General features: G+C 38.0%; 4 protein-coding genes and 1 long non-coding RNA gene across 6 annotated transcripts; 3 read left to right on the forward strand and 2 right to left on the reverse strand.

Annotated features, from left to right (window-relative positions):
* Window positions 1-13,966: 13,966 nt before the first annotated feature.
* Window positions 13,967-16,895, forward strand: PAL1 (PHE ammonia lyase 1). The gene is made up of 2 exons (XM_068483990.2): window positions 13,967-14,591; window positions 15,009-16,895. Exons 1-2 carry the CDS (start codon window positions 14,179-14,181, stop codon window positions 16,756-16,758), a joined length of 2,163 nt encoding a protein of 720 aa, XP_068340091.2. The 5' UTR covers window positions 13,967-14,178; the 3' UTR covers window positions 16,759-16,895.
* Window positions 16,896-23,268: 6,373 nt separating this feature from the next.
* Window positions 23,269-32,925, reverse strand: LOC137744149 (uncharacterized). Of its 2 annotated transcripts, XR_015954295.1 has the most exons (9): window positions 32,559-32,925; window positions 32,078-32,273; window positions 31,394-31,772; window positions 30,792-31,154; window positions 30,225-30,345; window positions 29,138-29,896; window positions 28,931-29,021; window positions 23,906-24,281; window positions 23,269-23,771 (listed from the first exon to the last, which is right to left on the reverse strand). It is a non-coding gene; the product is annotated as an uncharacterized LOC137744149 (long non-coding RNA). The 2 variants fall into 2 exon arrangements; XR_011069594.2 differs by lacking the exons at window positions 23,269-23,771; window positions 23,906-24,281 and adding an exon at window positions 27,136-28,103 and having other exon boundaries at window positions 32,559-32,924.
* A 5,074-nt stretch (window positions 32,926-37,999) lies between these two features.
* On the reverse strand, window positions 38,000-41,056 carry LOC137746302 (uncharacterized). Its single transcript, XM_088680908.1, has 2 exons — window positions 40,724-41,056; window positions 38,000-38,580 (listed from the first exon to the last, which is right to left on the reverse strand). The coding sequence occupies exons 1-2, from the start codon at window positions 41,054-41,056 to the stop codon at window positions 38,020-38,022; spliced, it is 894 nt and encodes a 297-aa protein (XP_088537034.1). The 3' UTR covers window positions 38,000-38,019.
* Window positions 41,057-43,151: 2,095 nt separating this feature from the next.
* On the forward strand, window positions 43,152-46,370 carry LOC137744987 (isocitrate dehydrogenase [NAD] catalytic subunit 5, mitochondrial). Its single transcript, XM_068484826.2, has 7 exons — window positions 43,152-43,442; window positions 43,976-44,296; window positions 44,381-44,542; window positions 44,631-44,705; window positions 45,014-45,123; window positions 45,207-45,279; window positions 45,879-46,370. Exons 1-7 carry the CDS (start codon window positions 43,248-43,250, stop codon window positions 46,068-46,070), a joined length of 1,128 nt encoding a protein of 375 aa, XP_068340927.2. The 5' UTR covers window positions 43,152-43,247; the 3' UTR covers window positions 46,071-46,370.
* Window positions 46,371-63,906: 17,536 nt separating this feature from the next.
* LOC137745212 (adenosine kinase 2) lies at window positions 63,907-67,005 on the forward strand. The gene is made up of 12 exons (XM_068485128.2): window positions 63,907-64,187; window positions 64,429-64,482; window positions 64,842-64,888; window positions 64,998-65,029; window positions 65,115-65,216; window positions 65,443-65,510; window positions 65,657-65,733; window positions 65,827-65,924; window positions 66,019-66,089; window positions 66,176-66,242; window positions 66,344-66,527; window positions 66,660-67,005. The coding sequence occupies exons 1-12, from the start codon at window positions 64,105-64,107 to the stop codon at window positions 66,800-66,802; spliced, it is 1,026 nt and encodes a 341-aa protein (XP_068341229.2). The 5' UTR covers window positions 63,907-64,104; the 3' UTR covers window positions 66,803-67,005.
* The last annotated feature ends 5,084 nt before the right edge of the window (window positions 67,006-72,089 follow it).

The raw sequence follows: 72,089 nt of genomic DNA on the forward strand, positions 1-72,089 counted from the left end.
ATAACATGATCCTTCATTTCTATGCCATTTGTAATGACCTTTTCAAGTGCATCGCCATGTAATTGATCAATGTGTGCCTGCGCCAAAGAATCAAGAATATCAATAGAGAAACATGAGTGATCATCATTAGGAAATTTCATAGTTTCAGAAATATTAAAATCAATCATTTCCCCATCGAATTCCATTGTTAAAGTGCCTTTAAACACGTCTATCTTAGTTCGGGCCGTCTTCATGAATGGCCTCCCAAGAAGAATCGGCAAGGATGGAGCATGGGTGGTTTCCTCCATATCAAGGACATAGAAATCCGCCGGGAAGATCAAATTATTCACCTGCACTAAGACATCTTCCAATACGCCCTTTGGATAGGCATTAGATCTATCGGCCAACTGAATAATCACACCATCATTTTTCAATTCACCAAGGTTCATTGAGGCATAAATAGAGTATGACATGACGTTAATTGGAGCTCCTAAGTCTAACATAGCATGTTCGAACTTAGTTTGACCAATAATACAAGGGATTGTAAAGCTACCTGGATCTTTGCACTTTGGTGGTAACTTTCTTTGTAAAATAGCGGAAACGTTCTCACTTACCCTTACCACCTCCTTGTTTGAAATCCTTTTCCTCGTTGTGCAAAGCTCTTTTAAGAACTTGGCATACTTAGGGACTTGCTTGATTGCATCAAGGAGCGGAATGTTGACTTGAACTTTCCTAAAGGTTTCCAGAATGTCCTTTTCACTCTTCTCCTTCTTTGATTGCCTAAACCTGCTAGGAAAGGGCACGTTTAGTGGAATAGAACTTGACAAAGTCGAATTTGGACTTACCTTAGGCGTGTTGGACGGTTTTGGCACAATAGGGGGCTGCGGCAAAGTTTCTTTCACCCTTGCCGTGGCCTTCTTTGCTTGTTCCTCCTCTTCTTGTAGTAACATGTCCTCTTCTTGACTTGTTTTGGACGGCCTTGAGGTGGTTCCGACCTCCTTACTACTTCTCAACATGATTGCATTGGCAGATTCGAACCCTCCCTTTGGATTGACAATTGTTGAGCTAGGGAGCTTGCCCTGTTCTCGGAATTGTCCTACAAACTCCGCAATTTGCCCAATTTGTTTCTCCAAGTGATCCACCCTTTTGTCTTGGTTTTGCATGGCTTTGGTTTGATTCTCTTGCCCCTGAGACAAATTGGTAAGTAACTTAAGAAGTGTTTCATTGTCCAACGACCTTGATTGTTTTGGGCAGGTTCTGCTTGGTTTGGATTGGGGCCGAATGGCTTGGTGTAGAACCCCGGGGGTTGTTGTCTAAAACCTCCTTGTTGGTGAGGTTGTTGAGGCTCCCTCCACTTGAAGTTTGGATGGTCTCTCCAACCCGGATTGTATGTATTAGAATATGGATCATTCCTTGGTTGATTTTGGCTTGGAAATCCAATGGCGTTTGCACTCTCCCACCCACCATTCTCAATCAATTGAGGGCACTTTTCTGAATGATGACCTTGAATAGAACATACGCCACATACAATTGGACTTTGGATCTTCATTCCTTCGGCCATCTGAGACACAAGAGAAGTAAGATTACTACTTGAGTTTGAAGGTCGGATTGAGAACTTACCTCATTCACTTGTTGCCGTGGGGGGTCCCTTTGCCCAAGTCCTTCATATTGTTGTGCATTTAGAGCACGGTTTGCAATTAGGGTCTTGGCTGCCATAGGTGTTTTGTCCACCAATGCACCTCCCGCCGAAGCATCGAGCATTTGCCTTTCAATGGGAAGAAGGCCCTCATAGAAGTATTGAAGGAGAAGCTCCTCCTTCATTTGATGTTGAGGACATGATGCAACAAGGGCTTTAAAACGCTCGTAGTATGTCGGAAAAGATTCTCCTTGACTTTGTTGGATTCTGCTAATTTTCTTCCTCAAGAGAATGACTTTTGAAGTAGGGAAGAACTTCTCCAAGAAGGCTCTCTTCATGCTCTCCCAAGAAGTAACGGTCCCGGGTGCCAATTCATAAAGCCAATCCTTAGCCTTTTCCACAAGAGAGAATGGAAAAGCCTTCATCATCAGAATGTTCCCATCGACATTGATGGGTGTCATGCTCGAACAAACAACCTCGAACTCCTTGAGATGCTTGTTGGGATCTTCCATGGAAAGCCCATGGTACTTCGGAATGTGGTGCAACAAGCTTGACTTCAATTCGAATTCATCGGTCTTGTCTTGGGCAGCCGCGGGGTATTGAATGCAAAGAGGGGCTGCATTGGCCAAACCTGAGGCAGAAAGCTCTTTAATGGTTCGATTATCCACGGCCATGGTTGGTACTTCCTCTTTAACCCAATCCGTGGCTTCCTCTTCTACTTCAGGTTTGGGACTAGGAGGATTAGACTCTTGCAATTTCTTGTTCCTTCTCAAAGTCCTCTCGAAATCACCGTCAAAGTTGGAGATTTGCTCACGAACAGGTTGTGAGCTACGGGTCATAAACTAGTACCTACACACAAAAGTAAACAAGGTAAGTAACCAACTTAATAGACTTGGCACAAGTAAGAAAACAAGTTGCCACACACGGCACAAAAACACATACACACGGTGCAAAAAAAAATTAAAACAAAATAGAAACTAAACTAAACAATTTAAACAAGACTCAAGACAAGGGATTAGCAACTTTGCCAATCCCCGGCAACGGCGCCAAAATTTGGTACGTAGATTATACGCACACAAACTAAACCCTATTTGTGACAATTGTAGTAATGATGTAAGTAGGGATCGTTCTAACCGGGGATTAACTAGGGGTGCTAAACACTTGATTCAAATAAATAAAACTAATTTTTAAAACACTTAACTTACTTAACAAGAACTCAAAACAAGTACACAAGACTTCAAATACTTGAAAACACAAAAATAAAACAAATACGAATGATTAAGACTTAATAAAAGATGGGGGGGGATTGTGTTTGGACGAGATTAAATTAAATGGACAAATTGTAATTAAAGGCAAAACGTAAATATGAATGTGATGAAAATATGGATGATGGAATAGCCAAGGGGTTCTTCTCCACACATGTTACACTTGAATACAAGATTGATTCTCAGTTGGTCTTTCGATAAATTATGAAACTCAACACTCCGGGTTAATTAGGTCCGCTTAAATTAACCGTCAAGTTCTCCTTAAGTTAATGAATTGGATGGGTTAGCGCAACGCAATTCACCACATTCTCCAAAAGTCCTTTACGTGAAAAGCACAATAAAGATACAATCAAAGATCATTAAGCATTATGAAAACTATAAGTGTTGACGAGGCATTCGTTACTATGATGAGCATGAAACTCGTGCCAAGAATTCATTTAACGCGATTGTTTATAAGCAACCTCCACTACTTGTGAATATAAGTTCATAACGATTAGGTGAAATTCACTTATATTCTAGCGTCATATTCATGCATGAAAATTAAGCGCGCATTCTTAATAAACATTCATAAATAAGTTATCAATCAAACGGTTAAACAAATTGAATCCACAACTTATGAAATTCCAACGAAAGTTAATCAATTCATATTGCAAATATAAACATAGTTTCGAATCACCCCCTAGCTAAAGGGGGTTTAGTTCCTCATAACTTTGAAATCAAAGAAACCCCTAAACATTCCAACAACTCAAACTTGAATTGTATGAACGTTTAGGCACTCTTCTCTTCCATTCTCATACGTACGAAACAAAGAGAATTAAATTTAAACTTTGAAATCAAAGAAACCCCTAAACATTCCAACAACTCAAACTTGAATTGTATGAACGTTTAGGCACTCTTCTCTTCCTCGTTGTTGTAGCACAAGGTCTAAGGTGAGCTTTGGGGATTCTGTGAAGTGTTTTGGAGGGATGGGAAGTGGTTGGATAGTGGCTGCAATGGAGGAGAAAAACTGCACAGAAATGGAAGGGGATTTGCGGCACAAGGGTTGTGTTTGTGTTGTGAATGGAAATGAGATGTGTTTAGGTAATGGGAATGCAAGGGTATTTATAGGAGGAATAGAGGTGTATATGGCTGTTTGTTTAGGATGCAAGTGGCTAATTAATGATGGAAAAACAGCTAGGAAAACATGTGAAAGCTGGAATTTCAAAGGGGGAGCCACGGCATGGATGTTGTTTGTGTGAATGCTGGTAGATTGTGTGGATGAATGATTAGGGTCTTGTAAGGGTGGAAATGCATGTGGAGTGCATGGTTGTGTTGGTTGAATTAAAGAATGGGAATGCAATCTGAAATGCATGTGAATTATGTTGGAGAGAAAGGGAAGTCACGGCAAAGGCTAGTGTTTGAATGTGTGAAGTGTGTGTGAATGCATGTGAGTGTGAATGGTGGTAGCTAGGGTGAATTATGATGAATGCATGTGAAGATGCTAATAAATAATGCATGTAGGGTTAGGAAATAAAATCATAACTTAAAGGGGAATGATTAAAGGGTGCATGAGTGAATGATTGAATGTGCATGTGGGTGAATGTGAAGGGAATGCATGTGTTGATGAATGGGTTATGGATTTACACGGCTAAGAATGGCTGTTTTGATTGTGATGATGAATGCATGTTGAATTGGTGATGAATGTGCATGGCAAAGAATGGATTTGGCTGCAATGGTGTGTAATTGGGCTAGGTTTTAAGTGCATGAAATGGACCCAAATTGCTCCCCCTTGCATGGCAAGGAATGGTGTTTGTGTTAAGCCCATGGCAAGGTGAATGTAATTGGGTTAGGGCCATTGTTTTGTGTCCTCAAGTGCATACAAGGCCTTCAATTTCATCCAACACTTGGGCTCCAAGCATAAGTTATCCATCCTTAGCCCAATAGTGCTCCAAAAAGCCCCAAAATGCTCCACAATGCATCCTTTCGTCAAACACGTCCTATTATCCTGAAAACACACAAAAGAAGCATAAAGGACTAAAATAACTAAAGAAACATAACGTAAATGTACGAGAACAAGCCATTTAAGTCGTATGAATATGCTCCTATCAGTCAATGACAGAGGTACGACCACCAGTGCTTCGAATATGTTCTATGACTGTTTTCAACCAAAAGCACTCACGCGATGCTTCATGCAGGGCGAGAATCTTAGCATGGTTTGAAGAAGTTGCAACTAGCGTTTGCTTAGTAGAACTCTAATATATAATGATGTCACCAACGGTAGAGACATAGCTCGTTTGAGAACATGCCCTATGTGGGTCAGACAGATATCCAGCATCTATGTAACCAACAAGGCGAGAATTTACCCAAGAACCGAGGGGGGCGATGACTCCTCTCAAGGATTCGTTGGTGTAGAACAAGCCCAAATCCGTCATACCCTTGAGGTAGCAGAAAATGTCTTTAACGCCATTCCAGTGTTTGTATGTAGGCACATTGTTGTATCTAGCCAAAATATTAACATCAAAGGAAATGTCAGGTCTAATGCATTAAGCCAAGTACAATGAAGCCCCAATTGCACTTAGGTATGGAACTTCAGGATCCAAAATCTCATCCTCATCCTCCTTGGGACGGAAAGGATCTCATTTAGCATCTAGAGTTCGAACGACCATATGCATACTTGAAGGCTTCGTTTTATCCTCATTAAAACGTCGCAACACCTTTTGGGTGTAGTTCGATTGATGTACTAGGATTCCATCCAAACAATGCTCAATCTCCAGGCTAAGACAATATCGAGTTTTCCCACGATCTTTTATCTCAAATTCTGATTTCAAGTGAACGACAATTTCCTTAAGCTCTACGGGAGTTTCGATGAGGTTCATGTCGTCGACATAAACTGCAATGATTGAAAATCCAGAATGTGACTTCGTAATGTACACATATGGGCATAATTTGTTGTTCACATAAGCCTAATTCACTCAGACGGTTACACTGCATCCGCCCGGCTTGTTTCAATCCGTAGAGTGATCTCCTCAATCTAATAAAGAGAGTGTTTCGTGGTCTAAAACTATTTGAACCAGTCAATAAGCTGCATATTCCTCATAATGATACGCGGTTACCACGTCCATAAGCTGCTTATTTAGTTTTTCGAAAACTACCAAACTGATAAGGTAGCGGAACGTTATGACGTCCATTATAGGGGAATACGTCTCCTTATAATCAATATCAGGGTGCTAAGAGAATTCTTGCACTATGAGGCATGCTTTGTATTGCACTATTTCAATCTTCTCAATACGCTTCCTCACGAAAACCCACTTGTAGCCCATGGGCTTCACATATGGTGGAGTATGGGCTATAGGTCGAAACACCTTATGTTTCGCAAGCGAATTAAGTTCGATCGGGATTCCTTGTTTCTAATTTGGCCAACCTATTCTACGTCAACATTCATCAACGGAACGTGGTTTAATGTCATCGCTAAACATGATGTCAGTAGCTACTGTGTACGTAAATGCATCGTCGATGATCATCTCATTCCGATTCCAAACCTCATCCAATACTGTGTAGTGGACTGAAATCTCGCGATTCTCAGGAGGTCGGGTTATCTCATCTAAGACATCATCGTAATCTAGAATAACCTCATGTGTTGGAACAGATGAGTGAGTGATGGCCAGATTCAGACTAGGGTCACTAGTTTGTGCCGTTTTCCTCTTCCGGGATTGTGAATCCTTTAAACCAAGGGGTCTACCACGTTTCAAGGTTTGCCACGCTTCGGGGACTGTTTGGCCTTCCCAAGCGGTATTACGGCATACTTGGGGTACGTCTATCCTTGCAGGTGTATTTGCAGCAGGTATATGTAATCTTGTCACGTAGCTAGATCAGTAAAAGCATCTGGCATACTTTGAGCAGTGCTCTGAAGATCTATAATTTGTCACACCTCAGTTTCAGACTAGGCAGTGTAGGGATCTAAATAAGACATAGTGAAAGCATACCACAACAATTCGCGACGATCTCCGGGAACGTTAACATGCTTATTTCCCGATGACGATGAGAAGACTATCTCATCAAAGTGACAATCCGTAAAACGTGCAGTAAAGAGATCTCCTATCAAGGGCTCTAAGTAGCGAATAATTGATGACGAAGCATAACCGACATAGATTCCCATTTTTCTCTGATGACCCATTTTGGTATGTAGTGGCGGCGCTATTGGCACATAAACTGCACATCCAAACATAGGCTCGTATCCAGTAACCAACTGTAACAGTGAATGAGATTGGGTAGCGGTGAGCCTTAGGCGGACCAACATAGCTGTGTGCAATATTGCATAACCCTAGTCAAATACCGGCAGTTTGGTTCATATAACCAAAGTCCAAGCTATCAATTGAAGGTGCTTTATGAAGGCTTCTACCTGACCGTTTTGGGTGTAAACATGAGGTACATGATGTTCGACTTCAATAATCGTCAAAAGTCTATGACGTAAACTCTCCAATGTTATCCAGTCGAATTGACTTGATTAAATAATCAGGGTGGTGAGCCCTAAGCTCAATAAGTTGTGCTAGGAGTTTCGCAAATGCAGCGTTGCGTGTGGATAGTAAGCAAACAAGTAACCAATGTGTCGATGCATTAACCAACACCATAAAGTATCTAAATGGTTCGTATGTTGGTTTGATAGGTTCACAAATATCCCCTTGAATCCTCTGAAGAAACCTAGGAAGGTTGTGAATGATCTTTGTAATTGAGGGTTGAGTATTCAACTTCACCAAAGAACAAGCTCTGCATGGCGGGAATCCAAGTGGGGAGCTAAATGATGCCCATGTGATGATTTGAGGATATGGCGCATCATGTCACATCCGAGATGTCCCATACGGTCATGCCAAAGCAGCGAAGTGCCCTGGAACTCGGGCACAGGGCCGACCACATGGTGGCCTTTTATGCCCAAATGGTTATGATGTACAACCTACTCGGGAGATGTTTCCAACTTCTCACGAATATGCTTCTGGCCATACTAGTAAGATGTGATACAAAGAACTTCAGAATAGTTCTCTTCAATGGTTTTAGTATGATATGGATTATCTCGAATATCTCTAAAACTCAGCAACATTCTTTCGGAATGTGGAGACTAGAGGGCCTCTTTAATGGTTATGGCAATACCATTAGACAACATTATACGGGCCTTTCCATATCCTTCAATTAGGTTGGATGAGCCTGAGAGGGTTGTCAGAGGTGCTTTTTTAGGTACGAAGTTAGTAAAATAGTGTCGATCACACAATATGGTGTGCGTGGTAGTACTATCAGCCAGACAACTAACTTCCCCACTAGACATACCTAGAAATAAATTGATTCAATTGGTCACATGCATAAATATAATTCCATTCATTCAATTAATCAATTTGAAAAATAATATCCATAAAATAATTATCAATAATTCAAAACAAACCAAAACCAAACAAATTATTCCAAATACTTAGAAAAATTGTCCAAAAATTAAACCAGAAACCTAAAAATTAGGGGGTTCTAGCCACTCCTAGTGGGGTCGGCCACTAGGGGTAAAAACACCCTAAAAACATGTCTAGAAGAATAAAACTTATTCGTCTATAGGAGCTGAAGCCTCCTGAAAATCTAGTATCTCCATAAATGTAGTAGCATCTTCAGGATGTTCCATATGGGTAAAGTTAGACTCACGACGGGAATGATACTTGGCAATGACCTCGGGGGTAGCTCTGCATTGAACGGTAGCTTTTCCCTTGTTCTTGAAGTTTGGGTCCTTAAGGGCAAGAGGTTGGCGTTTATGGGTAAAATTTCCTCCTTTGGGTGGGACTTGGCTTTGTTGACCTTGGGCCCGTGGTTGGGCTTGCCGCTCATTACGACGGCCATGACGATTTTTTCGTAGTTTGTGGCTGCTAGAATTGGTCTCATGCGCTTCAAGCGTGGCATTTGAACCAGTGACTCAAGCTTGATGATTTTTCATCAAAAGCTGGTTCTGCTTTTTAGCGAGAAGTAAAACAGAGATCAAATCCGAAAATTTCCTGAACTTCTGTGCCCTACATTATTGATGCAAGACAATATTGGTGGCATGGAAGGTCGAATACGTTTTCTTAAGGAAATCTGCTTTTATTAAGTCCACTTTACAAAACTTAAGCAGTGATCGGATTCTGCAAACTTCAAAGTTGTATTCATTCACAGACTTAAAGTCTTGGAAACGTAAGTGCTGCTAGTCGTGCCTTCCTTCAGGCAAATAAATGTCTTTATAGTGATCGAAATGGTTGGCCAGAGCAAGCCAGAGGGTGTGTGGGTCATCCTCAACAAGGTACTTGGTCTGCGGTGCATCATGGATGTGTCTTCAAAAGAAGATCATTACAGTAGCTTTCTAAGCTTCATTAACGGGTTTGTCGTCGATAGGTGCCACGAAGGTGGCTCTAATACCTTTTGCAGTAATATGGAGCTTCACGTCTAGAACCTACTTCAGGTAGTTTCTTCCAGAGACTTCCAGAGCGGTGAAATTGAGCTTGTTCAAGTTCGACATGTCCTTAAAACGGAGGGTACAACAAAACGTGGTTAGTCATATGGTAATCCATAGACATACATTGTAGAACATTTGGGTTTTATAGACATGTATTGGTTTAATTTAAGCATGAAAGCTACAGGTTTCATGTGGTAAGTTTTGAATGAAAACTTCGGGTTTCAAATGCACTAAATATGAAATTACATGTTCAATTTAGTTTTATGAATGATTAGTTCATAAATGAAAGGTTCTTGCAAGAACACATAATGCAATATGTTGATTGAAGTGTAGTGGATTTGAGTTGCTTCGGGAACTCAAGTGTGAGAGCTTCGAGACTACAAAAGGATGTCAATGGTTCAAAGTATAAAAATAAATTATTGAATCGTTAATGTCCAAAAAGTGATCTTCAAGTCAATAATTTTGGATTAATTATCAGATTAATGGACTGCAGGTCACTTTTAATTAATTCAATAGATCGGGACCAAATGGGGTCAATCGTGGAAGCAAAATAATGACAAAACGGGTCATATTAGCTTCGGTTGGTGATAAACCAATTGATAATTAAATTAGTGTAAACCAAAGTACCCCAAAAAAAAAAAAAAAAAAAATACTTAGGCATGATTTATAACGCGTGGATGCCAAAAATTGGCATTGGGTCGAAAAATAATGTGGCCCAGCCAAAAATGGGCTAGCTGCGATGTGGGGATGGGCTTTGTAGCACGGCTACATGCCATTAGGCCACGATGAGGATTGCAGGCCTCGAGTTGTGTGATATGGGAAGCCCAACAGTAGGTGTTGCTGGTTTGGGCCTAAAATTAAGGCATAGGGTAAACCCAGCCCAAGGCTGACTTGCGGGTTAGTGCAAGGAAGCCCAACTGAGGATGAGTTTCAAGTTTTTGGGTTGGGGTAGGTTAAGCCCAATAGCAAAAGCTACAAGCTTGCTGCAGGCGAGCCTATAGCACGAGACAAAGCCCAACAGCATAAGGTTACTAGCAGGTTGGGCTGGGGACACGTAGACAAGTCCAAGAAGAGCTGCAGGCTTTCTCAGTTTTGGCTGGGGTCTTCAGGCATGTGTAACCCTACTAGGCCGAATGTCAGCAAAGCCCAAATAGCTGCTGCCATGGTCTAGACGTCGCAACGACGTCGTCCTGGTGGCCTGGTCGATGCGGTTAGGCTACAGGCTAGCATAGTGGTGCCAACAGCTATGTGGCAGAGAGCCGCCGGCCGCATTAAATTCCTAGAAATTTTTTTTTTTTCGATATCTCTAGGGTTTGGAAAACCCTAAATGAACGTGTTAATAACATATTATAGGCCTATTAGACTGAACTATTCCAAGGGAATAAAGAGAGGGAGGTCGGCGGCAATAAGAGAGAGAAGAGAGAGATTTAATTGTGAGGTGTGTGTTGTATCACCCCATTGTGCCTTTATTTATAGTAGTGGGATATGTTAAATCCTTACCCTTTTAGGATGACAACTCTAATAGGATATTAACTACTAAAAGGAATATTGCAAGATATCCTTAGATACACTAGGATTTACACAATCACATTCCTATTCTAAATATGACTGCAACAATATACATACATACATACATATGGTAAAATCTCTTTATAATAATACTCTATATAGTCATAACAAATTTTAGTCCCAATTTGGGCATTTATATTTATGAATAAACACCAAACTATAATAACTTTTACTAAAAATAACTAAGTCAAAAGTAAATTTTGCAACTATACCTCTATTAAGCAATAAACTCTTTAAAATAATAAAAATTGGTTTAGTCTCAATATTATTACTATAATATATATATATATATATATATTTTTTTTAACGAACAATATTATCTACACTAAGGGGAAGAGGTAGGCTAAGCCTCATAATGAGCTAGCAATAATGTGATTCAAGTTTGCTTTTGGCGAGAATCGAGCCTAAGACCTCTCACTTATAAGTGAGAGAGAAATACCACTAAATCGTAGTACCAAGGAGCTACTATAATATTTTTAAAGCACTTGAAGTTCTCATCTAGATATAATGTCTATTCTGGTTATAGTTTTTTCCACCAAAATGTATTTTCTTTTCTTTTTGGGCCTTATGGTCATTGTCAAAATAAAAAAATAAAAAATAAAAAAAAGTTACAAACTTTTAAGAGCCTAAACTAAGGGTATTCATTTTCACTAATAAGGAAGAAGTTTTAGGTTCAATTCTCGCCAAATACGAGTTTGAATCACATTATTGCTAACCTATTGTGAGGCTAAGGAATGGACGAAATTGAAGACTTAAAGATGTTAGGATTCCTAATCAATGAAGGATTCCTAATCAAAGAAGGTTTCCTATTTGAAGAAGGAATCCTTCTTTGATTAGGAATCCTTCTTTGATTGGGAGTCCTAACATCTTTAAGTCTTCAATTTCGTCCATTCCTTTTGCTTACATTCCAAGCCCAATTTTGCTCCAAAAGGCTCCAAAATGCACTTTATTGCTTCATAAAACCTATCAACCTACAAACACACGAAAATAGCTCAAAATACTAAAATAACTATGAACTAACAATATAAATGTAAGAAAAAAAGCTAACTAAGTCGCCTAAATATGCTCCTATCACCACCCTCTCTATTAATATAAATAATATCGTTTTTTCATTAAAATAAAAATAAATAAATAAATAAAATAAAAAAAGAAACTAAGGGTGGTTGAGAGAACAAGATAATGGTAAAAATAGAAAGCAAGTTTGCATGCTGTTCAGTTTGGTAAAAGAATTTTTCCTTAAGTGTTTCTAATGATAATGAATTTACCTTTTCTTCTACTGTTGTGTCTATATATTTAAGTTTGGGCCAAAGTAGTTAGGCTACTAAACATAAAAGAACTAGGCTTTGCTTTAATAAATGACTCTTTTTATAACAACTGGTTTCTTGCCACATGTCTACGAGTGTGACAATTGATTTTTTTATTTATTATTTTATGTTTCAAGATATTATTGTTTTTCATTAAAATATATTTTGAAAACTTATGAGCGTTTACATTTTTTTTTTTTCACATTTTCACACTTGTAAATTCATTATTATGAATTTTTTAATGTGCTTTGGAATTTTGTAGAAAAAAAATCAAATTATATTAAAAATTCATAATTAGCAATCAAAGTTGACCACCTTTGACTGTTGACCGGCCTTGATCTTTGACCGTTGACCAATGAAACGGATTTAACTTTGCATAAGTGAGATTAAATCCTATGACTATTAATGTAAGGTTTTCTTAGTAATTAAAAATTATCAAACTAACATTGTTTTTAACATGTTGAAACCTGTTACCTGGGGGTAAACATTAACGAGTGACCCGATAACGACCAATTTAAAGTGTTGACCTGAAAACCATTATTTTCATGTTGTTTTGTGCCATTTAATAGGTTGTGGAAGAAATTTTCAGGTCAAGTGTCGAGAGTCGCACGTGGTGCTATTTTTTAAGAATTTTTTTTTATATGTTTCTAGAACGCAAGGTGATATACCACATGTTATAATATAAGTGGTTGATATGTCCACTTTTGTGTATATTATTTAATATATCTCTATTTATATTATGATTATGCAATATACTACTTTGTGATTTGAGTACACCGAAAAATGATGAAATGATGGAGTTTTGGAGAATTTCCAATTGGAGTAGGACAAGTATAGGGTTTCTCTACATGGCATTGAGAGAACTCGGCATAAGGCTTCCGTGACGTGCAAACTTCAATTTACAAGGGTGTTTTTGTTATACTTTTTTTCCAATGATATTTCCTTTGATTCTTAATATGACTATGTGTAACTAATTCCTTTAACCAGAGCGAGGCCACGAATACGTAGTTCTTATCAATTTGCTTATGAAATTATGCAGACACGCTTTGAATTATTAATCATTGCATTTAAACTAACTGATTGTCATAATGCTTAGCTACCATTAGGATAATCTTACATGTTTATATTTGATCTGAATATCACAGATGGATTGCATATTAAAAATACAATCTCGCTTGAACTTCAGGATAATTTGTATTAGAAAAACCTAACCTTCAAAGCATAGGATTATTAATGACAACGACTAAACCCTAGTTCCATTTATAGTTGATTTTTCTTAAAACTATTTTATTTTCTTTGTTGCCGTGCCATGGTTTCTCACTTTTACATTGTTTTCTCCTATTCTTTATCTTCTAATTTGACAATCTCAAATCCTTTTCTCAAATATGTTTAAATAGTTAATTAAGAGTTAGCTTTAAATACGAATTATTATTTCATCTCTATGAAAAACGATATTGCTTCAACTTTTATATTACAACTATCTTATACTTTTGCAAGTATTTTTTGTGTAATTTAAACCTTATTTGTGCAGTTGGAAAAATCCTAGCATATTTTCCTTTTCACACATTCACAACAATCCCCACCAACCACTTTCCTATGGTGCGTCGTTTCCTCCTACCCAAAAACTCAAAGCAACCAACAAGCTTACGGTCGTCCAATAGTCCACCTCAATAGCCACGTTGCAAGAGCCTCTCCACCGTTGGATCATCCCACCATCGCACGGCCATATTGAATTTTCAACCAACCCGCGTGTGGCTTTCTCCACCCTTAATGCTCACCAACCAAGCCTCTTCCCATACATGACTCGTTTCAACCCCCCCTCCTCTCCTTCCACTTACCCCCTCCTCTATTTAAACTCCTCCCTCCCTCCACTCCTCAAAAACCAACACTCCACCACCACATTTGGATCCCCTCTTCGCTTTCTTCAAACACTTTCCTCACTTCTAGTTCCCTCGGTTTTTAAGGTTTTCGAGTTTTCAGTTTTTCGTAATTAACATGGAGGCGGAAACCATCACGCAAAATGGGAAAAACGGCCACCACCAGAACGGTGCTGTGGAGTCCCCGCTTTGCATTAAAAAGGACCCGTTGAACTGGGGTCTAGCGGCGGATTCACTAAAAGGGAGCCACTTGGATGAAGTGAAGCGTATGGTGGCGGAGTACAGAAAGCCGGTGGTGAAGCTCGGCGGAGAGAGCCTCACCATTTCCCAAGTTGCAGCCATAGCCACTCATGACACCGGGGTCAAGGTTGAGCTCTCTGAGTCGGCCAGGGCGGGGGTCAAGGCCAGCAGTGATTGGGTCATGGACAGCATGGGCAAAGGGACTGACAGCTATGGTGTCACCACCGGGTTTGGTGCAACCTCCCACCGGAGAACAAAGCAAGGCGCTGCCCTTCAGAAGGAGCTTATTAGGTAAGCTAAACTTTACCGAACATCCATTTACAGTTCCTAATACATGTCGATATTTTATTAATATATATATACTAGCATACGGTCACACACAAAGTTAATTGAGCAAATCATTTTGGACTAATCATATTGGACCAATTACTGTAGTTAATTAGTGTGCATATATCAAAATCTTAACTTTACACAGATACGTGCTGTTATAGTTCACTTAAAAATATTTTTTTTAAAATTAATTAAGCTAATCATTTTGGACAAATTAACCAATTACGGTAGTTAATTTGAAGCTACCAAATTGCTACTTTTAGCTGCTTATATCTATAAATTCTTGTTGGAGTTGGACATTTTTTTTCTGAACCCTTAATAATTTTGGATTATTGTCAAATTATGGCTTCTAATTATGCTTTAATTTTCTTGATTCAGATTCTTGAACGCTGGTGTGTTTGGAAGTGCTACAGAATCAGGCCACACACTACCACATCAAGCAACTAGAGCAGCCATGTTGGTCAGAATCAACACACTCCTCCAAGGCTACTCTGGCATAAGATTCGAAATCTTGGAAGCCATCACCAAGTTCTTGAACAACAACGTCACTCCATGCTTGCCCCTACGGGGCACGATCACCGCCTCCGGTGATCTTGTCCCGCTGTCCTACATTGCCGGTTTACTCACCGGCAGGCCAAACTCCAAAGCTGTCGGACCAAACGGTCAGACCCTCAATGCCTCTGAAGCTTTTGAGCTAGTAGGGATCAATTCTGGGTTTTTCGAGTTGCAGCCTAAAGAAGGGTTAGCTCTTGTGAATGGCACTGCTGTTGGTTCTGGCTTGGCGTCCACGGTTCTTTTCGAGACCAACATTTTGGCGTTGCTTGCAGAGATTTTGTCAGCGATTTTCGCTGAAGTGATGCAGGGGAAGCCGGAGTTTACTGATCACTTGACGCACAAGTTGAAGCACCACCCTGGACAGATTGAGGCAGCTGCAATTATGGAACATATTTTGGATGGCAGCTCTTATGTGAAAGCTGCTAAGAAGTTGCATGAGCAGGATCCCCTGCAGAAGCCAAAGCAGGATCGCTACGCTCTCCGAACATCACCTCAGTGGCTAGGACCTCAAATTGAAGTGATTCGTTACTCCACCAAATCCATTGAGAGGGAAATCAACTCAGTTAATGACAACCCTTTGATCGATGTTTCGAGGAACAAGGCCTTGCACGGAGGCAACTTCCAGGGGACACCAATTGGAGTTTCCATGGACAACACTCGCTTGGCGATTGCCTCCATTGGGAAGCTCATGTTTGCGCAATTTTCCGAGCTTGTCAATGACTTTTACAACAATGGTTTGCCTTCAAATCTGTCCGGAGGCAGGAATCCTAGCTTGGATTACGGTTTCAAGGGGGCTGAAATCGCCATGGCATCTTATTGTTCCGAGCTGCAGTTTCTCGCAAATCCGGTTACTAACCATGTCCAGAGTGCTGAGCAGCACAACCAAGATGTTAACTCTTTGGGGTTGATCTCTTCAAGAAAGACAGCTGAGGCGGTTGATATCTTGAAGCTCATGTCTTCTACATTTTTGGTTGCGCTTTGTCAGTCCGTCGATTTGAGGCATTTGGAGGAGAACTTGAGGAACACTGTAAAGAACACGGTGAGCCAAGTCGCCAAGAGGACTTTAACAACTGGGGTAAATGGGGAGCTTCACCCCTCAAGATTCTGCGAGAAGGATCTGCTCAAAGTTGTCGATAGGGAGTATGTTTTCGCCTACATTGATGACCCCTGCAGCGCCACTTATCCATTGATGCAAAAACTGAGGCAAGTGCTTGTTGAGCATGCTTTGACAAATGGCGAGAGTGAGAAGAATGCAAGCACTTCGATCTTCCAAAAGATTGGAGCTTTCGAGGAAGAGCTGAAAACGCTTTTGCCTAAAGAGGTGGAGAGTGCAAGGAGTGCAATTGAGAGCGGAAATGCTGCAGTTCCAAACAGGATTGCGGAATGCAGGTCCTATCCCTTGTACAAATTTGTGAGGGAGGAGTTGGGAGGAGAGTACCTGACCGGGGAGAAGGTCAGGTCACCGGGCGAGGAGTGTGACAGGGTGTTCCAAGCTATCTGCCAGGGAAAGATTATCGACCCGATTCTAGGTTGCCTCGAGGGTTGGAACGGCGCACCTCTTCCTATCTGTTAGAATTTTCGTTACGGCTTGAGTGCTGCATTCCATTCCATTCAACTTCATCTGTGTCCATAAGTTCGATTGCATTGCTGGTTAATTAGCCTCTGGGGCTATACCTATTTTACCTAATAAATAAAATTTACAATTTGAAATCTCTATTTTCTTTGTGATTACTTGTTGCAATCTGTGTTGATATCAAATTTGCTTTTGGGAATTTGAGTTCACTGAGAAATTTGGAAGAAAAGTTGTTAAAAATCATATCAGACCTTATATGTCAATAGTCATTTGATGAGAGAGATAGAGAGAAAAGGATATGCGACGCATATCAATCATGAGAGTTTTTCTTGTATGATCGTACCCGACAACCATGTCATGGCCCAACAGCCTTCACCATGTGATGTCTAAACCAAAGGCTTTTATTTGATTATAGGTAAGTTTCTCTCGAGCCAAAAGACTTGTCCTATCCAAGACAAGTTTTCACATTTTCAATCAATAATTTTTGGTGAGCTGAAGTTATGAAATCTTTATTTGTTCCTTTCAGTAATGTTGAAATAACTCGACCTTTCAGAATTAATTATTTGACAAACAGAATAATCACATCCTCCCAACCAAATTTTGATCCGTTACTCAACTTGCTTTCGCATTAAGACTAAAATATGGCTTCTCCAACTTCACCACTTATACTTTGAGGTCTAAAATCTGCCCAATATCTATCCATACCTTGTTCTGTTTGTCCATACATTGTGCTTCGTGTGTTATGTTTCAATCATACCTTCCCTCTTTTCTTATTCTCTTTGTGCTTTTTGAGCTTGACCAATCGGTTCAATTTGCTACATCCTACATGACGTCATATAATGAGTTTAGAAGACATCGTTAGAATTGGAGAGTATTCAGCCCAAAATCAATTAATAACAGCGAAAAGTTTCAAGATTAATTAAACTCTTATGGGTAGCTTCCGTTTTTTGATTGGGATAATACTTTGAACAGATATATTTTGAATGTGTTGAAATTCATAGACAATCAGAGCATGTGGCACAAGGGTACGTAAATTTAAACTGATGTACGTGAGATGTGACACCCCCTGGCCAAGATGTAAGATAGTTGTCATATGCGGTAGTTGTACTCAGAAGAAAGGTGTGGACATGGCCGTCTCTACCATTTTAGGGAATTTAATAAAATATCATCCTTATTTAAAAAATAATAATCTTTTCAACAATATATTCATACAAACCTCAACAATCAATATTCAAACTTAACTGAAATTAGCATCTCATTCTTACTAATCGAATAATCTCCAATTGCCATGAAATTATGATTTAGGGTTCATCCATGAACAAAGGGAGCACGAATGAAAGAGAGATAATACAAAAAGTAATATACAAGTTAGTTTTTTTATTGCTAAAGAAAATAAGATAATACATAAGTTTTTAGCATTGCTAGAGAAAAATGAAGTAAATATATTAGCTGTAGACTCCACTTACTCAATTGTGATATGGATAAAATCATATGGTAATGATCTTGTTTTAGTCAAAAATATTTTTATTAGAAAATTTACACTCATATGTAATATATAGGAAGATAAAAATTTTGAGGGCCTCAAAAATTCGGAGTCATGTGCCATTGCACTTTTTGCATCCCACCGACGCAGCCTTTGGACATGAATATCACATGGCTACATCCCCCACGTGAATATAGCACTGTAGCATATGTCGTAATCTTCTTCTACAGAAATGGTGCATTGACTTGCATCTCATGATATGGAGCCACCATTCCTTGCATTCGGCGGTTGTTATGCAGCCAACTTTCCAAGTTTGAATTTTGCTTCGGCAACATTTCAAGCAGCCGACGAACGTTTGATAGTTCGTTAGCTCAAGTGCTGAGAGCGGACGAGAAAACGAATTAGAATTAGGTTACGTTAAATGTTCGCTTTCCCCGCATTGCAACATCAAGAACAAAAACACACATTGACGTCCAACTAACAATCTTCCAACCGTGCAAGTGTAGGAGACCAGATCGTTCACGACTTTCGGGTAAACCACTCTATACCCCAGATGCCCCAAGGTGTTCAATTCAGTGCATGATTGGAAGATGGGTTCCACTGCTGATAGCGATTCCATATGGTTCGTTTTGTGCCGATTAAAGAAAGGAACATTCTGTTGGGCGGCTAAACTATGGGCTGGTTTGGTATTGCTGTGCTTTAAAAAAAAGCTGCTTCTGCTGTGCTGTGAGAATAAGCAGCTGTGAAATAAAGCAGCAGAGTGTTTGGTAAACATTTTTGTAAAAGTGCTTTTGAAAAAAAAAAACAGTATTAGAGTGTTTGGTAAACTTTTATGTAAAACAGATGTGAAAAAAAGCCGGTTTTTCAAAGCTGGGTTTTGCAGCTTCTTATTTTTGGCTTTTTTCACCCAAAACTGTGAAAAAAAGCTGAAGCTTGAGTGTTTACCAAACACAAAAACAGCTCCCAGCTTTTTTTGATAGCAGCTTTTTTCATAATCACCACAGTACCAAACCAGGTCTATAACCCTTCGTTTAGATGAGAGAAATAAATTTGATATTTGAACAAAATTAGGAATTTTTAATTTGAGATGCATTGAGTATTAGATGTGTAATGTTAGACAGATGGCATGATCTTGTATTGACAAATGTCATAATCTTGTTGGTTGTTAGAGGTGTTAGCTTAGTCAATAAGCTAATGTGCTTACTATGAATAGGGAATTACTTCAAATTGTAACTAATCTTTTCTAGTCATTCATTTACTGCAATAACTCGGAGCATACCAGATGCTCTCACCGATCTAGCGAGATTGACAATATCACATATATCAGCTGCAAACATGCCTGCAAAGATGGATGTACCAAATGTACGATGGACCTTCCTCCCAGAAGGCCAGGACACCCATGTGGCCAACCCCCATACATTGGCGGCTAACCAATCATCTACTTCTACCCAGAAATGTGATAGACCCGTTGGTTCAAAGGATTCACAACCCCAAAAGAGGAAAACAACAGCACAGGCTAGTGAGCCTACCGTGAATCCGACCATCGCTTACTCATTTTATCCAAAGCATGAGGAAATTGTAGACTATGAAAAAGTCTTGGAAGAGATGAATCCACCTGCTGAGAATCAAGAGATTATGCATGCTAGCCTTGGATGATATTTGGAATAGAAATGAGATTATAATCGACGATGCATTAGCATATGTAGTTACTACTGAGTAATGACATTGAACCTCGTTCCATTGATGAATGTCAAGGTAGAACCGATTGGTCAAACTAGAAATAAACAATCCAAGTCAAACTCAATTCTCTTGCGAAACGCAAGCTGTTTCGACCTGTAGTTCCTACACTGCCACATGTGAAGCATGTTGGCTACAAGTGGGTTTTCATAAGGAAGTATAATGAGAGGAATGAAATAGTGCGATATAAAGCACGTCTTGTAGCACAAGGCTTCTTTCAATGCCCTAGGATTGATAATGATGAAACATCTTCCGTAATGGATGTGATTACGTTCTACTACCTTATCAGTTTGGTGGTTTTTGAAAAACTAGATATGCAGTTTATGGACGTGGTAACTTCTTATTTCTATGGGAATCTTGATACGGAAATCTATATGAAAGTTCTTGAAGGACTTACATTGACTGTATCAAATAGTTCTAAACAACGGAACACCTTCTCCATCCGATTAAGGCATTCACTCTACAAAATGAAGCACTCCGGGTAGAATTGGTGTAACCGTCTGAATAAGTATTTGATAAGTCAAGGGTATGTGAAACCTATGACCTAGCGTATTTATTAAGAAGTCACATTTTGGATTTGTGATCATTGAAATTTATGTCGACGAGATGAATCTCATTGTGACTCCTAAAGAGCTTGAGAAAACTGATGCGCACATTGATGAGTCAATATTATATTATATATTTTACCCTATTCTTAATATAATTTGGTAATTATTTTGGTAAAATTTTGATACTTTGCTTTATATTTTCAATGTAGGACATTCGACTTCCTCTGGAGCAAAACGTGACCAAACGGACGAATTTTGGAGTGATTCAAATTCAAATTGAATGACGTTTATGTGTTCCTTAGCTTGTTCATGTCAAAATTTCATCAATTTCTACCAAGCGGTTATTTTCTGGCGATTAAATAAATAAGCAGTGCGCGTTGTTGAAAATTGACCTTTTTGGGCTTAAATTGCATTTTTGGAGCTCAAGATTACCTCTGATGGGTTCGTGGCCTTCTGGAGAAGTGTTCAGAATAGTTCAAGCTTTAAATCCAGCTATTTTGGGCCAATTTTGGAGCTGATTTGGGTCTAAAACGTGGTTGTGCAGATTTTTGGGCGAATTTACCAAGTTAATTTAGAATTATGTTTTCTAATTTATTTCAATTTATTAGGTTTCCTAGTTTTATTCTAAGACTTTTTACTAAGAGGATTTTATTTAGAGTAGCATAAATAAGCATTTTGGCTGGCCCTAGGGTTCTTCTTCTACTTACACAAGATTGGAGAGAAGATTTTGGGCAAAACTTTGAGATTTTCAAACTTTATTCTACAAGGTGTTTTCATTCTTTTTCTATTTCAATAAAGACTTTTTGGTTTTAATTATGAATATGCGTAACAAATCCTTTTTGCTAGGGTGAGGCCATGATCCTTAGTAAGAATATGTAGTCTCTTTTTAATTTTCTTATGAATTTATGCATGCAAGTTTTGGATTGTTAATCACCGATTTAAACTATCTATTTGTCTTAGTGATTTGCGACTATTAGGATATTTAGAAAAGTAATTTGATGCAATTTTGGCGGAGGGCTATCCCTAAAATTGACTAAGGCTTCTTGTGGTTAACATGTGTAGCTACTTAGGAAGGATGATACGTCTTAAGAGTTATATGGTTTTTCAAAAGGTTTTCACAAAACTTAATGAGTCTTGCATGTTCACATTCAATCTGGACGCCACAGACGGGTTGCATGTTAAATATACGTTCTATGTTGGAGGTTCCAAGTAGGATATATTTTAGAAAAACCTAACCTTCAAAATATGCTGTAATTCGTAAGAAATTAGAAGAACTACGTAGGATTGTTAGGGGGACGGCGGAACCCTAGTATATTTCCAAATTTGTCTCTCAAAACATTTTCTCTTTGATTTGTTTCCTTTTTAATTGGTTATTAGTTGCTTTCCCTAAATTACTTTTATTAAAATTCGTTTTTATTACTTTTAAATTCAAAATCAACCTTTTTCAATCTTTGTTTGCAAATAATTAACTAAGATTTTGGTTTTGCATAAATTGTTTTAAATAATCCCTATGGAAAACGACCTTGCTTTAGCTGTTTATACTACAACAACCTTATTCTCTTGCAAGTATTTTGTGTGATTTTAACCTCTTTGCGTAGGTACCTAAAAATCCTATCACACCTGAAGTCGGAATTTGAGATGAAAGATCTTGGGAAAACTCAATACTGTGACCTGTCTCAACCTGGAAAACGAGCATAGTTTGAATGTAATCCTAGTACATCAATTGAACTATACCTAGAAGATGTTGCGTCGCTCTAATGAGGATAATGAGAAGCTTTCGAGTACTCTTATGGTCATTCGATCGCTAGATGCTAAACGAGATCTCTTTCGTCCTAAGGAGGATGAAGAAGAGATTTTGGAACCTGAGTTTGATATCTAAGTGCAATTGACGCTTTATTGTTCTTAGCTCAGTGTACTAGACCCAAGATCTCCTTCGCTGTCAATCTTTTGGCAAGATACAACAATGCGCTCACACGTAGACACTAGACAGGTGTTAAAGACATCTTTCGCTCCCACAAAGGTACGACGAGTTTGAGTTTGTTCTATCCCTATGAATCTTCAAAAGGTGTCGCAACCCCCTTAGTTCTTGAGTTGATTCTCGCCTTACTAGTTATGTTGATACATGATACTTATCCGATCCGCATAAGGCACGCTCTTAAACGAGTTATGTCTTTACCTTTAGAGACACCGCAACATCTTGAAGGTTAACGAAGCATACCTTAGTTGTCACTTCTTCGAACCATGCTGAGATTCTCGCCCTACATGAAGCTACTCAAGAATGCTTCTAGCTATGAGCAGTTCTGGAACACATTCGAAGCACCTGCAAACTTTCTTCCATCGTTGACGCCCCTACAAAGATCTTTGAAGATAACGCAGCATGTACCGAACAACTCAAGAAGGGATACATCAAAGGAGACAACACCAAGTACATTGCGCCAAAATTCTTCTCCTCACATCAACAACAAGAGTATCAGAAGATTGAAGTCAAGAAAATCCATTCCCAGGACAACTTAGCCGACCTCTTCACCAAGTCTTTGTCGAAGACGATGTTTCAGACGCTTGTTCAAGGTATTGATATGTGTAAACTTTTTTATTTGTAAATTGTTAGTTCTCTTTATAATTATGTCAAACTCAAGGGAACAATCCCGAAGTATACTCACTTGATCACACAGAGAAATTCCTACACTCTCTCTCTCTCTCTCTCTCTCGTCACTAAAATAGGTCACAACAAAAATTCTAAACAAAAATCATCGTTAAATTTACTTTCATGTATTTGTGTTGGACATTTTACATGCTTGGAAATGAAATCCGTTCTGGCTGCCAATTTAGACATGAAACCAACGCCCTATAGCTTCTCTCACACTCCAACATGAGGAAGATGTTCAAGCACTTCGCAAAACTGAAACTGAAAGCGTGGGATGATGACATACGGAGGTGATTGAAGGACAAGGTTGGTACGACCGGGTGCCATTGTAATACCATTAAAATGTATCTGAACAGGCAGGGATCAAAACCCATGCATAGATGGGGAGAGGAGGGGAAGGGATGGAGAATACCATGAACAGAGTCCTACTAAGCACCAATCGGCACTCTATTGGGAACATAAGTCGATACATACACACACACAACACACCACATCATCATATTCTCAAAAAAAAAAAAAAAAAAAAAGGAAATGCATGTTTGCTATAAGCCTACCAACGCTTAACCTATTTATGCTACTAAACCTCTACTAAAAAAATAGTCTACTTGCCAAAAGCCAAACACAAGTAAATAATTAGAGGCACAGAGGCTATCGAATATACACTTAACGTCAACATTACAAGTTGTTCCAAAAATACAATACGAACAAGTAAAAACACTTATTACATATCTTAGCTAGAAGTGACTACCTCCTTGACAAGTCGTTGTGTCGATCCATAGAAGTTACACAATCTCCTCCTACCTACTTCAAGGGTAGGGTCACTTCACCAGACCCCCGAATTATAGCCCACCTTTTTCCTAGCCTCGTTCCTCGCGACTTTCTGCATTTAGCTGCTGCTTAACCTTCAGCTGCTATTCTGAGAGAGAGAGAGAGAGAGAGAGAGAGAGAGAGGGCACCATTGAAGGCGGCAGAGAAGAGAAGGCTGGGCAACACTTGTTTGGGGTATTTCTCTTGCGACCAAACCCTAGTTGAGTAGTTAGCTAGGGTCTTCCCTTTCCCCTGATATATGATTCTTTGTCTGTTCTCACTTTTTTCCTTCTTGCAGGGCAGTCTAGTGCGGAGAAACAAACAAAAAACACAATAAGGTTGCTAGTCTAACAATTTCCTTGCCGACATGAGCCAGAGCAAATCATAGGGTATCGCGACACTCCCCTCCCCTCCTATTTATTTCATTTATTTTTCAATACTAAGGTAATTAATATTAAGTGCATATCGGATGTCCTCCTTTGTTATATATTGGACTAGATTATTGAAGCGAATTCGAGTGGATTGGATTGATCTCTAAAGTTATCAACCCATACCTAGGCATCCCTATTGAAATTCAAGTTATGTTACAAGCAAAAAGAAGATATAAAACTCTTGTGTCCATCCCAACCAACTTACTTAGGTCTGGCTAGAATAAAGAAAACCTATCAACACAAGCCAACTTTGTTGACAACTTGGGGGATAATAGGTTGCACTGTCATGTAATTAACTATTGTTTGCTTAATTTTAATGAAGATGGATATTGATGCATTATCTTATTTATCGTATTTGAAGGACAATATATAGGTTCAAAGTGAATTGGTTACTTATGATCCAAAAGGATGTTCGTAGTCAGGGAGTAGAACATACATGTGTTGCTCATGCAGTCGCACAGACGGTGGAGGCCGCCCTGGCTTACAACTATGGGGTTTGCCCAAGGGTCTCCGTGAGCGACTTAGCACTCAATGTACGTGCGCCCTACACATTTGAAGTAGAACCACACGCTGGCAAGGACAATGGTTCATCCTCTTGATGTGAAGAAGCTCGTGAGTCTAGGTCAGTAGATTACTTTCAATTCATAAGCGAACACGGGATAATGGTGGAAAATTTTTGGCGAGTCGAAGAAGGGACACTTATCGAATAAGAGTGGGGGCTCGAAAATAAAAAAACTATTCATGCATACCCACACATACACTTGACCAAATAGAAGAGGAGTCAAAGTTGTGATCCGTGGTTATAAATGGTTCACCAAGCAAATTCCAATTGCACCCGGTATTCCTATGTCTAATCGAATACGGGTGCCCGGTATCAATGTTAATCAGAGGGCTATTGAGATGCAAATGATGAAGGCGTTTCTGACGCATCCCGTCATTGTTCTCTTTTTCTCAATAGATCGGCACTTCCACAATTACAAGCACAGAGTCTACGTGATGTCGCTGGATAAGCCTTGCGAGGCCCATACCCATCCTGTGACACTTCTTGGGTGGGGAACATATGAAGAAAATATCACCGGCTTTGGGTTGAAGAAAAGGAAGAAGGATGAAGCTCCGAATGTGGGTGAATTTTGGCGCATAAGCAATCCATGGGGCAGATTATAAAGGGAATGACGCTCCCTTATATCCACCACATTGCATTCCCAACATTTGACAAGGAGAGAAAAGTCTACCTAACTATGGATGGCAATGTTACCAGCCACCAAGTTATCTCTGAAGGCAGTCAAAGGTAAAATAATTGACTTAATTGTTTTAAATTATAATAACGTGCCCTGAAACCTCGAAGTTAATCTTTTATCGTTCAATTTATTTCATTCTATGCAATGAATCTTCATTATGCCTTAAATTCTATACGTAAGATAGTTGGGCAATACATGGCATTTAGGCTTGTTTGAGTGGCACTGGAGTTCGGAAATGAAAAGAAGCAGCACATTGGTTTTGGTGATGTAGGGTTCTTTCTTAATTGGGTTTGAGCTTTTTGACTTTCTCTCTTGATAGATTAATGTGTTTAATAATGTTAGATATGTTATATATACACAGGATGGAGGCTCGTGCTGGTAATGCATATGAGGGAGCTAGATATGAGGCTGAGAATAAGAGTGGAAAGTTGGCAAGTGGTGATAGTGCTTCCAGGAGAATGGAAACTACTACTACTAGTGTTGTTTCTTCTCTTATTTCTCATTATAATGGGTTGTCACTTGGTAGCAACAAAAGCGGAGGAGCATATGATACTCGTAGTTAATGCGGAAGTTGTTGGAAGGTAAGTTTTCTTGTGTATTTTTAGTATTTGATAACTGAGTGAAAACAACATTTTCTTTTCTTTTCTAATCCAAATGAGTCATGTTTTGTTTATGCAATGTACAAAGGAAGGTCATCGTCTTGTGAATCTTAGGATGGCAGAGATATGGAATTTTAAAGAACAACACATGTTTTGTTTTCCTTTAGCATGTGTTGCCCTTTAAAATTCCATATCTCCACCATCCTACGATGCACAAGATGATAACCTTCTTTTGTACAATGCATAAATATCAAAAACAAAACGTGACTCATCTGGATTAGAAAAGAAAAGAAAATGTTGTTTTCACTCAGTTATCAAATACTAAAAATACACAAGAAAACTTACCTTCCAACAACTTCCGCATTAACTACGAGTATCATATCCTCCTCCGCTTTTGTTGCTACCAAGTGACAACCCATTATAATGAGAAATAAGAGAAGAAACAACACTAGTAGTAGTAGTTTCCATTCTCCTAGAGGCACTATCACCACTTGCCAGCTTTCCACTCTTACTCTCAGCCTCATATCTAGCTCCCTCATATGCATTACCAACACGAGCCTCCATCCTGTGTATATATAACATATCTAACATTATTAAACACATTAATCTATCAAGAGAGAGAAAGTCAAAAAGCTCAAACCCAATTAAGAAAGAACCCTATATCACCAAAACAAATGTGTTGCTTCTTTTCATTTCCGAACTCCAGTGCCACTCAAACAAGCCTAAATGCCATGTATTGCCCAACTATCTTACGTATAGCATTTAAGGCATAATGAAGATTCATTGCATAGAATGAAATAAATTGAACGACAAAAGATTAACTTCGAGGTTTCAGGGCACTTTATTATAATTTAAAACAAACAATTAAGTCAATTATTTTACCTTTGACTGCCTTCAGAGATAAATTGGTGGCTGGTAACATTGCCATCCGTAGTTAGGTAGACTTTTCTCTCCTTGTCAAATGTTGGGAATGCAATGTGGTGGATATAAGGGAGCGTCATTCCCTTTATAATATACCCCAATCATTGCCCCATGGATTGCTTATGCGCCAAAATTCACCCACATTCGGAGCTTCATCCCTCTTCCTTTTCTTCAACTCAAAGCCGGTGATCTTTTCTTCATATGTTCCCGACCCAAGAAGTGTCACATCATGGGTATGGGCCTCGCAAGGCTCATCCAGCAATGGCACATAGACTCCGTGCTTGTAATTGCGAAGTGCTGATCTATTGAGATAATGAGAACAATGGCGGGATGCGTCAAAAGCACCTTCATCATTTGTATCTCAATAGCCCTCCGATTAACATTGATACCGGGCACCCGCATTCGATTAGACATAGGAATACCGGGTGCAATTAGAATTTGCTTGGTGAACCATTTAAAACCATGGATCACAACTTTGACTCCTCATCTCTGGTCAAGTGTTTGTGTGGGTATGCATGAATAGTTTTTTTATTTTCGAACCCCCACTCTTATTCGATAAATGTCCCTTCTTCGACTTGCCAAAAATTTTCCAACATTATCCCGTGTTCGCTTATGAATTGAAAGTAATCTACTGACCTAGACTCACCAGCAAACCGATAAGCTAATACGATAACTGTCATCTCAATTTCTTCATATGAAGAGGATGAACCATTGTCCTTGCCAGTGTGTGGTTCTACTTCAACTATGTAGGGAGCACCTACATTGAGTGCCAAGTCTCTCACAGAGACCCTTGGTCTAACACCGTAGTTGTAAACCAGGGCGGCTTCCACTGTCTGTGCGACTACATGAGCAAGCAACACATGTATGTTCTACTCCTTGACTGCGAACATCATTTTGGATCAGATCTAACCAATTCACTTTGAACCTATATATTCTCCTTCAAATATGATAAATAAGATAATGCATCAATACCCATCTTCATTCAAATTAAGCAAACAATAGTTAATGACATGAGAGTACAACCTATTATCCCCCAAGTTATCAACAAAGCTGGCTTGTGTTGATAATTCATCACTAAGAACGAATGGACATGGACGACATTCTGAGGAATAAAAAAAAAAGGAAGAATTGACAAGAAAGATGGCAATGGAGGGAGGAAGAGGCAACGTAAGGGACTCTAAAACAATAAAATTAGGGTTTAATTTATTTCATTTCATTTCATTTGATATGAACATGAATCAAAACCGATAGCTAAAAGGTTACTTCAAGGCCTTGGTTGGTCGTCTCTAGGGATATGGATTAGAACGGGAAGCCTACAAGTTGAAGGTAGATATTGAAGATGGTTGAAGAATGATCCCTACTATTTATCATGTTATCTCCCTTTCTCCTACCCTACCACCAATTTGAGTGGGATTGGGACTGGGATTGGAATTGGAATTGATAGGTTTTCTTTATGCTAGTCGGACCCAACTAAGTTGTTTGGGGTGGACACAAGAGTTCTACATCTTCTTTTTGCTTGTAACATAAATTGAATTTCAATAGGGATCCTTATGTATGGGTAATAACTTTAGAGATCAATCCAATCCACTCGAATTCGTTTCAATAATCTAGTTCAATATATAACAAAGGAGGACATCCGATATGCACCCAATATTAATTACTTTAGTATTGAAAATAAATGAAACAAATCAAATTAATTATCTCTTAAGTAGTTAGTTAGTAAATAAATGAAATAAATAGGAGGGGAAGGGAGTGTCGCAATACCCCATGATTTGCTCTAGCTCATGTTGGCAAGGAAACTGTTAGACTGGCAACCTCATTGTGTTTTTTGTTTGTTTCTCCGCACTAGATTGCCCTGCAAGAAGGATAAAAGTGAGAACTAACAACAGACAAAGACAAAGAATCATATATCGGGGGAAAGGGAAAGCCCTAGCTAACTACTCAACTAGGGTTTGGTCGAAAGAGAAATACCCCAAACAAGTGTTGCCCAGCCTCCTCTTCTCTGCCGCCTTCAATGGTGTCCTCTCTCTCTGTCTCTCTTTCTCTTCTTCTCAGTAGCAGCTGAAGGTTAAGCAGCAGCTAAAGGTTAAGAGAGAGAAAGACCATTGCCAAGGGCGGCGCCCTCCCTTTCCTCTGATAGAAACCTTGTTGTTAGGGTTAGGGGGCTTTGGTGGACTTGTTTTGTTTCTGGGTTTTACCATCGGTTTTGTCTTTTTCTTTCTCTCCTCCTCTTTCTCTTTCTTTTAATTTTTATGATGTTCATTCCTTCCTTCCTTCTCACTTGTAAAGGCTCTTTCGTCTCCATTAATTTAATTCAGACATCTCCTTTTTATCATTATTATTATTATTTTATGTCCAATTATACTTGTAAAACATACATTGCCAAGTCTGAGACTATGATTATCAACCCACATAAATCTATAAATGCTGTATTTTTATTTCATTTTTTTTTTCCTTTTATAATGAAATCGGATCGGAGGCATGTTTTCTTGGTTAAAAACCACCGCTGTAGTGGCAGTTTGGACATACTTTGATTTTGGTTAATGCAAGATGGATGCCCGCTAACACCTACGTTATTAACTCTACTTAAAAACTATGGAATATGACTGACAGGATCAAGTAAAGCTACTTGAATCAAATATAATTTTACTAGCACGACAGGACATGAGGAGATGCACAGGGGAACTACCTGGAAGCACCATTGCAAAAGCCTGTTCCAGACCGTAATTCCTGCTCAAATCAATAGTAGAAGATTAAAGTAAATACAATGTCTAAATGCCAACAAAGTCCACGACAAACTTTCACACAGAAGGTTGAAGATTATTGAAAGGAATTATCAATTTGACGAAAGAAAGAGCTAACCCCTCATTGATTCTGATGCCAAATTGGCGAAAATCTAAGTTCTAGTCATTCCCAATAAACACAATACATCCAAAATCTAACCACCTCACGAAAAAAAAAACTCGTATTGGACAGAAAAAAAAATTATGAAACAAATATCAGTAGCTAAATTGATATACAATAAAACATATTTTCAATAAACATCTAGAGACCTTACCAAAGTAAGCCATCAACACTCGACAGATGAAAATGCCATGCTAAATAAATACTCTTCTTGCATGATCAGTATTCCCATGAAAAGCCTCCCTTCTTGCATAAACTCCAAATAGCAATAAATCCTATTTGCGTATAGTGCCAAAATAGACAAGATCAGTAATTTAACTATTACCCCAAACAAGATCAGGAATACTATCATACAAATCCGTTAGTCATTAAGAAAAGGTTCTCTATAGAGCATGTCAGAAGGTGCAATAATTTATTTTCATGAATTGACACACTTCTCACACATGCTACACCAGGTATCAATGCATTATTGGTACATAAATGTACGCAGATATTTATGAAAACTTTCCAGTTTCGTCCACGTCTCTCATTGAAATCACTTTAAAATCTTTTTATTTATTTATTTACTTACTTTTATGTTAAAAGAAAATGATACGGTATCTCAAAATTTGGAAAAATTGACTAAATGAGGCCAAACAATTCATAGCATTAGAATTTCAGATCTTAAACCAAATGGAAGATATTATGTGTAGGGCATTGGAGGATCCAATATAACTATTACTTGATGGTCACTCTTTAAGACGAACTTTCCTAGAGCTCGAAATGGGGTAAGTGAACGGCTGTTAGGATTCAAATTCATAGCAGATAGCTCTTCAGCAACCAAAGCAGCATCTTCTTGGACACAATTACGTGGAAAAGCAGATAAACAGAGCAAGGTAGCACTAGGAAGAAATCCACCAGGGCGGCCTGTTCTTCACTCGATGTCATTGGTGGTACCCAAGAGAGATGCGAAGCTGAAATTACTTTTACTGCCTCGTGGTTTGCTTAAAAAATGATCAACCGTTCTCAAACATGTAATATGGGATCTGGCAATGCCTCCAAGCTAAGGACTTTTTCAGCTCAAGTTGAACTGTTTGCAGATATCCTGCCCCAGGTAAGACAATTATAGTATTTATTGATGAAATTTAATTCACAAAATACAAAGAAATGAAGAAAACTTTTTCTTCTGCAAGTTTAAAAACATTTCATAAAAATAATTTCCACTTTCACTGTGGAAGCCAAATTTCTTTATGACAAAACATAAATGGACAAAGAAAGTATGAACATACATGCAATGCAACAAAGGGTAAGATTATGAAGGTGCACTGCTAATAGGACCCTCACCGCAGAGAGCTTTTCCCGCCGAGGAAATCAATGAATTGTAACCCTAGAGATAAACGGGCCTCAGACGAGCTCAAGGAAAATAGGTAGTGGTTGACGTTTTTGTACAATATGACTCGCGAAAGGTGCCCCATCTGCTTTTTCCCATAAGTTTACCAACATTGTGAGAGGCAGCAGCAGCTGTTACATGTTCGAACCCAAAATAAAGCAGTATCTGTTCAACTCTGTTGGGTGAGGAGTAAAGGACAAAAGAAACTGAATTCAATTTCAGCCAGCCACATTTGCCATCCAAGCCTACAAAAACTGAGAAATGTATCAACCAGACCAAGTTCTAGTTGAACAGTGGCAGGGGATCTGGAGGAAGATTTCCTTCGCGGCAAACCTGCATCAACCCGCACCACATTCAAAGTTGGAACAAAAATAAGTTAATCTTAGAAGCAAAAGTTATCTCATGCTGCAAGCAACACAAGACAAAAAGTAGGCATAGACAAAAGATTTAGAAGATACAAATGCAAGTAAATACTCAAGAAATCTAATTCATAAGTAACCACCAATTCTAGAGCAGCCACTAACACCCATAAGCAGAAATAGAACAAGGCACTGAAGTTGTTGATAGTGGATCATCAGATACAACACCAGCACCACCTTTGCCATCAGTCATCGCATGTTTGAGTATAAAAAAATCACCTGAAACCGCAACCGCAAGGTCTCTGGGGACAAGTATACGAGAGCGCTAGCTTTAGGTTGTCCATATGTAGTTCGAAAGCCATGTACTTTGCAGGCGAGAACAATGTCCACCAGCAGATTTTAGTTTACCATTCACCGATGTAATGCAAACCTCGAAAGTCAGGCCCAGATAGCTCAGCAATGTCCGTCCTCCATTCTGCATTACAAATAAGCGAGAAAATATTTTAAAAAGCTTCAAGCTTTCAACCCCTCGCCCTCTCTCTCTCTCCCTCCCTCCCTCTCTCTCTCTCTCCCTCTCTCTCTCTCTCTCTCTCTCTCATCAATTCCCTACACCAAAACAACTTTTATTGATAATATTAAACTAATTGTTGCTGAGAGAGAGATTACAGGAAGGAAAACATGAAAAAGTTTCATACTTTAAACTAAAATTTAACAAATAGCAATTTAGCATGAGAATCGAGGTGGAGCAATAAATAAATACCTCTACAAACACTTGCAAATTAGCAATGTCAATTGTCGCCGTCGCCATGAGAATCGACCGGAGTCGACCCAAACCCCAATACATACGCCTCAGCCTGGGACCGGACATCCTCTTGCTCATTTTCTTGCGGGGCGCTGGCGGTGGTGATAAGAGGCGGCGGGTCGGGTTTAAAGTGTGACCCTCAACCCACGGCGTCGTTTATGACGGAGAAGACGGTACAGTGGATGGGACTGGGACTGGACTGGGAAGTGGGAAACCATTAATGGTATGGATTATTACATTTTTCGTATTCCGCACGCAAAACTCAACATTATTAGTTTCTTGTTTTTACTTTTTAAGGAATCTTTTCCAAAGGCCTCTTCCGATTTCCAATTGTATTTGAGTAATCCATTTGGTTCCTAAATTAGTTTTTCTCTATTCTTTTTTACGTTAAAATGGTATGTGTTTTTATAGTAGTGAACGTTGGTGGTCGGTTGTCTAAACGTCGAATTATGAAGTGCATCTGTGAGTAACTAATTATAGAACACCTCATTTCACTTGGAAGTTATTGAAGTGACATCTTTGGGCGAAATAGTTGAGGGCTCTTCGCCTCCAGAGACTTTGGTATATAACCAACCACCCAGAAGCATTGTTGTTTACTTGTCACAATTGAAGGTGCTTTTATGTTGCTAGATTCTATGACTTTAGTGTTGTTTACTTATCCGAACTAAAGATATCGTCCGGTTGTCAACACAATGATATTTACTTTTCCAAACTGAAGATGTGTTGACGGGAGGGTTAGGATAGTTAGTATTATTCTCGGGTGTGTGACAAGTGTTTTGCGTAGAGCGAGGGTTTTTGCGTATAACAAAATATGTCTGTTTATCAACAAGTCACATTTCGAATTTACGATAGTTGAAGGCGTAGAGCGAGGGTTTTTGCGTATAACAAAATATGTCTGTTTATCAACAAGTCACATTTCGAATTTACGATAGTTGAAGTTTATGTCGATAACATAATTCTCAACGGGACTCCTCAAAAGCCAAAAAAAATTGTCGCGCACCTCAAGTCAAATTTTGAGATTAAAAAACTTTGGGAAAACTGGATATTGTCTCGGCCTCGAGATCGAACATTGTTCTGACAGTATTCTAGTCCACCAATCAAACTATACCAAGAAGGTGTTGTGTAGCTGTTAATAGGATAGTGGAAGCCTTCAAGTACTCATATGGTCATCCGAACAGAATCTCCTTGTGAGCGTTATCTTTTTGTTTGGTTAGATGTGGTGGTTATATATGTAGATAGCAACAGTATTGTGTTTTTGTTGGGTTTGTAATCATGAAAATGTATTTCTTATGGATGATATTCCCCGTTTTATTTTATTAATGAAATACTTGTAGCATTCCAAGAGGTTTTGAAGAAAAAGTGATTAAAAAACTTTCCGACTACAATTGTGCTATTTGATTGGAAACTATCATGTTTAATTTTTCGGCCATTTAAGTCACGTAACTTGCGTAGTAAGAGCTTACTTATGGACGAGTAACCGTATTACTCTCTAAAGAGTGTCGTGCGCATGTCAAACAATTTTAATTGACAGATAACTAGCTACTGCATTAGTAGTGCAATCGATTAAATCCAAGAAATCACGATTCATTTCTACTGAAATTGGCCGTGCACGCAAAACTCAAAACTCAAAACGCAAAACAAAAAGTATGCTTGCCAAAAGCCAAACACAAGTAAATATTAGAGGCATCAGATGATACACTTAAAGTCAACATTACAAATCGTTCCGAAAATACGATACGCACAAGTAAAAACACCAGATGATTACATATCTTAGCTAGAAGTGACCAACTCCTTGACAAGTCCGTGTGTCGATCCATAAAAGTTACACAATCTCCTCCTACGTCTTCAAGGGTAGGGTCTTGTTGTGCCTTGGCCCGTTCGTTAGTGCGGAACCGAGATTCAGATTACAACCTCACCAAAATCACACACAGTTGAATAGTTTAAAATACAAGAAATAAAGACACAGAGAAATTTACGAGGTTCGGCAAAAACCTGCCTACGTCCTCGGAGAGATATTGCTCTTCACTATGAGAAAAACAGTACAAGTTACACATGAGTTAAATCGACATAACCCAATCCCATAACCCTTGTACACCCACTCACAGAATTTTCCCAAGAGCCTCACTCTACCCCAAGAGTTCTTTCACAAGAGATCTTCCACTCTAGCTCTCTTGATTTCTCTCACCCATGCCCATGGTAGAGCCAAATGCTCACACCATCTCTTTTGGATGCTTTCCTTCTCTCATCCATATCCTTGTTTTGCCAAATGCTCTCTTTTTATGTTTTTCTTAATCCAAGCCTTCTCCCACAAAACATGGCTTTGAAAAAGCCACAAAACATGGCTTTGAAAAAACCACAAAACATGGCTTTGAAAAAGCCACAAAACATGGAGCAATTTAAGCCACAAAACAAGGAAACATTTGGCCATTATCCAACAATCTCCACCTTGGCCAAATTGTACCAAAGTCCATTGGCCTTACGTACCAGCATGCACACTCTGAATCAACCTCGTTGGTCCTGTTCCGATTCAGTTACTGCCAATGCATGTGCAGTTGCTGCAAGCTAAAAATCACCATTTAGCTTCAGACAGGATCTCAACACATCCTCGTCTCCTCCAGCAGGTTTTCCTCCTCTTCATTGTCTACAACCTGGAAACTCTGCAGCGCGCCTATTTCCAGCAACAACCCATCGAGCCAGACAAAATTCCCACACTTCCTCCTACCTCAGGACCTTCTCATCACCTGTGAATCTCATAGCTCCACCTGCTGCAAAACCCCTGCAACACTTGAGACTAAACATCACCAGGAGAAGTGTTGTTTCGAGTACCTAGAGGGCATACTCAAAGTCTTCCACCACAAACTTGCTAACCCGGCCTTGCACCCGTAGCACTGTGGACCCTTGCCTCCGGAACCGGATCTGAACCTGCTGTCTCTCTCAGATCCTCTTTCCAATTTTCTTCCACGATTTCAACCTTGAATAGCTTAAGCAGTGTTGTGCCCACCATCATCCATGGTCTCTTGTGTGTATCATTCCACACCAAAGAAGCTTGCACCTGCTCCAAACTTACTGTTTCTTTCCTTGCAGTAAAGTTTCACAAGGTTCTCGTACAAATCTGAAAGTGAGGTAAGAAGAAAGAGGCCTTTGTCTTCTTCCTCAACATCAACTTTCGCAGTTGATCCAAGCATCCCTAAACACGGCTTCCATTTCTTCAGGCTTCCATTACTCTCCTTTACCAAGAGCAAAACCGTCTCTCCCTTTAAACTGCTCAACTGAAAATTCCATGGTGAACAACAAATCTGGACCTCCAACGAACCAAAGCCACCAACGATGCTCTGATACCAATTGTTGTGCCTTGGCCCGTTCGTTAGTGCGGAACCGAGATTCAGATTACAACCTCACCAAAATCACACACAGTTGAATAGTTTAAAATACAAGAAATAAAGACACAGAGAAATTTACGAGGTTCGGCAAAAACCTGCCTACGTCCTCGGAGAGATATTGCTCTTCACTATGAGAAAAACAGTACAAGTTACACATGAGTTAAATCGACATAACCCAATCCCATAACCCTTGTACACCCACTCACAGAATTTTCCCAATAGCCTCACTCTACCCCAAGAGTTCTTTCACAAGAGATCTTCCACTCTAGCTCTCTTGATTTCTCTCACCCATGCCCATGGTAGAGCCAAATGCTCACACCATCTCTTTTGGATGCTTTCCTTCTCTCATCCATATCCTTGTTTTGCCAAATGCTCTCTTTTTATGTTTTTCTTAATCCAAGCCTTCTCCCACAAAACATGGCTTTGAAAAAGCCACAAAACATGGCTTTGAAAAAACCACAAAACATGGCTTTGAAAAAGCCACAAAACATGGAGCAATTTAAGCCACAAAACAAGGAAACATTTGGCCATTATCCAACAATCTCCACCTTGGCCAAATTGTACCAAAGTCCATTGGCCTTACGTACCAGCATGCACACTCTGAATCAACCTCGTTGGTCCTGTTCCGATTCAGTTACTGCCAATGCATGTGCAGCTGCTGCAAGCTAAAAATCACCATTTAGCTTCAGACAGGATCTCAACACATCCTCGTCTCCTCCAGCAGGTTTTCCTCCTCTTCATTGTCTACAACCTGGAAACTCTGCAGCGCGTCTATTTCCAGCAACAACCCATCGAGCCAGACAAAATTCCCACACTTCCTCCTACCTCAGGACCTTCTCATCACCTGTGAATCTCATAGCTCCACCTGCTGCAAAACCCCTGCAACACTTGAGACTAAATATCACCAGGAGAAGTGTTGCTTCGAGTACCTAGAGGGCATACTCAAAGTCTTCCACCACAAACTTGCTAACCCGGCCTTGCACCCGTAGCACTGTGGACCCTTGCCTCCGGAACCGGATCTGAACCTGCTGTCTCTCTCAGATCCTCTTTCCAATTTTCTTCCACGATTTCAACCTTGAATAGCTTAAGCAGTGTTGTGCCCACCATCATCCATGGTCTCTTGTGTGTATCATTCCACACCAAAGAAGCTTGCACCTGCTCCAAACTTACTGTTTCTTTCCTTGCAGTAAAGTTTCATAAGGTTCTCGTACAAATCTGAAAGTGAGGTAAGAAGAAAGAGGCCTTTGTCTTCTTCCTCAACATCAACTTTCGCAGTTGATCCAAGCATCCCTAAACACGGCTTCCATTTCTTCAGGCTTCCATTACTCTCCTTTACCAAGAGCAAAACCGCCTCTCCCTTTAAACTGCTCAACTGAAAATTCCATGGTGAACAACAAATCTGGACCTCCAACGAACCAAAGCCACCAACGATGCTCTGATACCAATTGTTGTGCCTTGGCCCGTTCGTTAGTGCGGAACCGAGATTCAGATTACAACCTCACCAAAATCACACACAGTTGAATAGTTTAAAATACAAGAAATAAAGACACAGAGAAATTTACGAGGTTCGGCAAAAACCTGCCTACGTCCTCGGAGAGATATTGCTCTTCACTATGAGAAAAACAGTACAAGTTACACATGAGTTAAATCGACATAACCCAATCCCATAACCCTTGTACACCCACTCACAGAATTTTCCCAAGAGCCTCACTCTACCCCAAGAGTTCTTTCACAAGAGATCTTCCACTCTAGCTCTCTTGATTTCTCTCACCCATGCCCATGGTAGAGCCAAATGCTCACACCATCTCTTTTGGATGCTTTCCTTCTCTCATCCATATCCTTGTTTTGCCAAATGCTCTTTTTTTATGTTTTTCTTAATCCAAGCCTTCTCCCACAAAACATGGCTTTGAAAAAGCCACAAAACATGGCTTTGAAAAAACCACAAAACATGGCTTTGAAAAAGCCACAAAACATGGAGCAATTTAAGCCACAAAACAAGCCACAAAACAAGGAAACATTTGGCCATTATCCAACAAGGGTCACTTCGCCAGACCGCGAATGATAGGCCGCCTTTTTCCTAGCCTCCTTCCTCGCATCTTTCTGCGCCTAGCCTCCTCCTTCTCCTTCTCCCTCTCCTCCTCCCTCCAGATCAGGTACTCCTTCGTCCTGGCATCGGCCTTCTCTAGACCAGCATAAAAATCTTCCAAGTCAAAAGGCTCATCAGATAATGCAACCTTGCGACCATCACCATCAGTCAAAAGGTAGAGACATTCGGGAAAGGGGGTTTCATCAACGGGCATGTCCTCAGCAACTGGCCATGGCCATGGTGGCATAGCGGGAAATTGATAGGCCGCCTTGTTTTTGTTTGGTGAACGATAGGCCGGCTTTTTGGCAGCCAGATATCTGTTCTTCTTCTTAGCCTTATAGCTCGGTTGATGTGCATCCTCGTCCTCCTCCTTGCCAGTAGAATTTCTAGTACTTATGAGATGCTCTGAGGTGTTACACACCGATAGTTTGTTATATTGGGAAACAAGGGCGGACACAGCACCAACCGTAACTCCCTTGCACCAGCAGCCTCCATCGATTACCTCTGCAATGCACTGATATACCAATCACAGTATTAATCATACAATTCTTTGCCAATCAAACCCTAAGAACTGAAATTGCTTCATGGATCTCATAATAATAATTAGGACCTTAATTCAAACCCCAAAACTGAAATTTAGAGAATTAATTCAAACCCAAAACTGAAATTTAGAGAATTAATTCAAACCCAAAACTGAAACTTAGAACATTAATTCAAACACCAAAACTGAAATTGCTTCAACAATGGGGGGGGGGGAGAGAGAGAGAGAGAGAGAATTCTGTTTACCTAATCGATGAGATCGAGCCTGTGTTCGCCTTTACTCGTTCGTTGGTTGCCAATTAAACCCTGTTTCAGAAACCCCAAAAAAATCGGTTCATCATCCATGTTAGCTGCTAGAACCAAACCCTAAATTAAAATTAAACTACAAAAATAGAAGCAAACTGAGATAGCAGCCAAACCCTAACTAACTAAATTAAATTAATTAATTACAACAAATATATTTAAGCAAATCGAGTACCTGGTTGCTCGGTTCGTCGTTGGATCGGATATGAGATGGTGACGGAGAGAGAGCTTCGTTTCTGTTATTTTCGTATATATAGTACTAGCGCAGTATACGGTTTTGATCCCCATATACAGGCCCTTTTTGCAAAGGATTCCCATTTTTTTAAAATAAAATAGGAATTATCGAACCTTAATAATTTAAATTATTTATTTTGTACGTCTCGATTTATAGATTATTTTTATACAAATTTAATTAAATCTAAAATTATTTGTCTATTTAATTATCACAGTAAAATTATATAACAAAGTATTCGTTAATTTCTTTGAACCCAATTAATCTCAAATATTTCTAATTTGGCTAATATTTTGCAAGGATGATCAATAAGATACAACTTGAAAAATAAACAATTCGGATCATCGATATTCCCTCCCTTTCCGATTTTTCTCTTATTTTTTCACCCACCTTATATTACCAACCCATAAAATGTAAAAAAGTTTAATTTCTCTTTCCACCCACTACTATCCCAAAAATATTCCTATTTTCAACATTTAAAACAAAACCACGTAGTGCAGAAACTCATTGGTCAGCAACAACCAAGCTCATCGTTGCACAGTGTTGGCGTTCTCCTCATCGCTGGCCAAACCTTTTCTTCCTTTCCCTTCTCTTCTTCTCTCTTTCTCTCTTCTCGTCCTTTAATACATAAAGAACGTCTACCAAGAACTTATGGGATTTCAAACTTTTGGATGTTATTGTCAAAAATTGAAAGCCCTCACCATATCCGTTCTTTCCCAAAAGCTAGCAGTCATATGAATTTCAAAGATTTCCTATACAGAGCATCAAAAGGTACCATATCAAGGGTTGCATGGAAACTGTTGTAAGCAAATTCCATCAAATGCTGATAATTGTCCCAATTACCATTGAAATTGCATTTCATTGGCTCTCAACATATCCTCAAATGTTTGATAGTTATCCCTGGTTGTCTGTGTATTTGAAGATGAAAACACTTAAAAGTAGTTGAATACCCTTAATTTGTTGGGGAAAAAAAAACTCTTAAATTTAGAAGTAAATAGGGCATCACAATCATAAACAATTATTACAGTAAATTCATGCAACCAAATGTGTTTTGTCTCACTTTGAGTTTTACCACAGTCAGTTTGTGAGATGTACCTTTCAAATAAGTTTCCTATTCGAGACATTCGTTTATTCATTGTGACGACGATTTCATCAACTACTTCTAATCATCACTAAAGACCTGATGTGCCTTCTAATTGAGTATTTATATTTATTTAGGAGTGAGATTGTATAAATCTTAATAGATTATGTATAGGATTCATATCAGTGGCGGATCCAGGATTTTAAACTCGGGGGGTCCCAATAGTAAAGGTTAAAAAATTTATAGACAAAAATAACATTGAAAAGTTAAATATAATACATTTTATTCAAAAATCATTTGCATAACAATATTACAAGCTATAAAATCCTAATTCAAGCGTCCACGACGAGGTTTCATGGTCTGAAAATGTTCCATGATAGCTTCATTACCAATACATGAAAAAACATCTTTCTCAATGTAAACAACTAAGCTGTCACTCAACCATTGATCTCCCATTTTGTTGCGAAGTGGACCCTTAATGATATTCATAGCGAAAAATGCCCTCTCCACTGAAGCAGTTGCAACCGGTAAAACCAAAGCCAACTGAACAAGCAAATATACATATGCAAATGTTCGATGCAACCCTTTCTCCACCATTTTCTTAGCAAGCTCATTAATTCCCCGCAATTGAGAAAAATCATTATCAGAACGCACAAAATGAATGTAAATATCAAGTTGATCTTGAAGTGCCGATCTATCTCGATCCGTGAAATCTTTAGGATACATATGAGTAAGGCGAACAAGCTTCTCTTTATCAAAAGCTACAAATGAATCATTCGGACTCAAGCATGCCAAGCAAATAAGTATACAAACATAAAACACATCAACAATCATATCAATAATAGACTAAAAATCTCCACCAATATCTAATATAATTTAATTGAGATTAGATTAAAATACCAAAAAACTTACTTGAATTTGGAACCAAATAGTGGTGGCTTGGAGTTGGAGAATTGAAACAAGTGGAGGTATAATATTGGAGTAATGTAATTATAATATTGGATTGGGTGGGATTAGAAATTTAGGGTTTTGGGTGAATATAAGAAAGATGGGGGGATTTGGGGGAAAAGCAGTGGAAGGAACGGGGAAAGGAGAAGTGAAAGGGACGACAAGAAAGATGGCCCTTCAAAAAGAATATGTAATTGGTGCCTTGTGGACCAATTTCAAACGTTGATTTCATTGGTTTAACAAAAAAAAAAAAAAAAAAAAAGGGCCAAAACACTGCGTTTTGGACCAATTTTTTTAATGTCCTGTTTTCTTTCTTCTCCCCTGTTTTCTTCTTCTCCGTTGCAACCTGCTGCTGCAGCAACACAGACAGTCTGCACAGGCCTCGTGTTCGAGTACGAGGGGTCCTCCGGAAAATTTCTAGCAACATTTTAGGATGGCCGAGGGGTCCTGGGACCTCCCAGGACCCTCTGTAGATCCGTCCATGATTCATATGAGATCTTATAGATCTCTCCTTGTACAACTTGTATTACTTAGAGAGCTAGTTTCTCTTTCCTCTATCACCATAAATAAAGGCACAAAGTGGTGAAAATCACATAACAGAATTCACCAACTCTCTTTTGTGCCGTAGATTCTCCCTTGTTAGTAAAATAGGTTTAGAACACGTGTAAGTTTTTTATTTATTCTGATTGAATGAAAGTAAAAAAAATAAAATGATAATAGAAGCATCATTTAGTGTTATAGTCTAGTGATATTCTTATGCACTTAAGTGTTATGTTCGAATCTAAAAATTTAACAAGATTGCAATCAATTTATTTTTCCATTTTTACTCCAAATATATTGTCATTTATGAGAAATTTTTCAATGTGTGGAGAACACGACCTGATACATCAAACACCATATTACAATTGATTGTAATTTTTTTTTTTTTAATATCATTTAGATTAACCATCTGTGCCTTTTTAAAATTTGATTAAAGTGCTTTGACCAATAGTCACCTCAAGCTAAATTACATGTCATTATTATATTTTTTTAAATTAAAATAATTTTTGAATTTATCATTTTATCTGCATGATGCACTTTTCCTTATTTAGTGGAGATATTAGTAATTAAACTATATTTTCTCTTCTTCTAGATATGTTTTTTAAATCACAATTTTTTTTTATTTTTTTGTGGTTATGCAAACATTTAATATTATTTCTTTTTCCAAATCTTTTTTTTTTTTAAATAATTGGTGATCAACATAAAAGCTCTGTGTAATTTTTTCAATATTTTTTTTTTTGCTGGTTTTTTAAATATAGTTGTTGACAAATTATTATTAGTTACAATACATTACATATATATTATTTGCGGATACATTTGAATTTACAAAAATCATTAATTGGTACATTTATTTGCAATTTTGGTACGTTTGATTTGATACATATTGTTAATATTGGTACATTATTTTTATTTTGGTACGTTTAATTTTGTACACATTGTGTATTGATACGTTTATATTATTCTCAATCGTATTTTCTCTTAACATACTGAAAGAAAAACTTATTTCGGTATGTTTGATTTTGTGGGATTTAAAAATATTTTAAACTATTTTGGAAAGAAAATATCTTAAATCATAGATAATTATTGCCAAATTGTAGCATTATTGTGAAAATAAATTGAATCTAAAGAACTCTTTTTTTTAACAATTATCTTTAATGGAGAAGAGTGTAATCAAAAGGCTAGATTATAGGAAATTTGTTACAATTTAATATGCATATAATACCAAAATTATGACAAAAAGAAAGTTTAATTAAATCACTAAAAGGCATGAATGTTTGATCTAAAAAATTCAAAACTGAAGCACCTATATCAAAAGATTTTTTTTTTTTAATTTTAACTAATTGTAATTGTCTAATGACGCTTAATATGTCAAGAAGCATTCCGGCACATTAAAAAAATCTTTACTTATACTTATGTAAAAATAGAAAAAAGAAAAAGACATATTCCTCCACTCTGACTGGTCATTTGGTTATAAGAAGACGCCCAAAAGTCGGGACTCATTCTTTTCCGATCGCCAAATTACACACAATCAGCGACAATGGCTTCCCACCTGTTGAGGCGCGCCTCCAGCCACTTCCTCTCCGGCGCCGCGAACCCTGGTCATAGCTTGCTGTCGTCATCATCCCCGTTATCTCAGGCAGCTAGGGTTTTCTCCTCCGCTTCCACTCCGATCCGAGCCACCCTCTTCCCCGGCGACGGTATCGGTCCCGAGATCGCCGAGTCCGTCAAACAGGTCCTTATCAGATGTCCATCGCCTCCTTCTTATCAAATTTCCGTTTAAATTCTGTTTCTTTTCCGTCAAGATTGTATGTATAATTTTGTGTTACACAATACACACGCTCACAAGTCAAATCAACTTTAAATTTAGGGTTTTGAAATCTATTGGAAAGTATATTTTTCATGGAATATTAGAATGGAATTAACATAACATTATTATTTTGGCTTATCGATTATGTATATTTATTGTTTATTCAAAACGGTTTTGTATTTGGATGATATGATCTATTGTGAAAGTTTCCAGCCGAATTGTTTTTGTTTGTTGATGTGTTTATTCATTTTCGCAAATGCGAATTCGGGAGCTAGCTACACATCGTAAAAATGTGATTACATTTCCCAAAAATGGATAGTTCAAGTGCGAAAAGGCGATGTGTGTGCTTAGTACAGTGTCCTAGGAGAATAACTATTCAGTGTGTGAGGGCCATTGTTTGTATTTTACTCTGTTTTGGTTTGAAGTGTTGATGCAGTTCGCAATTTGCACTGGTGCAGGTGTTCAGAGAAGCTGGCGTGCCAATTGAATGGGAAGAACATTACGTTGGGACTGAAATCGATCCTAGAACACAGAGTTTCCTAACATGGGAAAGTTTAGAGTCAGTGCGGAAAAATGGGGTAGGCTTGAAGGGTCCAATGGCCACACCAATTGGGAAAGGTCATCGTTCATTGAACCTTACTCTAAGGAAAGAACTTAATTTGTATGCAAATGTCAGGCCTTGTTACAGCCTCCCTGGCTACAAAACTCGATATGACAATGTCGATCTTATCACTATTCGTGAAAATACAGAGGGAGAGTACAGTGGACTTGAACATCAAGTAAGTGTTTACAGAATAAGCGGATGAATATAGTCAGATTTTCAATTTACATAAGTTTGATTTGGTTCTTTGTTTTGGTGGTAGGTGGTGAGAGGTGTTGTCGAGAGCCTCAAGATCATCACCCGTCAGGCAAGCTTGAGGGTGGCTGAGTATGCTTTTCATTATGCTAAGTCCCATGGAAGAGAGAGAGTCTCTGCAATTCACAAAGCAAACATTATGCAGAAAACTGATGGTCTTTTTCTTAAGGTTCGCCAATTGTTAATGTATAAGTTTTATTGTTCTTTATCACTTTTAAAGTATGCTCATATCAAAACTGGTTTGGTCATTGTTTCAGTGTTGTCGTGAGGTTGCAGAGAAGTACCCTGAAATCAAATATGAGGAAGTCGTCATCGATAATTGCTGTATGATGGTATGAATAAATTTCTTGATTCAAGTTTTATGGAAATACTATTTGTGTGCATGCGTAACTTGGTACTTGGTGTCAACTAATGCAACATAGTCCTTGATCTAAGTGAACATTTAGGATGTGCCTTACAGCTTTTTAGCAACAATACATTGAGAATTTGGAAAAATTCACGTTAAACATGTAGTTTTGGATTTTTCTTTATATATATAAATAAAAAATAAAAAAATAAAAAAAGAATAGAACTAAGTCAACCCGACACTATCTAATGATAAAAGTAAGGCAGTGCTAACTAATGATTTTGTTTTATGCAGCTTGTGAAGAATCCAGCACTTTTTGATGTGTTAGTGATGCCTAACCTCTATGGTGATATTATTAGTGATCTTTGTGCTGGGTTGATAGGTGGTTTGGGGTTAACGCCAAGGTATGTTGTATATATGCATTTTTTTTTTCCCTTTTGTAATAAGAATAACAAATCATCTGACATCGTTTGCCTTGCTTTTACAGCTGCAATATTGGTGAGGGAGGCATAGCCCTTGCTGAAGCTGTACATGGTTCAGCACCTGATATTGCTGGAAAGGTTGGCATTCCTGAACCTTTAGACGTTCAATTTACTTTATATATAAATCCATTCTCCGCGGTTAAGGAAAACGCTTTGTGTTAGGCCCGAGTGTCTTTTTCTTCTGGGAGAGGATCTTCTCATCTGTCCCAACTTCCATCCCATAGTTTGGTATTTACTAACTGTAGATGTAGCCCTCCTTAAGAGGATTAACATAGAAACAAACTTGGTATGGCCCTTGGATGGGAGGAATTGTCTTTCCTTGTAACAAAAGTTGCATGAAATTGAATGCTTTGGACGCTTTTCTTCTGTTGCCTTATGCTTGAGATTCTGCATAGATTTGTTTTTTACACTACCAAGATTCCGAAAGGCCTCTTATCCTTTTGGGTACTCTGGCGGTGTTTGGCACATCTGGTCCCATGAGTGGATTGGAGGCAAGCTTTGAAATTTGTTGCTCAGAGTTATGTCGTGGTGTACCATGATAATGAAAGCCATTCTAGGATTCAAATCATCGATTACATTTTATTGCGATTTGTTTCATTACTTATGAATCTCTCCCGTAGAAATATCTTTTATCAATACGTTTCCTTGTAATTCATTATTTGATTGAAATTTCGTAGAATTTGGCCAACCCAACTGCCCTGCTTCTGAGTGCTGTTACAATGCTACGCCATTTGGAGCTCCATGATAAGGCTGATCGGATCCAAAATGCGATCCTCGGCACAATTTCTGAGGGGAAGTTCCGAACTGCTGACCTTGGTGGCTCTTCATCAACTTCTGACTTTACGCAGGCAATCATCGATCATCTTTGAAAGGATGCGGCTAAGTAGGATTTGCATTTTTGGATTTGTAGTCAGCAGATTGTTGCGACCCCTATTTGGTTTTTTCAGTTGTTTTTTAAGGGGAATAATATCCCTTTGCGTGGATATCCAAAAGAGATTTGCCCAGTCGTGGAGAGATATGAAGGGCAAAAGTTTTGAAATCAAAATATTTTGATATTTCACATATTCATCTTATACAATATTTTTCAAAATAAACTTGTTATGTCCTAGGGGCTTTCTCCAATGGGCTTTCCCCTATATATTAAATAATTACCACGATGATATGTTGTATTTTTGCCCTCTCCCTTCAACTTAGTCTCATAATTCATTTATTGTTATTATTTTTAATACTACTAATTTAAACTAACAAGAAGGGAATACTTAGTATTACAGTCTAGTAATATTTTTTTATTTATTTTTACTTGTATGTGAGAAATTATAAGCTTAAATTTAGAGAATAGTGAGTTCGCAATCAATTTATTTCTCACCATCTTAATGTAAATATATCGTTTTCAAAACTAACGGAGGAGGTTTGAACCTAGAACTCAGGATTGAAGAGGAAAGCCTAATCACTTGTCTATAATTTCTTAGAGAAGAAAATTGTAGCAATGATCTCTCAATTTTAACTTAATTGGTGTAATGGTCTTCCAACTTAAAATCCATGACCATTGGTCTATTAACTCCTCAAAACATGCACATATGATCCTTTTATTCAACTCTGTAAGAATTTTCATCAAAATGAGTCATGTGCCACGCACATGAGGCTGAATCTAGAGGCAAATATGGAAAATCAAATGAGAAAAATTGTAGCAATGATCCTTCAACTTTAACCTACATAGAGAAATGGTCTATCAACTTTAACCCAATTAGAGAAATGGTCCCTCAACTCTAACTCAATTATAGTAATGATCATTCCAACATAACTCATTTTGACATAATTCTAACAGAGTTAACAAAATTGACTATAGTTGCACGTTTTGATGAGTTAAGGGATCAATGATATGGATATTTAATTAAGAAACCATTATTTCAATTGAATTAAATTTGAGGGACTATTGCTACAATTTTGTCTCTTAGATGGATTAGTATTCAAACTTGCAGTTTGAAATTGTGCATACAATACACCCTCTAAAAGTGTCATTGGATGATTTTATGCTTACTTTTACCCAACACGATCCTTTCCGAATCCTTTTGGTAAGGATCCTGGGAATTCATAAATTGTGTTCGTTCATCGTATATCGTGCAGTCAATTTTTGTCAGGTATTGTTTGTATTTAATTTTAAATAAAAATATAATAATTTATGATCCCACAATATACGATGAACGGATATGATTCACGGATCCCCGGGATCCTCACAAAGAGGATCCGGCGAGGATTCGGATTCTACTTTTAGCTACTCCCTTTAGAATTCAATTTTAATCTCGCTTTACTCTCCTATAATTCAAAAGTCACCATGTTAAGGCTGGTTTGGTATTGCTGTGCCTTGAAAAAAAATTGCTTCTGCTGTGTTGTGAGAATAAACAACTGTGAAATAAAGCAGCAAAGTGTTTGGTAAACTTTTTTGTCAAAGTGCTTTTGGAAAAAAAAAGCAGTATTATAGTGTTTGGTAAACTTTTATATAAAACAACCGTGACTGTGTGAAATGACCAAAAAGGACATAATACTATATATGCCATTAATTTAATTTTCTTAACAAATAAAGGTGAATTACTAAATATACTTTATTTTTAAAAGAAAAATATTTATAAACTTTATCGTAAACATATAATTCAATGTTTAACAAGAAATCATAATTCAACGTTTAACAAGAAATCATAATCCAACGTTTATATTGCTTTACATTTTCAGCTTTTTTTCAAAGCTCATTTTTGCTGCTTCACATTTTCAACTTTTTTTCACTCAAAGCTATGAAAATAAGCTATTTTAAGTATTTACCAAACACTTTTTTGAGCTCAGCTTTTTTTTTATACCCATTTTTTATAAAAACACCTCAGTAACAAACCAGTACTTACTCTTTGAAACTCAAAATTCGCTTCATCTTGCACTCCAGAACTTGATTTTGAAACTTAAAAATCGTCATTCTACCATATAAAGCTCAAATTCGCACCACATTGTCTTAAGTCTGTTAATTCTTTGCAACACAAGCATAACAACAACAAAAAAGTCCAATTCTTAATTTTTTCTTTAAACTTAATATTTTCTGATTGTTGAAAGTTAACGAATAGTAGAAATTTACAATCAAATTCATTGGCACATGTGGCATACTCTTATTGGGTGGTGGATTTTACATATGTTCTAGGGGGTGACTTTTGAGTTACATGGAGAAAAGAGAGAGTCCACAATTGAAAGTGGAACAATTTTTTAGTACTAGAAAATAAAGTGATGATTTTTAAGTTACAAAGAACAAAATGAGATTAAAATCAAGTTCTAAGCAGTGGTTGCTAAAGTAAGCCATGATTTTATAAAGATTGTAGTTTGCAATTTTGCATACTAGTTGTATTTAAAGTGGAGAGTCCGGAAGAAAGCCATTTTCTGGGGGCACACGTTGTACCTGTTTAAAATTTAAAGGGTGCGTTTGTTGCACCAGACTATTTCGGATTGGAGTAGCTTCTGGGGCTAATATAGACTGGCTTAGACTAGAGTAAGCTAGACTGATTTAGTAAAGCGTTTGGTGTAGCATCAGGTTAAAAAACAGAATAATAATAAATTATAATATTATATTATTCAATTCATATTTTATTCTAATTTAGAAACCTCTCCGTCCATCACCTCTTTTATCTTTCTCATTTTTCTCAGTCCCCCTCTTCCTTTTTCTCTACCCTCTCCCTCTCTGCCTCCTATCTCAAGTCACAGAAAATGAAGAAATTTGCTCTAATTCTCTTGCACTTGAGCTTCAAGAAGGACCTAAAGTCTTGAGCGATTTTGTTTTTGTTTTTTTTCTTTTTTGTCAATTCACCGCCATCTTCTCAGGCCCCAGATCCGGCCGATCCAGACTCTTCTTGAAGTTGGAGCCCGGCTATTTGAGACCTGCTAAGGGAGTTGGTCAGTTGAGTCAATAATTCAACGGCGGAGGGTGTGAAAGTCCAGGCTTTTTCAATGCATTTGTGGCAGTCGCGCGGTGATTCAACGGCGGAGTCATCGAGTTTCTTTTTGGGAAAATCAAACCCTTTTTCCGGTGGAGTTGGCGAAGGGAAGCAGACAAGCGACAGAGGAACGAAGCAAGTCTTAGCTAGTCCCATGATTTTTGGGGACTCTAGCTAAGAACCTCTAGTGACGCTGCTAGTCTTGACGAGTCCGGGCTAATCTCATTAATCTTAGCCCTGCATGCTAACAAACACTAGAGTGGAGCTAGTCCACTCTAGTCCAGTGAAACCTAATGAAGCAAAACAAACGGGCCCAAATGGTATTCTGTTTTTTAATGCTTAAGGGGTTCGGCTCAATAATAATAATGACCTTCGTTAAGTATTTAACACTTACACATTCAAACATGATATGCTTAATCAACAATTCCACTGGACGTTAGATAATACCAAATTGTGTATTAGTAGTAGTTGTCCCCGCTTGATAATTGTGGCATATCTTCATTGTGCGCCTGTTGGTTTGTTTTAAAATTAATTTTGTAAATATCTTATCGAGTATGTTTTAAAAAGTAAAAAATTGTCCAAACACTTAATGATGAGCGTATGAACGTTTTTCTTATGTATCTCAGCGGAAAGTTCTCTATTTTTTTTTTTTTTTAGCCTACAATTTTTTTATAAAATGTGAAAGTTACCGAAGTTAGTTTTTTTTTTTCTTTTCTTCAGAGTACCCTTTTGACCTCTTTGATTTGTCCTTTTTTGTCGAATTAAAACTGAGTGGACTAAGTTTTATAATGGGCTAGCCATAATAATGGTTCAAATTCGCCTTTGATTTGTAGTATTAAGTGACGACCTCTTTGATTTGTCATGTTCCAACGTTCCAACTCAAAAGTTAAATTATGTTGACTTTTTATATTTCTATAATCTTGGGATTCCTAGTTTAGCATGATTTCATGTAAATTAGTTCTTTCCTTATTGATATGATTGTATCATCTTAGAAGCTTCTCCTTGAGAGATGACTAGAGACAATATACAATTGTAAAAAGCATTCTCTTCTTGGAATTAGAGCCAGATTAAGAAAAATTTCGAAAAAAATCTTGTGGGCACAGAATCATTAGCCCGCCACTGTCTGTGCAGTGCGCCGTCCGTCAGTGAGCGACGCCATCGTTATTGACCTGAACCCACTGCGTTGTTTCACTGTATTGGGTGACAACCAGACCCATTTGCCTTTGCTTCTAATCTGAAGCTGTGAAAGATTTGTTGCGTCCTGACGATCGACGGGAACCCATAAATCTTGCACCATCACCAGACGACAAACTTGTGCCCACACCATGCTGCCACTTGCCGTCACACCACCTTCCACCCAACTTGAGACCAGGGCCAGTCCAAAGATTTTTTAGGCCCGGGGCAATGCCAAAAAATGTGCCATAACTTCATATAAGAAAATTATTTATTTTCACATGTAAGACATGGATAAAATTATATTTAGAAAATTAGTTCAAACTCAATAATTTAGAAACACATAAAGACTAATTTATTTTGTATCCAGAGAAGGAAACCAAAAAACTCCAAGCTTGTATGTAGATAGACGATGAGTTTTGTTTTCCATCTGAACTGTTAAAATGTTATTGTATAAATCATGAGATGTTTTTTCTTATTTACTAACCTTGTCAATATGAGACTAAAAAAATAATGATGTTTTCGAGTCTTTAATTAATATGTATAAATAATGAATAGGCACTAAATTAAACCCTTTGATGATACGTCATATGATTTACAAATTTGCTCTAAGAATTTGGTCTACGTATTATTCATTGTAGAAGATTAGACTTGAATTTCAAACGAATATTTAAAAAAAGCAACTCACATAGCTACTAGCTAGTAACTAAAAATAAATTAACAACCAAACAAATATTTGTAAAAATTGAAAAGAATAAACAAGCATATAGCATTTCGAACTTAGAAAATCTTGTTAATTTTAAACAACAAAAACCATTGCTTCTAATTAAACTTCTTGATCATTTAACCAAATTTTATAAATTTATACTCATATGAAAAGAAATTTGTAAAATTAGAAAGTAAAGAAGCACATGTAGTGTTCTAAACCCAAGACCTCTTCATTATTTTCAAATGACAAAACCACCACTTCTAGTTAAATTTCTTTGTCAATAAACCAAATTTTATAAATTTATACTCTTATGAAAACATATATAAATATACCACCCAAATAATTTTGGTGCCCCAAATTTTTGTAGGCCCCGGACAGTCGCCCTGCCCGCACTGGGCCTGGGCTAGCCCTGCTCGAGACCCAACGACCCACGCACAGCCGCAATCTATGTTGCTAGAAATCCCAACCCACAACCTGAAGAACTCGATCCGACGAACCCAAGTTGTCACCTGAACCCACATCGCCGTTACGCCCAGCAAGCCGGAAAGCGTGAATCAAGACCCATTGGCTTGCACGTGTTCTCACAGAAGAAGACAAAAAAAGACAGAAGAACAAAGAAAAAGAAAAGGGAAAAAGAAAGAAGAACAAAGAAAAAGAAAAAAAAGAAAAAGAAAAAGAAAAGAAAAAGAGAAAAGACAATATTTGATTTGTTTTTTGGCCAGTGTAGGCTCACTGCCAGGGCTTGAGGCCATCTCCAATTCAATGAGTTTTTTAAGACCCGTCTAGATTATATTCTACAAAAAAATATTTTTTAGTGAACAGTGTCAATGTCACATCCGAACCCGCCGTTACCAAGATATTGTCCGCTTTGGCATTCCCTGGCCCGAAGGCAGGGCTACCGCACGGCTTTGTTCCTGTGGAACCGGTACCTCCAGCCGAAGCCAGCGCCGTCGCCACAAAACGCGTCTTGGTAACCAACAAGGTTGCGAATGGATATATAAGGCCCAAGGTCAGCCCTCGTGTGGCCGATGTGGGATACTACAATCCACCCCCCTTAGGGAGCCGACGTCCCCGTCGGCCGTAGCCAACGACAACGTCACACACCGAACCAGCACGAGTCCGGCTCTGATACCAAATTGTCACATCCGAACCCGCCGTTACCAAGATATTGTCCGCTTTGGCATTCCCTGGCCCGAAGGCAGGGCTACCGCACGGCTTTGTTCCTGTGGAACCGGTACCTCCAGCCGAAGCCAGCGCCGTCGCCACAAAACGCGTCTTGGTAACCAACAAGGTTGCGAATGGATATATAAGGCCCAAGGTCAGCCCTCGTGTGGCCGATGTGGGATACTAATTGTCACATCCCAACCCGCCGTTACCAAGATATTGTCCGCTTTGGCATTCCCCGCCCGAAGGGGGGCTACCGCACGGCTTTGTTCCTGTGGAACCGGTACCTCCAGCCGAAGCCAGAGCCGTCGCCACAAAACGCGTCTTAGAGTGGCAGCGCAGCGTACTGGGCCCTCCTCAATATTGTCCTCTTTGAGCGGAACCCGCTCCGCGCGGTCCGGCCCTCTCAAGGTTTTGTCTCCTCCACGGAGCGCGTCTTGGTAACCAACAAGGTTGCGAATGGATATATAAGGCCCAAGGTCAGCCCTCGTGTGGCCGATGTGGGATACTACAATCCACCCCCCTTAGGGAGCCGACGTCCCCGTCGGCCGTAGCCAACGACAACGTCACACACCGAACCAGCACGAGTCCGGCTCTGATACCAAATTGTCACATCCGAACCCGCCGTTACCAAGATATTGTTCGCTTTGGCATTCCCTGGCCCGAAGGCAGGGCTACCGCACGGCTTTGTTCCTGTGGAACCGGTACCTCCAGCCGAAGCCAGCGCCGTCGCCACAAAACGCGTCTTGGTAACCAACAAGGTTGCGAATGGATATATAAGGCCCAAGGTCAGCCCTCGTGTGGCCGATGTGGGATGTGGCCGATGTGGGATACTACAGTCAAACTATATTTGTATATCATGTTCAATTGAAGGGGGCTATTTTTTAGCCCCCTCAATAATTTATTTTCTGAAATTGTTATTTAATTTTATAGAATAATTGAATTAAACTACCATATTAAAATAATATTTTCGGACATATTTTGAGTGTGATTTGTCCTTAGAGTGGAGATTGTGTTGTTATTTGTTAAATGTTGTTTTAAGTTTCATGTTATTAAATATTTTAATTTTAATACAACTTCATTGAAATACAACACCTTAAATATTAAAAGTACAACAACTTAAATACTAGAGATTACAATAACTTAAATATTAAAAGAGTGTTTAAGGTGTATAGAATGACACACCCCGACCCGAGATGTACACTTGGACTCTAAATCGAGCTGTGCTAGTCGACACTCAGAGGGGTGACGAAGCCATAAAATGTAGTGGTGTGGAAAATGGGAATAAATTTAAACCTAAAAGCGCCTAAATATAAGAGTGCGCTTGTGAGCGGGATTGAACCCATTTCACATGTGATGTCAGAGCATAAGTAAAGTACAATAAAAGTAGGATAAGAATTATACCATTGAAGGTACACTCATATACCAACATTTTCCAAGAACCCTCGTCGACACAAAAGCTCAGCCATTAAAACATGGAGGGGCGAAAAATAAGGGTGAGTGGGCCTAAAAATAAAGTTTTGTAAAAAATTTTCAAAATGTAAAACCCCTCACCGTAAAATAAGTATAATTTCCAAAATATAGACTACGTATAGTATGAAAATACTTACTGTAACCTGCAGTATCTCAAGAATTCAATACATCACAATATTTCGTAAATAAACACATGACGTCTGTAATCACATAATCTCGCATAAGCAAACATATCATATCGAGTGCTCAGCGACATATGCTAATACACGAGTTCATGCTAAGGTATTCTCACATGAACAAGACTAGGTGTAACAATGATTTACGCTCTAGTACTACAATCATGTGAAGATTGGCACTATGCGCATCACATACGAGTCCTAATTACCTATAGCAATCTAAGATAGGGTTGTCACCTACAATGGATCCAAAGTAAGCATATGGTGCGATGTGAACATATACGTGAAAGACTGGCCCTAGCCCAGGCAAGTACTAACACAAATGCAGCACACCTTGACCAGATAACGTAAATATGATCATGCAACGGTAAATCGATAATTCTAGTCAACATAACAATATTTGTGGCTGCAAATATAATTAAGGCATTCCATAATAGTACGCATACATGTGCATCCCGTAGGATTCAGAATAATTTCATAATTCTCAGCATTACAATCTTTCTTATAAACATTAATTTAATTATGGCAATCACATAGAAAATTCATTATTAAATATATATGTGAAAACTAAACAAATATATATATATACACACACATACTATATAAAAGAAAATACCCACTCACAAATCATGTTGTCGATGCGCTTCACCTAGAAACGAAACCATTTATGTAAATATTTAACGTATAAACGAGTTTTAGTACAAAGTACGGCTAATAAAGGAACTATTTTAAAAAAATGGAATTTCGAAAAACGGAGAGCAGATTTGGGTTTGGCACGTCAAGAAACCTAAAGAGGAACCTTGGGTTCTTCTACACGCCGCCACAAGGTGGCTGCATTGGAAGCCATGCGCCACTCGCGGTGGCTCCCCATGTGCCTACCAGTACACTGGTACTCGCCTCCCTTGCGAAGCCTGCAAATTTGCAGGTTGCAGGGCCAACTTTCAAAGCTTCAAACGAGCTCAAATCTTAACCATAAACAGTAATTTATATATAGATGTGAAGCTGGGAATGAGGGGAATCGATATATACCTAAATGGGATAGACTTGTGGTCAAAGATGGCCAGAAATAACGTCTGAAAGTAACCAAATGGTCACGGATTTCGCTGGAATTTGGGGAACTTTTTCCTCCCAGTCGTGTTTTTGTATCAAACCTCACCAATTTAGACATCCAACATCTTAATATTGTTTCTAAATCACAAAGGAGGAAGGACGGAGGCGACCCGAGGCTTACCTTGGTCGGAAGTTCAAGAAGCTCGCCGGGAAACATAGCACTGATGGTGGTTCTATTAGCTTACAAAGGAGAGAGAAACAAGGGAAAGATAGTGAGCTCAAAGCTTTGTCCTTTGATTCTGGCCGTACAAAGTAGTGAAGGGCTATGTGGAGGTGGTTTGGTTGTGAGGCTCACCGGAGTACGGCAAGGTGGTGCCGCTGTGCATTTTTGTACAAAGAGAAAAATGATAGGTTTAAGGGAGTTTACCACCCTCATTTCCTGGTTTCGTGAGACACTGAGATGGTGAGATTGTGATGGGAGTTTGGAGTTCGCCGAAAATGGGATGGTTGTGTGGTCTCCTCGGCTTTACAAAGGAGAAGGAGTGGTGGGGAAGAGAGAGTTAAAGAGATGAAGAAGAAAAATGAGGTGGCAGCAAAAGAGAGGTCTCAGAAATATAGGAAGAGACACGGGAGAGAGGAAGAGGAATGGTGTGGGCCCCACTTGGCTCACAAAACAAGGCTACAAAAAGAAAGACAGAAAATATGTCATGCGCAACATGAAATTACCAATTTGCCTTTCTTTCTCGTAATTTCGTAAAATTTTTGTTGTAACTTGAATTCGATTCTGCTTGCATCTACGTGTTCGTACTGTTAAGTACTTCGAGAATAGAATAAAATAATAGCTCATACATATCACAAAGTAACGGTCAACGAAAGTCAACAATGTTGCCTCTAGGGGTATTTTTGTCAATTCACTCTTTTAAAATTAATAAAATCATAAAATTAGGGGCGAGTTGTTACAATCTACCCATCTTAAAAAATTTCGTCCCCGAAATTTGAAATAAGTTGTTATACATAAAATACTCAAAGATAGAAAGAAAATATATTAGAAAAGATCGAGCTAGAGCGGTTGCATAAAAGAGAATGTCATTATGTCGCGATCGGATTGCAATGATTCCTCTTTCATGACTCCAAACTCAAACTTTCCTTCTCCTTCAGTACAATACTATAATGCAATACCTGTATAAAAATATAAAGTCAAAAATAAATATTCAACAACTTTAAAAAAAATACCTATATACAATAACGTAGAATTAAAATAGTTGTACTGAAATCAAAACCAAACATAGAAAAATTTCACCTATGCATTTGTAATGTCACATACTCTGAGAATATAAGTGTAGTATCTTTGGGTCAAGCCCAAGCAATAAATAAATAAATAAAAATACGAAAGTAAACGGGCTTACTTGTCCACTTGCTTAACAAATCCAACAAATAAGTTATCAATACTACGGTCTGCATCCTTCAATTCCGGCAACTGACTGTTGTCTCGATAAGCAAGTAACATATTCCCAAGGGTGCAATATTACCATCATGCCCCCATTGGGAAATACACATAAATTATCCGATTAACGCCTTGATCACGCTCATGTACTACCTTTTGGGCAACATCATTAATATTACACAATTTCCTATATCGTAATTTCAATCCTTCGAATAACTGTTAGCAATACTCTTCTGTCTATGTACTAAGCGTAGAATCTTTATACAATGTCAGCTAGCAAGTGGGTTGTTGACTTTTCAGGCTAGCTGGCTGTGTTTGCCCAGCTTGCTGGCCATTTGGCTGGATTTTGGCCTTGTGGATCCCAAAAGGTTTTGCCCAAACCTTCATTGGAGATGAGTTTTGTGTCAAAATGGATCACGTTTTGGCCTATAGCCCTTTGGCTAGCCCGATTGGAGATGGCTTGATTTGATTGCAAATTTGGGCCTTATCCATCATTCTCCTGCGTTGCACCCAACTCACTTAGCCCAATGACATTGTTCGTGTCCATTTGAATTAATCCAACCGAACAAGACAGGAGAGTATGATCAATTGTAACTTGTAAGGCTTTTCAAGTTTTTACATTTGTTACGAATAATACATGGATAATTGATTATGGTGCTACTAAACATAGGACTTGTGATTCTAGATAGGTACATGCCTTAAAATCATTCACCAAAACTTTCGTGAGCATGGACGGAGCCATGTTGGGCTCAGAGGGAGCGGATGGCCCCGCTCAATTTTTTTTTTTTTAAATAAAAAGGATGCAGATAATGGCTATGAAATTTTTGAAGAATCAATTGAAAATTGGATGGGAGATCAATAGATGAATAATAACATGGTTATTTTTATAGAGAGAGATATTTAATGGTATTGGTAATTAAAAAAATGCGTCAAGTGATATTGTTATATATTGTAGGAAAAATCTTATGGATTAATATATAAGTGTTTTGTTTAGTAAATTCTTGAGCCTTTTTAATTTGTGACTTTGTTGTTTGAAGATGCCTCTATTCATATAGATTTGTAGCTTTGTCCATGTTCGTGAGTGTTGCCAATGGTAATTGACACACCCAGACCTGGAATGTTCACTTGGAAATTCGAATAGAGCTTTGCTGCCTAGAAGGTAACGAAGCCATAAAGTGTAGTGTAGTGGAAAATGTGAATAAATTTAAACCTAAAAGTGCTTAAATATAAGTGTGCGCTGTGAGCGGGAATGAACTCATTTCACACGTGATGACAGAGTATAAGTACAGTACAGTACAGTAAACTCGGGTGAGAATTATACCATAGAATGTCTACACCAAGATTTGCCAAGAATCTTCGTCGACATGTAAGCTCAGCAATAAAACCTGGATGGGCGAAAAACAAGGGTGAGTGGGCCTAAAAATAAAGCTTTATAAAAACCTTTCTGAAAACTTTAATAACCCCTCATCATAAAACAAGTATAATTTCCAAAATATACATACTACGTATAGTATGAAAATACTTACCATAGCCCGCAAAATCCCAAGAATTCAATAAGGCACAATACTTCATCAATACACAAGACATCTGTAATCACATAATCTCGCATAAGCAAACATATCATAACAAGTGCTCATCAACTCATGCTGACACACAAGTTCATGCAGAGCTATTCTGACATGAACAGGACTAGGTGTAATCATAATATACACTTTAGTACTATAATCACGTGAAGTCTGGTGCTATGCGCATCACATACGAGTCGGAGTTGCCTATTGCAACTTTTACGACAGGACTGGCACCTACAATGGATCTAAAATGAGCGTACGGTGCAATGTGCACATATACGTGCAAGACTAGCCATGGCCCGAGTACCAACACCGGTGCAACAAACAATGAGCAAATAACACCAATATAGTCATGATACTAATTCCATAATTCTAGTCAACATAATAGTAATAAATAAGATATTACTCATGGCCGTAATCAAAACCCCATAAAAATGCACATACCTGTGCATCCTGTAAGATTTCTGATAATTTCAAAACTTTCCGTTATTTCGCTAATTCTTATGCATTAGTCTAATCCAGGCATGCATAGGAGATTCTTTTTCAAATGTATAATTGGAAACTAAATAGATATATAATATTAAAAGTAAAGACCCACTCACAGATCATGTCATCGAGTCGAACCCGTTCGAATTAGAATAGCCGAAGTCAACGATAATAATTGCACCTAAGCATAATATTAGGACCCATTAGTAAAACTCCACTAAAACAATTAAATTTGGGAAAACGGAATGTGAATTTGGAATCAGGGCGTCGAAAAATGCTAAGGAGGTTCCATAACCCCATACAAGTCAATCTAGAACATCCGCCCATGGATTTCCAATCCGTAACTTCCCAAAATCCACACTATGCTTCTGGAACAACATGCTAAAACTTCTTTATGATCCAACAGTCGGATCTCCGTCAATTGCTAGAATTAGGTTGCTATCAATGTTTGTTTTACAAACTTAGAAATTCAATTTGGGAAGATCCATACGTCGGATTCCCAATCCGTCAGTTCCTATTATTACGTACTATAACGTATTAAAGTTTGGTGACGATCCAATGGTCGGATCGTCGAATCATGAAATGGTCAAGTAGCGTAGTATTCCATACTAGGTTCAAACTATTGAACTATAACAAACGGTTATCAAATTAAAATTAGAACATCAAATTTAACTTAAAAAGGCAGCGTCGGCCCATTGGCCACATGCCGCCGCACGTAGCGATCATCCGTTCTGATTTGCCAGAAAATCGAACGACTCCAAAAATTCCCAAATTTTACAGAAATGAAGATATCAATGAGAGGAACAACTTTTATACCTGGGCCGAAGTCCAATTCGGCTGGGAAGTGACCTGAAATTGCCATGAACCGCCGGAAACCCTATAAAGAGTGTTCTTCGATTCGTCACCTCCGATGCTCCGCCGCACCAACCAAGGCTTAGGACTTGTTTCTGGGTTCAAGAAGAGGCTAATGGTGGTGGTGGTCGAAGGAATCACCTTAAAAAATGGCGGATTTCCGCTGATCTCCTCCACGGTGCCGCCGGTGCTATCCCCACGAAATTGAGACAAAAAACGGTCGGATTTGGGGTGGAACTTGAAGAAGGAAGGTCATGGAGTTGGTTTTGGATAGTGGCGATGATCATCTCACCGGGAAAACACGAAATCAGCATTGGGGTGTTTCGAAATCGGGTCAGGTCAGCGGGGAGGAATCAAGTCAAGGGTGATCCGGTGCTCATCCACTCCCTCATTTCCCCTCCTTTCTCTCCTTTCTGGTTGATCACTCTCTCTTTCTCTTCTTTCTAATTGGGCATCCACCTTCCTTTTTCTCTTTTCTCCATTCTCTCATCCGATTGGGCAATAACCCCCTCTTTTCTCTCATTTATCTATTTTTTCCTCTGTCCATCCTTCTCCTTTCCTTCCTTTCTCTCAATTAATATTATTATAATAAAATAATAATTATGAGAGAGATATATAAAATAATAAATAGTAATCTTTACAAAAGTACTTTTCGGATTTATAGTTTCGTAACTCCGGCTTCGTTTCAGATTACGCTTACGTGATCATCTCGTTGAGAACTTCGAGAGTACAGTAAAATAGTAACTTGCATGCATCACTAAATGACGATCAACGAAAATCAACAATCTCGCCAGGAGAGGCATTTTCGTCAATTCACTCTTTTAAAAATTAATAAAATCGTAAAATTAGGGATGGGTTGTCACGGTAATGTTGCCCTCATTATTGGGGATGGCGTTGTCTCCTTTTTTGATCCTCTTAATCTTGATGTCTTACTACTTGTTCATTCCCTGGATTATAATTTGTTATCTGTTGCCCAAATAACCATAGCCATACATTGTCTTATGATTTTATGGCCTTCTTTTTGTGTTTTTAAAGACATTCGGAATCGCAAGACGATTAGTTATGGTGTTAGAAAGGGGAGGCTCTATTACTTGGAGCTGACAACGAACAATATTCGAATGTTGACTCAAGCATTTACCATGGAAGGATCTCAAGATGAAAGGAAATAAAGTTTTGGAGGTTTGGTTATGGCATTGTCACCTTGGACATGCTTCTTTCGAGTATTTACGGAGGTTGTTTCCTAGCCTATTTGTTAAGCATGATGTGTCTAGCTTTAAATGTGGTGTTAGTGAACTGTCTAAAAGTCATCGTACTTCGTTTTCGTCAAATTTGAATAAAAGTTCAGTTCTATTTATGATAATTCATTCTGATATCCTTGTAAAGCTGCTACATTTGGTGGTGCTCATTGGTTTGTTACTTTTATTAATGATTCCACACGTATGACTTGTTACTTTTATTGATGATTCCACACGTATAACTTGGGTTTGTTTGATGAAGTCCAATTCAACGATTCCACAAAATGGTGCAAATACAGTATAAGTCACAAATATAGGTTCTTAAGAGTGATATTGGTAGTGAGTATGTGAACTCTGAACTTCGTGTCTTTCTTGATCATCATGGTATTGTTCATCAAACCACATGTCCATCTACTCCACAACAAAATGGGATTGCAGAAAGAAAGAACCGTCATCTTTTGAAGGTTGTTCATGCTTCCTTGCTGGAGGCGTGTCTTCCCTTATCTTATTAAGGAAAAGCCTTACCACAGCCGCATATCTCATTAATCATGTTCCATCTTGATTAGTTGATTTTTAAACACCACAACAAGCTTTGTCCTCACATGTTGAAGCTCATGTAGTCCCTAATCTTCCACCTCACATGTTTGGCTGTGTGGCATTCATTCATCTTCATAAACAATAAATGAGTAAGCTTGAACCGAGCCTTACAATGTGTGTTTGTAGGATATGCCTCAAATAATAAAAAATATTGATGTTATCACCCTCTGTTGAAAAAGTTGTTTGTCACTATGGATGTTGCATTTCATGAGATTGATATGTACTTTGGCAACCTTGAGTCTTCATTTCAAGGGAAGAATCAAACAGAAGTTCAAACTTACTATTCTGAATACAGATATTGTGAATGATTTAGATTCAAATGGTGATGTCTTGGAAATCAGTGGTGATCATTCACAAGAAAATACTGATGTGAATGACTTGGAATTAAGTGGTAATATCTTGGAGACAGGTGGTGATCATTCACATGAAAACAATGTTGAAAACCTTGAAAAGAATGAGCCAACGCAAGAAACCTCACTGCTAAACAGTTAAGTGCCGCCAGCCATCTCATAGTCAGTCTTACCACCCTTGAGCCCCAATAATTATAATCAATTGTCTTTGATCCCAGACACACCACCATTACGTCGTCTTCCTGACTATGTCAACCGAGGTATTCTCAACCCTAAGTCTAATGTGTTATACCCGTTAAGCAATTATGCATCTACCAGTCACCTATCAGAATCAAATAAGTCATTTGTGCATCATTTATCTATTGTATCTATTCCTAACAGTGTGCAGAAGGCTTTAGTTAATCCACATTGGCAAGTAGCAATGAATAAAAAGTTGAAGTCTTTAAAGAAGAATGCTACCTAGGAGATCACAAACTTTCTAGCTGGCAAGAAAGTTGTGGGATGCAAATGGGTTTATACTGTGAAGTATAAAGTTAATGGGATGGTGGATTGCTTTAAGGCAAGATTGGTAGCGAAATGGTATAATAAAAAATATGGAATCGACTATACAAATACATTTGCCCCCTGTGGCCAAGATCAACACAGTTTGTGTTTTGTTTTCTCGGCTACAAATCTTAATTGGCCCTTACAACAGTTTGATGTGAAGAATTCCCTCTTGCATGGGGATTTGACTAAACAGATTTATATGGATCTTCCACCAGGATGTAACGCTCCAAATAAGTACAAAAGAAAGGTGTGCAGGTTGAAGAAATCCTTGTATGGTTTGAAGCAGTCCCCTCGAGCATCGTATGGAAGATTCACAAAGTCTATGAGAGCCTTTGGTTATGGGCAAAGTAACTCCAATCATACTCTGCTTCTAAAAGACAAAATGGGAAGCTAACTGCGCTTATTGTGTAGTAGATGATATGGTGGTAAAATGAAAAGATCCGAAAGAGAGTGCAACCTTGCAAAGATACTTGTCTACAAAATTTGAGATGAAGGGCCTTGGATCCTTGAAATATTTTCTAGGGATTGAGGTATCAAGAAGTAGTTCTAGGATTTTCTTGTCTCAAATGAAGTATATTATTGATTTACTGCATGAAACTAACATGTCAGCTTGTCAACCAATAGCTACACCATTGGATGAAGGGTTGAAGTTTAGTGTTGATCCTAATCAAGTACCAGTTGACAAAGGGAGATACCAAAAATTAGTAGGTCGTTTAATGTACTGAGCACACACAAGACTAGACCTTGCTTATGCCTTGAGTATGGTAAGTCAATACACGCATGATCTTGGAGAACAACATATGAATGCAGTAATGAGGATTTTGCGAGATCTGAAGGGAAGTCCGGGTAAAGGAATTTTGTTTAAAAGGAATAACCATCTTAGAGTTGAAGGTTATACTGATGCAGATTGGGCAGGTTCGGTGGATGATATGCACTTAATATCAGGTTACTTTACATTCATTGGAGGTTTGGTTACATGAAGGAGTAAGAAACAAAATGTGGTTGCCCGTTTCAGTGCAGAAGTTGAATACAGAGGTATTGACTTTGGGGATTAGTGAAATTTTGTGGTTTAAACTTTTGTTAAGCGATTTGGGTATAAAGCATGATCATCTCATGAAACTATTTTGTGATAGTAAAATTGCATGTGGCATTGCACATAGTCTTGTACAACATGATCGAACAACGCATGTTGAAGTTGATCAATTCTTCATTAAAGAAAAATTGGAAGGAAAACTAATTGAGGTACTGGCAATAAGAACGGAAGATCAATTAGCAGATATTTTCACAAAGACTGTTTGACGTCATAAGTTTTCAAGTTTTATTACACAAGTTGGACATGTGCAACATATATTCACCAACTTGAGGGGGGAGTGTTTACTTTTGTATATTCCTATAATCTCAGAATTCTTAGTTTAGCATGATTTCATGTAAATTAGTTCTTTCCTTATTGATATGATTGTACCTTCTTATAAGTTCATCCTTGAGAGATGAATAGTGATAGTACAATTCCAAAAAGCATTCTCTTCTAATTATGTCTCATACTTTTCTTGGTCATAGAGAGCGGTGACTCAAATTTGAGTTATATTGAACATTAAAAAGAGAAATACTACTATACTAAGTATTATTTGGTAGCACCTAAACTTGAAAAAAAAAAGAATAAAAACATAATTGGGGATGTTTCATAAGTTTTTTGTTTTTTTTAATAAACAATATTATATATACTAAGGAGGTGGGCTTAGCCTTACAATGTGCTAACAATAATATGGTTCAAATTCACCTTTAACGAGAATCAAACTTAATGTCTCTTCTTTACAAACAAAGAAGAATAGTACTAGATCGTAGTACTAAGTGACAGAGATATTTCATAAGATTAAAACACCATTGACTACAAAGAGCGGGATTAACCTTTTTCGCTTTCCCAAATGAGCCCACTGGGTTTGGTAAAATTGCGAGAGAACCCACTTACCTACTTCACCGCAGCACCGAAGCCACAGCCACTCGTAGCTATAAACATACACATTTGGTTCCATCCCGATACCAACCTCCATAGATCTGATCTGATTTCTCCATCTTTGTAATTGCTACTGTTTCTTAAGCTCCAGCTCTCTCTCTCTCTCAATGGCGTCCGAGGGAATTCTGTTGGGGATGGGCAACCCACTGCTAGACATCTCCGCCGTCGTCGACGAGGAGTTCTTGCAGAAGTACGTTGCATTCTCTCAAACCCCTTGTGCTCTTTTTTTCTTTCTTTTGCGCAAAACTCTGATGCATGAAGCTTTATGTTGACCGCCAGATGTTTGATCTATTGCCTAAGCAATATTTGGGCTTTCTAGCTCAAGTGTGTAGATTAGCTTATACTCTACGCTTTGGTTCACTGTACTGTGAGCTACAAGAACACATAATTTGGTGTGGTGGGATTGATTTTGTTTTCTTTTTGTGTCACAGATATGACCTCAAGCCCAACAATGCGATTCTTGCAGAGGACAAGCACCTGCCCATGTAAGTGATTTAGTTTTCACCTTTCGAATTTCTACTTTTCTTGCATAAATACGAGTCTGTAGAGGTCTTGTGGGTAATTGTTTTTTTTTTTACTTAATCTCCAGTTCAAAGTGAGGGATATTGGATTGTGCTTTTGGTTAAACTGCACCGACACTTTAAAATGTGTTAAAGTTTAATGCCTAATTTATCTGAGTAACAACCATAAAAGGATTATGTTCATACACGGTGTTGTCAAATAGATGTAGTTCCATTAATGAAGATAAGTCCTCCACGCTTCTGTCTGACCGCGAAACAATTGTTTGTGGCTAAACATAGTTTTTAGTGGATGAAATCTTGACCAACATTAATGTTTGTCTCAGGTACGACGAAATGTCTTCCGAGTACAACGTGGAGTACATTGCCGGAGGTAGAACGCTGATTGTATATTGTCTGGTTTTCAAATAAATATTGTTGTAGATGTGCTAAATTTGTGATTACTATGACAATAAGTTGAGTTTAACTTTTGAATTATGCAGGTGCTACTCAGAATTCCATTCGAGTTGCTCAGGTGCTTGATGAATTTCTCATTTGATCTTTTTCATCCTTAATCAATTGGTATCACCATTGAGCGTATATCTCTCTACCTTCTGCAGTGGATGCTTCAAGTACCTGGTGCAACAAGTTATATGGGTTCCATTGGAAAGGACAAGTATGGTGAAGAGATGAAGAAGAACTCAAAACTTGCTGGTGTTAATGTAAGTTTCTTCTTGTATCGCTCTTGCTTTATTCGTTATATAATATATTATTATGTAGGCACACAAAGATAGGAATTTTTGTCAGCCATAACAAAAATGACGGATTTTATATTTTATATGTTCTTTTAAGTTGTGGATTGAAAAAGTAAAGTAGTGTTTTTCCTTCTAAATTGCATTTCCACCTTTACTGCCCAATATCGCTACACCAGTTGCTTTTCTTAATCAGGTTCACTATTATGAGGATGAGACTGCCCCAACGGGAACTTGTGCTGTCTGTGTTGTTGGTGGTGAAAGGTCAGCTTATATCAAGCATTTTTTGAAATTTCAAATTTTGCCTTCCAATTTGCTAGTCATCCATTAACTGTTGATATAATTTGAAATACACACTCATAATTCTCAACCTATTGGAGTGACAACAATTCTACGGTGTGTATATGTAGGTCCCTTATTGCCAATTTGTCAGCTGCTAACTGCTACAAATTTGAGCATTTAAAGAAACCCGAAAATTGGGCACTGGGTACTCTTTCAAGCTGTGTTTAGGCTTGTACTTCATTTATGTAGTAAATTACTTCGTTCTTATGACTTGATTCACTGATTCTTGTTTGGACAGTTGAGAAGGCCAAGTACATCTACATTGCTGGTTTTTTTCTAACTGTATCCCCGGACTCCATCCAACTTGTTGCTGAACATGCTGCTGCAAATAACAAGGTATTTGAAATGTTATTTCTTCGAATTGTCGTCTTATTTGCTGCTTTCAACAGCGTTTGCTAGACAGAGTCTTGAGAATTCCCCTTAACTGCAGGTTTTCTCAATGAACCTTTCTGCTCCATTTATCTGTGAGTTTTTCAAGGATGCTCAGGAGAAAGCTTTGCCGTAAGTTTTTCATTTTGTTTTGGGCATAATAATCAAGTAATAAGTACATACTTATGTAGGGCATGCCTTTCCTTATTGAAATGTAGGTATGTGGACTACATTTTTGGAAATGAGACGGAAGCAAGAACCTTCTCAAAAGTTCATGGTTGGGAGGTAACAAAGCCTATTACCACATGAGGATTACTGTTATTTTATGTTTTGGAAATGGTTTACATTCATATATTGTTATTTATTTTGACTGATTGAATTCACAGACTGATGATGTCGAGCAAATAGCTCTAAAGATCTCCCAATGGCCCAAAGCGTCAGGGGCACACAAGAGGATTACTGTTATTACTCAGGGCGCAGATCCTGTAGTTGTTGCTGAGGATGGCAAAGTGAAAAAGTTCCCAGTGGACAAGTTGCCCAAAGAGAAATTGGTCGATACCAATGGAGCAGGTATGTCTTCTGTGACAATTTGTAGCGGGTATGATAAAATTAATACATTTGAAAACATCTAGTAACACACCAACAAATGGAAACGGTCCATTGCGAGTTACTTACTAATCTATTGTATTATTTTTGATCTAGGGGATGCATTTGTGGGAGGTTTTCTATCTCAGTTGGTTCAAGAGAAAGCCATCGAAGACTGCGTGAAAGCTGGCAACTATGCTGCAAATGTTGTTATCCAGAGGTCTGGCTGCACCTACCCAGAGAAGCCTGATTTCAATTAAGTCATTCATTCCCCTTGTTCTCTACTAAGTATTATTTAAATTTTGATTGCTGAGGAAGTCTATTGATTGCCAAGGTTCAATCGTTGTATTTGCTTATTTGGAATCGGATTTTGATCCCGCACCCCCTTTGAACAAGGGGGGTTAAAACTTAAAAGTTTATACATGTCAAATAGTGTTAGTAGAAAATTAAATGTAGTTTTGCAGTTCTGCTTGATGTCTGTCCAGTAGCAGGTTTGAACATCTGATGTTGGTCATAGATAGTTCAACCAGATGGTTCAAATAGTTCGAATTGGAAGTCGTCCAACCAAAGACATACTTTCTAAGGGAACTTTGATTGTTTGAACGGTGCTGTGTGGCGGCGGCCGGGGGGTGGGGTGGTTCTCGTCGACCTCTATGGTTTGCAAAATCTTTGAAGGTGAAGAAATGTAACCCGCATGATATGATTGCGGACGGTCGGTCTTCTTTTCTAAATTCTTTAAACCATGAAGTCTTTATTGTCATGTCATGTGATTTATAAAATGTGGTTTAAAAAGATGGTTTCCCAAACATTTTTCTTTCAATATCTTGTTGGCTCATTTGTGTGCGCGAATTTGAGTGTATTTGGGACTCGTGTTTGTGAGAACTTGAGCACTTTTTTGTTTTCTTCTTTGTAAATCATATAAAAGGGCAGGGAAACGGTTGTCCTATAAAAAGGCTCCCACACTCTTTCTAGGAGAGCCTCTCATTCCAACCTTTAGCCACTTCACTCTCTCAAAGACAAGAAGTCTCCACGTACAATTTAACCTACATTAAATAGTGGAATATGAAACTACACCAACGTGGATGTAGCCCAAACTCAAGGTGAATCACTATACATTCTTGTGTATTTGTTTGATTTACAGTTTGCCAAAGTCGACTCAATTTTGTGCATCAACATTAAATATATCCATCACATTATCACTTTTGCATAACAAGTGGGATCAGAGGTTTGAGTTCCACTTTGGTTGTGTGCTGTGAAATCATTGATTATATCAGTGACATAAGACATTGGAAAATTCAACGGAAAAAATGACTTGAGAAAGTTTGCGAACCAGATAAATTGGTCTACAGCTTTGGTAATAGGTTTGGACTAATGGTAAATTGGCATACTTGACTTATAAAACCACACACCAATTTGTTATTGCATTGGCAGTGGCAATTCAAGATAAAATTCAAGAACGAGCTTGATATGAAATTAAAGGTATGATCACATTCGCATGTCATTGCATTTAAAAGGGCATATTCAATTGGAGTCCCTATTTAAGGACTGTCACCATCAACTTTGAGGACTCATTTAGAGATTTTATGGGAATATTCGGGTCCCTAAAGGAATACTCTAAAAGAATATTGTCTACAATAGAAGGTCCTTCTGGTATAATCTCTAAATGTAGAGACAAATATAAATAAATAAAAAATATTGTTCATTTTCTTGGAGTATTGTGGCCGTTGATAAAAACCAAAAGGCTATCTTTACAGTTGGAAGAGAAAACCAAAGAAAAAAACCAAAAAGAGAGACTGTTGTGCAATATTCCCAAAAAGAGAAATTCCAAAAAGAGAAGGCATTCCCATGTGGGTAGAGTTGTTTCCCACTCAAAACGATTTGAATTGTTTTATTTTTATTCACCGATACGTTCACACCAAGGGGTGATCAAGATGTATCACCCAAGCAGAAATTAACAATGAATAAAATGCTTAAACTTCTGGTAAACCATGAAAATTTGTGTGCTCAAAACTCTTCAAAGTAGCATGAAATAGCCTACAAAATTTGGGAATTGTGCTTATAATAGCAAGCAAATAATAGAATGACTGTCTTGTTGACATAAATAGGTCATTGATTACAGTCCACAATATGATGTTGAATAAGCTCACAAATACACTTATAAATTGTTGAGAATAAATAAAGGGATTCAAGGTCAATTTAGATGGTATAAGAACCAATTTTTTGCGTGAGCAATCCTTGCAAGGATGTGCACAATGCACTGTGCTGAGAACTCAAAATATGTTTGTACAAACTTGTAATAATTCGACACATCGTTGAGGATCATGAATGACCATGATAGTCAGGTCATCATTTGATCAATGAACTTCTGGTTTATGACAAAATAAGCGTACACTACTTCTATGATTGTGTGATACAACTCAGAGAAAGTAAGAGCTTCTCATTGGGTTAATGAATTTATAACAATGACAAGAAATGAAATAGACAAAATTGCAATCAACATAATATAAGTGCCGAAACAAAATAAAATAAAATAAAAGAACAAGCTATTGGGAGATAACTCAACCAATAACTTCTTGCTAAGTCTAAAAAAATGTAGGACATAAAACTCAACCACTAATAATGAAATTAGATGATTTTAAATTTATAGCAAGAATAAGTAGAATCTCGAAGTGGGTCATATTCACTGAGTACAAAATTAATCATCTCAACTATTTGTCATTTGTCTTTAATTGAGACTTGATAAAATTACACCAATTTTTTTGGTGTGCAGCATAATCGTGCTTGATGCCTAATCGCAATAGCATTAGTACAACCACCAAATAATTTTGTTTGGTTTGGTTTCGTTATGCAATTAAAACTTTAGGAACATTAGGCCCTCAATTCTTTAAATCGAAAAACGCTAGATTACGATTTAATCGAACAAATTTTCATTTAGGATATACAATTTCATTCCTAGAAAAGGAAAAATTAATTTTCTAATTAATGTTGGAGAAAAAAAATTCAAGGTGAAATTTAGGGAATTCTAGAGGAACAAATGTTTAGTCTAAACTTGTTGAAAAAAAATGTAGGGAATCCTAATTCCTCCAAAATGTATGTACCAAAATGTATAATACTAAACACATTATTGCTAGCCATTGTGAGGCTTAACCCACTTTTCCACCTCCTTAGTGTAGAATTTCCTACACTAAAATGTATGTATCGAAATGTATTTTTAACGTATTGTACCAAAATGTCTGTATCGACATATAAATCGAAATACATTAAATGAATTCATGTACATAAATGAAGAATAAAATTTGTATCGGATATATTATATAAAAAAATTAGTGTAGCTAAATGTCTACAACAAAATATAGTATAACAAATAAAATGAAAATTAAGGATCACTCCCTGGGCGATGTGGGATGTCACACATACCCCTATGGCTTTAGGACTATTAATAGAATCCAACTCTTACAACTCCAACAAAATTAATATGTGTCATAAGCTCAACTTATCCTTGATTATTTCTGTAGAATTAGTTTTGAAATTATATGTAGAATCAATTTGTGTTGTTTATTACTAGAATTAGTTCAACCCGTCCTCGATCATTTTTGCAGAATCAGCTCAGCCCGTCCTCGATCATTTTTGCAGAATCAGTTCAATCTTTCTTTGACCATTTTTGCAGAATCAGTTCAACCCGTCTTTGACAATTTTTGCAGAATCAGTTTGACTCGTCTTCAAGTATTTTAGCATAGTTCAACCTGTCTTTGACCATTTTTGCATAGTTCAACCCGTCTTCAACCATTTTTTCAGAATCCATTCAACTTGTCCTTGATCATTTGTGTATAATCAGTTATATCCGTCCTCGATCATTTATACAGAATCAATTCAACCCGTCTTCAATCATTTATGAAAAATCAATTCAATCTGTCTTCGACCATTTTTGCAGAATCAGTTCAATTCGTCATCGACCTTTTTTGCAGAATCAGTTCAACCCGTCTTTGACCATTTTTGCAAAATCCATTTCACCCCGTCCTCAATCATTTTTGTTGAATTAATTCAACCTGTCTTTGACTGTTTTTTTTGTAGAATGAGTTCAATTCGTCCTCGATTAGATTTGCAGAATTAGTTCAACCCCGTCTTCGACCATTTTTGCAGAATCAGTTCAACTTGTTTTTGACCATTTTTTACAGAATCAATTCAACCCGTTTTCGATAGACTTGTCATTCGTGTCATGTTTCTCGTGTTCGTGTCATTTTTGTGTCATACCCAATAGCTCATGTAATACCCGTTAAAGTAAACGGGTAATATGACCCGATCCAAATTCAACACGTTAATATTATCAGGTAATATGGCCCGACCTATTACCCGTTAAGAACAATATATTTTAAATCAATAAAAATGAAAATGAAAAACATAATTTGACCCCAAAAATGTAAAACATAATACTAAATTAGTATATACATACTAAATTTCGAAGTTGACCCATTCATGAAAGTTGTAAAGCTTTTCATTACAAGTGATTACATTTTTCACACTTCTACAATAATTATTATTAATTTTATTAATTTTGTACTCAAATAAGAAACACTATTCATGAGATTTGAAGGGTTTTAAAAATCTAAACGACCATGTAACCATTGTCTAAGCGTTGAGGATGCAATTGTAAACGTTTATTATGCTTTCACATTTTCAGACTTATACATTAATGATTATGAAATTTGTTTATTTTGAATTCCCTTAAAAATACTATTCATGAGAGTTTGTATGGTTTTAAAAATTCAAACGATCATATAACCATCCTCAAAGCGTAGAGGATGCAACTACGAGCGTTTTCATATTTTTTTTATATTTTTTGCACACTTAAATTAATTATTATAATTTTTTTTAATGTGTTTGGTTTTTTTTTAAATTACTTGATATTTTTATTTTTAATGTGTTTTATAATTTTTAATCTCAATCTTTGCCTATAATATACTATAAAAATAAATAAATAAATTGTAATTTTTAAAATTTATATAGAATAATAATTAATAAACAATATATACATATTCATTATATCTATTGTAGTTTATAGTAAGTTTTTTTTGTAGTAGTTTGAAAAATTAAAATCATCATAATAACTTTTTTCTTATTGTGTCGAAACAGGTTATCCACGTGTCACTCTCGTGTAAACCTGTTAAGAATCCGTTATTAATGGGTTATTATCGTGTGACCTGATAATGACCCGATTAGTTATCGTGTTGGCCGGAAACCCGTTATTTTCGTGTCGTGTTAACGGGTTGTGTAAGAAAATGTCAGGTCTAATTTTCGACCATTTTTTGCAGAATAAGTTTGTATCAATTTTCGATAAATTTTTTTGTTAACAGAGGTTGAAATAAAACCCTTAAGAGGGACTACAGTTGTGAAATTGTCTGCAATCTCGGCATGGTATTGTGAAGGCTACCATGAGTTTGAACTTAGACGACGTCGGAGTTGTTTTTTGAGTTTTCATTACAGTTTTTTTAGCATCAGCTACTTGAACAAAATTAACATAACTGAAAACTTCAAATATTTATTTATTTA

This window comes from Pyrus communis, chromosome 12 (genome assembly GCF_041283825.1).
Source record: "Pyrus communis isolate YQ-2024b chromosome 12, ASM4128382v1, whole genome shotgun sequence".
NCBI classification, from domain to species: Eukaryota; Viridiplantae; Streptophyta; class Magnoliopsida; order Rosales; family Rosaceae; genus Pyrus; species Pyrus communis.

Excerpts from the sequence above, each read along its gene's own strand:
- LOC137744987 (XM_068484826.2), top strand. The coding sequence starts at position 43,248 with ATGGCTTCCCACCTGTTGAGGCGCGCCTCCAGCCACTTCCTCTCCGGC. Across the intron at positions 44,297-44,380 it reads ACAGTGGACTTGAACATCAA|GTGGTGAGAGGTGTTGTCGA; the intron begins GTAAGTGTTTAC and ends TTTTGGTGGTAG. Across the intron at positions 44,706-45,013 it reads TCGATAATTGCTGTATGATG|CTTGTGAAGAATCCAGCACT; the intron begins GTATGAATAAAT and ends TGTTTTATGCAG.
- PAL1 (XM_068483990.2), top strand. The coding sequence starts at position 14,179 with ATGGAGGCGGAAACCATCACGCAAAATGGGAAAAACGGCCACCACCAG. Across the intron at positions 14,592-15,008 it reads CTTCAGAAGGAGCTTATTAG|ATTCTTGAACGCTGGTGTGT; the intron begins GTAAGCTAAACT and ends TTCTTGATTCAG.
- LOC137746302 (XM_088680908.1), bottom strand. The coding sequence starts at position 41,056 with ATGATTGTTGATGTGTTTTATGTTTGTATACTTATTTGCTTGGCATGC. Across the intron at positions 38,581-40,723 it reads CAACTGCTTCAGTGGAGAGG|TGCATTGCAGAGGTAATCGA; the intron begins GCATTTTTCGCT and ends TTGGTATATCAG.
- LOC137745212 (XM_068485128.2), top strand. The coding sequence starts at position 64,105 with ATGGCGTCCGAGGGAATTCTGTTGGGGATGGGCAACCCACTGCTAGAC. Across the intron at positions 64,483-64,841 it reads GAGGACAAGCACCTGCCCAT|GTACGACGAAATGTCTTCCG; the intron begins GTAAGTGATTTA and ends TGTTTGTCTCAG. Across the intron at positions 65,030-65,114 it reads ATTCCATTCGAGTTGCTCAG|TGGATGCTTCAAGTACCTGG; the intron begins GTGCTTGATGAA and ends TACCTTCTGCAG.